Source organism: Chenopodium album, chromosome 18 (genome assembly GCF_948465745.1).
Source record: "Chenopodium album chromosome 18, dcCheAlbu1.1, whole genome shotgun sequence".
Lineage (NCBI taxonomy): Eukaryota > Viridiplantae > Streptophyta > Magnoliopsida > Caryophyllales > Amaranthaceae > Chenopodium > Chenopodium album.
Genome location: NC_137851.1, coordinates 5,964,281 through 6,025,228, shown reverse-complemented (window position 1 = coordinate 6,025,228; position 60,948 = coordinate 5,964,281). Strand labels below are relative to the sequence as shown.

General features: G+C 30.9%; 5 protein-coding genes and 1 non-coding gene across 7 annotated transcripts; 2 read left to right on the top strand and 4 right to left on the bottom strand.

Moving 5' to 3' along the window:
- Positions 1-505: 505 nt before the first annotated feature.
- On the bottom strand, positions 506-1,807 carry LOC145591654 (uncharacterized). Its single transcript, XM_081648166.1, has 4 exons — positions 1,769-1,807; positions 1,588-1,650; positions 980-1,486; positions 506-922 (listed from the first exon to the last, which is right to left on the bottom strand). Exons 1-4 carry the CDS (start codon positions 1,805-1,807, stop codon positions 506-508), a joined length of 1,026 nt encoding a protein of 341 aa, XP_081504292.1.
- A 5,285-nt stretch (positions 1,808-7,092) lies between these two features.
- Positions 7,093-7,577, bottom strand: LOC145591653 (uncharacterized). The gene is made up of 2 exons (XM_081648165.1): positions 7,465-7,577; positions 7,093-7,324 (listed from the first exon to the last, which is right to left on the bottom strand). The coding sequence occupies exons 1-2, from the start codon at positions 7,575-7,577 to the stop codon at positions 7,093-7,095; spliced, it is 345 nt and encodes a 114-aa protein (XP_081504291.1).
- A 137-nt stretch (positions 7,578-7,714) lies between these two features.
- TRNAI-AAU (transfer RNA isoleucine (anticodon AAU)) lies at positions 7,715-7,788 on the top strand. Its single transcript has one exon. It is a non-coding gene; the product is annotated as a tRNA-Ile (tRNA).
- A 16,936-nt stretch (positions 7,789-24,724) lies between these two features.
- On the top strand, positions 24,725-30,571 carry LOC145592860 (tRNA (guanine(26)-N(2))-dimethyltransferase 2-like). Of its 2 annotated transcripts, XM_081649364.1 has the most exons (13): positions 24,725-25,096; positions 25,930-26,241; positions 26,376-26,463; positions 26,929-27,050; positions 27,426-27,565; positions 27,663-27,735; positions 28,686-28,774; positions 28,913-29,018; positions 29,126-29,338; positions 29,466-29,660; positions 29,852-29,929; positions 30,211-30,394; positions 30,488-30,571. In XM_081649364.1, exons 1-13 carry the CDS (start codon positions 24,749-24,751, stop codon positions 30,520-30,522), a joined length of 1,983 nt encoding a protein of 660 aa, XP_081505490.1. In that variant the 5' UTR covers positions 24,725-24,748; the 3' UTR covers positions 30,523-30,571. The 2 variants fall into 2 exon arrangements, with proteins under 2 accessions (XP_081505490.1, XP_081505489.1); XM_081649363.1 differs by having other exon boundaries at positions 24,726-25,096; positions 30,211-30,571.
- A 1,263-nt stretch (positions 30,572-31,834) lies between these two features.
- LOC145591316 (UDP-arabinopyranose mutase 1-like) lies at positions 31,835-35,079 on the bottom strand. The gene is made up of 4 exons (XM_081647739.1): positions 34,674-35,079; positions 32,915-33,165; positions 32,649-32,817; positions 31,835-32,448 (listed from the first exon to the last, which is right to left on the bottom strand). Exons 1-4 carry the CDS (start codon positions 34,986-34,988, stop codon positions 32,116-32,118), a joined length of 1,068 nt encoding a protein of 355 aa, XP_081503865.1. The 5' UTR covers positions 34,989-35,079; the 3' UTR covers positions 31,835-32,115.
- Positions 35,080-39,722: 4,643 nt separating this feature from the next.
- LOC145592859 (cytochrome P450 85A1-like) lies at positions 39,723-42,987 on the bottom strand. Its single transcript, XM_081649362.1, has 9 exons — positions 42,670-42,987; positions 42,097-42,418; positions 41,766-41,915; positions 41,401-41,646; positions 41,214-41,300; positions 41,040-41,118; positions 40,319-40,425; positions 40,085-40,209; positions 39,723-39,956 (listed from the first exon to the last, which is right to left on the bottom strand). The coding sequence occupies exons 1-9, from the start codon at positions 42,858-42,860 to the stop codon at positions 39,869-39,871; spliced, it is 1,395 nt and encodes a 464-aa protein (XP_081505488.1). The 5' UTR covers positions 42,861-42,987; the 3' UTR covers positions 39,723-39,868.
- Positions 42,988-60,948: the final 17,961 nt, after the last annotated feature.

The window sequence follows — 60,948 nt, the reverse complement described above, 5'->3', positions numbered from 1 at the left end:
CCAACAAATAAATCCAAACAGCTCTAGAATAATCATCAACTATTGTCAAAAAATAACGAGCGCCACACGACGAAACATGTCGATATGGACCCCACAAATCACAATGTATTTTCTCAGAAATTCTAAAAGCCCTACTATCACTAAGAGGAAATTTGTCTCTAGGATGTTTAGCACGCATACATACTTCACACCCCTTATCTAGACAATCTTTATTATTACTAACACGAGGAAGCAACTTAACTACTTTCTCGAAAGGGTGCCCCATTCGACTATGCCACAACTCCAAATTTGAGGTCGCTTCACCGATGCCAACATGGTGCACCGAATCCGAATTGCTAAAATAGTATAATCCGTCTCTCATAGCTCCCGTTCCAATCAGCTCCTTCGTTTAGTCCTGTATAGCACACATATAAGAGTTAAATTGGATAATACAATTAAGCTCATTGGTAAGTTGAGACATAGAAAGCAGATTACAAACTCAAGTGAGGAACATAAAGAACTCCAGTTAGAGTGAGTTTGTTCGACAAACGAACAGAACCAACCAAAGAAACCGCAACAGTATCACCATTGGGAAAACCAACGGGACATTCAAAACTCTTAGTATCAAAAACCAAGATTTTTCACCGGTTACATGATTTGTTGCACCTGTGTCAATTATCCAAGAAGTAACATCAAACTTACCATTCAAGCGATTTTCAGAAATATTTGCATTACCGAACAAGCCTGTAATATCTTTCCATTGTTCGCTTGAGAACACTTGTCCTTGAGAAGATGAGCTCTCGATAGAAGTAGTAGAACCTGAAACTGCATTGGCCCTCACCGAACCTTGACTACAAGTAGCCAAATATTTTCCCCCTTGGTTGCCATCTTTCGAGGAAGGTCGTCCATGAAGATTAAAGTACTTGGCCTCCACATGACCTCTCTTTTTACAATAGTTGCAAATCTTATCGGACTAACAATTTGTGGTTTCGTGACCCACCTTCTTGCACTTAGCACACACCGAGGCATAACCTTCCCAACCATGATCATGAACCTCCTGCCCACGACTTACTGTTGTGCGGACGGCAAAGCCAAGAGCTTCAGCAGGCCGTTGTTCTTGCCCCTGCTTCGCTATGCGTACCCTTTCATCCCGCACCACGAACTGGTACGCAAGATCTAAGCTAGGAAGAGGTTCTTGTGACAAAATATTAGTACGAAACGAGCTATGAAAATCAAAATATAAACCCATAAGAAAATCATGTAATTTGGATTGTTCACGCCTAGTTTCATGTAATCGACCCGCAACGCAATTCGAGCAGCAAGAACACGATATTAGAGGCTCGTGGTGATCCAATTCTTGCCACAAAGAGTGCAATTTTCCATAGTACACCGAAACAGACATATCATGAGATTGTTCACATTTAGCAATTGATGATTTTAATTGTTGTATTCTAGGACCATTGGTCTGAGCATGACCTTTCTTGAGATGCTCCCATAGAAACCGAGCCTAACGAAATTTAGGAAGGGAAGAGCGTACCTCAGAGTCGATTGTATTTGTAATCCAGGATATCAACATGGCGTTGATAGCTATCCAATCAGATGACGTACATGGCGGAACAGGGGCGATGATACTACCATCCAAGAAGCCGAATTTGCGTCAAGCCTCCAAAGCTATTTGCATATCAGCAGCCCAATCATCGTAATTATCAGATTTTAATCGAGTAGGGGTTATGAAATCCCCGGGTTGATCTTGAGAAACAAGGTAAAAAAGGGAATTGGGTTTAATTACAGTCGGCGGGGGTGGCGGAGGAACATCATCTCCGGCCATATTTGAGGAATTTTAGAGGAAAAAAACGAAAGAAATTCAACCTGCTCTTGATACCATGATAAACGGGCCTGGGCCACACCCGACACAACTGTCCACTTTATACGACCAAGAAGAGCTTCCATACTAAAACCAATTGGCAATAGTAGGAGTTATTCCTCTACCTTATAAAGTGAAACCACCTCTCCTTTTTCTCCAATGCGGGACACTTACAAGTGGGCTACAATGGGTTTCAACACCCCTCCCCCTCACTTGTGAGTGTCCTTAGAATTAGAGCACACCAGAAGGTACAATATAAATCCTCTCTGGGAATGAACATCCAATAAAGGTCCCTTAACCAGTGGCTTGACGTATACCCAATTATGAATGGGCCTACAAACCTGGGCTCTGATACCATGATATATTGTATAAACATCAAAGCTTAATTCTCATTGATGACTCTTATGCCCAATATTGGCAATATATAATACAAGATTACCCACATAAAGATAGAATTAGGAAACTAATCAAATATACCCCAAAAGATATTCTAGCAAAAAATATGGTCACAAAATATATCCTCAATAAATATCCATGTTAACATACATTTTTTTTTTCTTTACTTGGGTGCACTTAAAGATAATTTTGTATTCAAAGATGTAAATTTATTTGTACACCGATAGAGTATAAAATATATTTGTGGGTTTCAACCATAAGCTTAAGCTTTTGGTTAAAAAGGTTCATTAACACGGTATCAGAGCCCAAATGGCCTTTCATGTGAGGGGGAGTGATAGAGTATAAAACATATTCCTGGGCCTCAACCATGAGCCTAAGTTTTTTATTGAGATGGTTCACTAACATACACAATATATTATAGTTACATATTGGTTTGGGCTAGATCCATCACCAAGAAAGAGTCTATTTCACAAGACTAAAGCAAGTTACACCCTTAAACAATATGCTGCGATAATAGGAGAAGTTGCTCCTTAGCCTTATAAAGTGTTAGCCCACTCTACTTTTATCTACTTGAGACACTTATATATGTTGTTTGGGATGACTAGCTATATTTCAAAAATTATGCTCATTTACCCATACAATTTATGCCGATTATTATGTAATTGACATGAATTGATCAAACTTGAAAAATTGGGTTTTATAGATTAACGCTTAAGATTAGGGGTCAGGTAAAGGAATCTCAACCACCCCCCCCCCCACACCCCCCAAACCACAACTGCACAAGTAGATAATTGAGGTTGTTTGGTTAACTTTCAAGAGTGTAGGAAATTTTCATGGGAATTTGCAAATGGGGTGGTTGTTTGACTTGGCAATAAAATGTGAAAAAAGAGGAAATAGAAAATCATGAGAATTTGAACTTACCACAAAATATGGAAAAAAATTACCACATCATTCCTTAGTCAATCAAAATTCATGGGAATTTCAAGTGCCCTTCTTCTAAATCAAACAAAATTTCTAGGAATTATAAGTGGGAAATAATTTCCCCTGTAATATGATTTTTTATAGGAATTTACCTCCCATGGAAACAAAACACATGCCATACTTGAACATGTAACATCTAATTAAGTCATAAAGTGCTCTACCCACCATGTCCATCAAGGTCATCTAATGCAATGGCAAAATAATTAAATTAGTGAGTACAATATGGATCGGAGTATTAATATAGATCATTTGAATGAAGTCGCTCTTTTTTCGAATAAAAACATTACATAAACTTTACAATTGTTTAAACCAAATACACACTAATACACCATGTACGTGTACATGGATAACTGCCCACCTTGTGTACCAGAGGTTGAGGATTTCTCTAGTGTACCATTATTATTGTACGGAATATAAAGGAAACGCTACATCTTGTACTATGTGTATCAATCAAAACACTAATACTATCGTATATTAAATGAAATTTACATTTACAAAGGGAAAATAACATCATTTACTGTACATGTTTTGGCATTGAGAAGTACTTTCTCCAATCGATTGTCAATCACTCAAATAAATTGAAGAAAAATCTCATAAATGTTGCAAGAGTCCAGACACATACTACAGTTTATAGTTACAGACAAAGATCTCTTAGGTAAATGATTGTGCTAACCCCCTAACAAACTTAGAACAACCCTTTACGTAGTGTACAATTTGTCACCACCATCTCTGTAATTTTTGTCTGTAAAATCAATGAATAGTGCCAATTTCCGAGGTTTTTTTTTAACTTTCACATGATAAAATAAAGTATTTTTTACTATTCAAACAAAAAAAAAAAAAGTATTTGTATTTCTTTCAATTTAATTTGGATATGATTGTTTTTACCTTTGTCCAAACAAACCGCAAACATCACGTACGTGTCAATCTATGAGTGGAAGTTATTTGGAACAGTAATTCAGGTGATTGAAGTGCCGTGACATGTTAATGAGTGACGGCGGTGTCTGAACAGTAATTTCGGCCGTTGAATTTCCGTTTTTTTACCCCTAAATTTTGTGCTCTGTTTGGCTTGTTTGCTTGACATTTGTCCCGCATGCTTCCTGTACAAATCAGAAGAAATAAAATTACCCCTTAAACTCTAGTAAACTGTAGTAACTTGGGCAATATTTGCACAAAATTTCATGAATTGGATAGTAGAAAGATGTTATTTTAAGATTTGTTTATTTGATACAGTAGTACAACTAGAGATGATGTGAAATAGTCTACAGTCTAAAGTTTGAAATTTAATAACGGGGTACTTGTTACTTGAAGACATTTTTTATCTTAAAATAATTAATGGAATATAACTAAGGAATGCAAACACTCATAGTCGAGGTTGACTTTCAATTTAATGGAATATATTTTGAAATTGATAACTTGAAACCAAAAAACTACTAAAAATTTATTTTTATTTTATTTTGAAATTTTTTGGTTTTTTTTAGACATTTGTTGTAGATTTGAAATAGTATTATTGAGTACGTACATTATAAGCGACACTATCTTTAAATCTTTATAACAAAATAGTAACCTAAACACTATTATTAACCACCGGTAGTTGTGGTGGTGGTGGTGGTTGTGGTTGTGGTTCCTCGACCAATCGCGGTCGAGTACGTAAATACTCTTGCCAATGAGTATTTTTTCATTCCTCTTAATTCTCTTTTTCTCCTCCCGGTGAATAGAGCAACACAGGCAACAGGCGCAAAGAAATAAAAGAGCCACAATGCAGGCTTCTATCACTATTATTATTGCTCCAACATGGCGCTCTAAGTCCTTTAGCCAGTGCTTAGCTACGTTATAGGAAAACTTCATTCTTCTTCACCCAATCAATATAATTTCTTTAATTTCTTCCCTCAACTAAATGTTGTTTAAGAAATTATATTAACAATGTAAATTAATTGATGTTCTTATTTAATTAAATACAGTAATAATTTAAAAAAGTACTAACGATTTCTTACCTTTGTTTGTCAAAAAAAAAAAAAAAAAAGATTTCTTACCTTCTTTTAAGTACAATAATTTTAATTTTGGGAACTATTTGTATAGAAACATTTTGTGGAAATAATTATAGTTACTAAAATATTAACCCCAAAAGAGAACTAGCTGTTAACAAAAATAAATCATATGGCATGGAATATAAAAAAATATCCTATTTTGTTAAATTTCTAAAATTCTTGATTTATAATAATGTGAATAATTTTGGCTTCCAAATGAGGAGTTTTGATCAAATCATAAGTCATAACTATTATGAAGAATATACTTTTGCATATAACAAGGATATTCTTACCAAGCTTAATCCGATTTAAAAGATAAAATAGTTTAGATCCAATATGAAAAAAATTTCCGTTACATAAAACATACTTTATGTATGATTGTATGAATATGACTAGTTTATTAGATGCGGTATATGTCATTTTTCAAATAAACTGTGTCCAAATTAATAAAATCTCCAAAAATCACTAGTATGTGACTTACTCGTATGTTTTAGGAATGCAAAGCATTATAGAAAGTTTTATTTTATGGACATTTTGGTTTCAACGTGTTTAGAATTGTTATAATTTTAGGTTCTAGCTTAGCCAAAATGGTCGGGAAAATGTTTCTTTGATACTAAAAAAAACCCATACACTGTGACGTGCTTCCACAAGCAAATGCCTAATATGGCTATCAAACTTTGACCTGCTACTTACCATAGTCACCTCCAAAGCAAGTATTAATGCTATGTTGAAGTGTACGACCTTTCATGTTTGCCTTTTACACACGCTATTAAAGTGGTGGAGTTTGATTGAGTAAAGGAAAATACGACAATAAATAACAAGATTAGTGAAGTTTGTTTGATTAGTGAAAAAAAAAATGTGGGATTTGATTGGTTAAAATTGAACAAAAAATTGATTTAACCAATAATAGACGATAGAGGGTATATGATTAATTATGATACGGATCCCCTCAAAAACAAAAAAATGATACAATGTAATAACTTTTAGTTGGAAATTTTTTTGACTAACTCCGTGTCATATTTTTTGCAACTTTGGGGTATTATTTATGATATATAAAATATTTTAAAATTACAAAAAATATGAAATGGGTGTAGTATAAAAAAAATGATAAAAAATAAAAAATAAAAAATAAATTTGACCGACATTGATTAAAAAAAATGACATTTGTTAATTGGACTGAATGCGGCCCAAAGAGTATGGGCCTGCATGATCGTTCAATTTAGATAGGATGCCACAATCGGCCCTTATTTTTACTCGCAGAAATCTCTAAAGCCATTTACTTCGGACGAGTATAATTTTGTACTTTACTTTTTCTAATACAAGTAGTAATATTTTGTTTGTCCAAGAACTTAAGCAAGTTATAAATTTGCGAAAATTGTCTTTCAAAATAGTTTGCAATTACTATACAAAACGTAGGATCTTAGTAATTAATCTAACTATTAAGCCAAAACCTCAATAGCAATTGCAAATGATTTAGAATATGCTTAGAAGCTGAAATATCTAATTGATTCAAATAAGAGTCAAAATTTTGTTTGATTAAAATTACATCAAAACAGCTCAAATGCTCCTCGCTCGACGCCTTCATATTTGTATACAAATATTGGTATAAATTTCCATGCTTTATGTAAAAAATACTTATTTGTTGGCAGTTTGGCACCAAAACATATACTATTAATCTCTTATATAGGATTAACCATTAATCAAAAAAATCATACACATAGAAATAAACCAACAAAGTACATATATCATAGAAAATCTTCTAAGTTTTTATACAAAAAGAAGTACAAACTTTTTTTATCATTATAAACTATCATACTCCAAAATTTACATTAATATCAAATAATAATCTTATTGTGATTCAGTAGAAGCTTGGTAACATTGAGGGCAATGAAAATGACCCTTAGCTCCACAATTAACGCAGGGTATTGAACTCTTATTCGAATCGAATCGACCCGAAACTAAATCATCCAGTGGATTACTCAGTCCAAATAATCCACCCGGTTTAACTAACCCGGATCCTTTACATTTTTTGCAAGGTATCAGCTTTACATCCCCACATCTCTTGCACATCTTCAATGAACTGCAAATCAAAACAACAACAATATAAACGACCCGGGATGACAAGTTTAAATTACACTATCAGCGCGACTATTAATTCTAGACGGAACAGAAAAAAAAAAAAAGAAAATACATGTATCTATAGTAAATTAGAAAGTGTACCTTCTTTGGGAAGAGGAGATAAAGGCATCAACTTTAGGGGCAGCAATAGTGGCACAAAGGAGGAAAGCACCAACCCCTAATCCTGCAATTTCACTTGCTGTGATATTTTCCATTTTCTGCTTTCTCTCTCTTCAATGGCTAAAATGATAGCAGATTTTATTTTTGTTGTTCATTATCCAACTTTATCCTCATTTTAGTGCAGAAGAATACTATGTATAATTACTTTACAGAACTGTATTTTGTCAATAGTGGCCCATTAGCTCAGTTGGTTAGAGCGTGGTGCTAATAACGCCAAGGTCGCAGGTTCGACCCCTGCATGGGCCAATTTGTGTTTTTTATTTCAAAAAAATTATGGTATTTAAGTCCATACACTAAGGCCCAAATCCTGTTAGTGTTTCCATATTTATATTAGCCACTAGGTCTGGTGCCTTTTTTGTGTTGTGTACTCTCGTAAATTTGAGCTAATTTGTGTACTCTCGTAAATTTGAGCTAATTTGTGTACTCTCGTAAATTTGAGCTAATTTGTGTACTTTGTACTTTCATAAAATTTGAGCTAAGATATACTCTCATAAAATTTGAGCTAAGATATAATCTTAATACATAATTAAGATTAGCTAATTTTATATTTTTCATATTACGATTCAATCTAAATCAAAGTTGAGATATTTATTTTATTGGTCAACTATGATATGATGAGTTTAACTTAATAAATCTTTCCTAACCCTAGCTATAGAAGGAAAGAAAATAGCTAGCTAGGTCCTAATTAATGATTCGACTAACATACACTTTCGGTTTTAGGGTAAAAACAAACATTTTTTTTGGGTGAGAAAAACAAACATTTTTTTTTGGGTGAGAAAAACAAACATAAAATAAAGAGGTCATCTGAACCTTTTTCAAGGTAAAACTAAAAACAGTATATGACCTTTCAAAAAAGCAATCTAATTAGCACTAATTAATTCTAATAATAGCAATTTCCACAAAAAGCAAGCATTATAAAGACTATTAACATCTGTACATTGGTCCCCTACATTGCCATACCTCTTTGGTTAATTAATTCTTACTTAATTAATTAGCTTTAAGTATAGTTCGTTCGATAATCTATTGGCATTCTAATCTACGCTTATTGTCAACTTGATATTAAGATGATGCACTCTTCCATTCATTTTGTTCTTGAAGTTTCATCGCATGCAAAATTCTCATCCATATATTCAATGGCGTCACAATTATAATGTGCTTTATTTCCTATTATGCACTTTCGATAGTGAACTTTACAACCTTTTTTCATGTTTACCTATATGTATTAACAACGAATCAAGGCTATGAAACTAATTATGATCGACTTGCATACGTATTATCGGTAATTTATCATTAATTATATATCGAGGATAGAATGAAATCTTGTTGAGCCCAGGAACAACCCACGTGTGAGCATTCTCTTGTCCCACACTAAAACACTAAAGGGGAGTGTAGTGGTAATGGAATCCCACATTAAAAGAATTCAAGTGTTACCACCACTATATAACGTTAAGGGGTTACTCCCCTCATTGCCATATATTTTTGAGATAGAACCTCCTTGGTCTTGTGAAGTGGTGAACTTGCACTCTTCCGTGACGGGTGCGACCTAGACCCGTATTTAACAAATCTCTTTATGATATTGAGGTAATATGTAAGTTTTGTGTTCTAAATATGAAGATAAACAAGTACTCCTTTTCGTCCCTAAAAGACTGCCTTATTACATTTTTTTATTCAAACTTTAAAACTCAAACTATATATGGAGATAAACAATTTGATTGATAAACTTGTCAATTTACAAGTTTTATTATATTGTAAAATTTGTAATTATGTTTAGTAAAATGATAAATTGATATTCTAAAAATATACCCAATACATTAATTAATTCAAATATTACACATTAACTCTAAACTTTTGTATACAAGTAAGAAAATATGTTAAAACTCATATGAATATGATCACCTGAAATTGGAAAGAGAGCTCTAATCACTTGAATTATCCTTCACTTTTATTATATACGGAGTATATTCATAAGTTATTGATAACACTTTTTTTTCTTTTTTTTTTTTATTAAAAAAAATGGTATACATGTAAAACAAAGTACAATCTATCTCAATTAATTTTTTATATCTACATACAAGTGTATATATTTTATATAAATTTCCATACGTAGATGAAGTGTATAACTATTCTCTTACTTTATGTATGTTTAAAACGGATCCTATGACATTTAGTCTTAAAATAGATTCTAGCTTTTTTATTATATTCCACAGAGCGCACTAATATGTTCACTTCTTCCAATTAGTGTTCATATGCAACTTTAATTAGCAGCACTAATGTGTTTACATCTTCTTCTATTGATGCAATGTTGTTCGTCCAATAAGTATCATTGTTGCTCATCATTTTTATCTCTGAGCGAGATAGGGGGTTCGATTCTTCATACCACACTTGGAGGGATACCCTATTCTTTACTCCGATCCATCCCCCATTAGGGTTAATTGGACACTTGTAGGGTTCAATCTCAAGTACATGCATATAATTCGCTTTATCGAATATTTGATTTCATTGTCTTTATTTATAAGAAATTTGGAAAGATTATGGAATATTTGATTTCATGATTTTTAAATTTTTTTGTTCTTACTTGAGCCCTAGGATCCAAAGTGTTATAACACACACTTTTTATGTATTCAGTAAAGTTAAAAGATGTAGTACGTTACATAAATATAGTCAAACCTGTTTTTGTGAAATATATACAAAATATTCGAATAACACTTAAGTGTATGTAACATAATTATAACACCGAAGATTAAATAATCAAGACCATGCAAATTAAGAATAGCTGGATAAAAACTAAGAAATTAAAATGAATAATAATATAATTAAGATCTCATTGAAGAATTAAGAAGTATATTACATACAACATACGAACAATTTAAAAATTGCATGCTCTACAGCAGCAGTCGTACAAAGTCAAAAGTGAAGCCTGAATAACTTGCATTATACAGCGCAGACCTTTCTCTTTTGCTTTATTATCAAACGTTAACCAATGATCATCATATACGTGCATTACAACCAAATTAAAACTAAATAAAATTGAAAAAAAAAAAACTAATAATACTGTACGATTACACATCATTAGCTGGCCTAATAATAATAAGTAGTATCTTACAAGAACACCAATAATAATGTTTAAGATGAAGAAATTAAACTATATGATTAATATTATTATTATTATGATTATGCTCTCTAAAAAATGTAACCTCCATTATAAATATTGTTTAAATCCCCTTCCCAAGAGAATCCATTATCATTATTAGTGTTAATAATAATATTATTAGTTGTACTATTAGTACTAGCTTGGTTTTGTAGTGATAGTGCCATCTTACTACAGTATTGAGAAGTATCAGCTTGTTGCATTTGTTCACCAAAGTTCCATAGACTCCCCCACCACGAACCGTCTTGATCGTTACACGTGGTGTCCATCCAAGAAGACGCCGCGATCATCATCAAGTTTGGCTCCTCTATGGTGGTGGTGTTTGGGTTGTTCATGAACATAACCTCTTGCTTATTATTGTTAATAGGACTATTTTCTTGAGATGGAGGAACTTGGTTAATTGGTTCATTTTTGGTTCCTGGAATAAGTTGTTGGACTTGTGGTTGCGGTTGTGGTTGTGGCCGTAGTAGTGGCTTTGGTTTTAGGTTTTGGCCGGATTTTCGTCTTTCAGAGGCTTTTCGAGATCTTTCCTTCTTTTTGAAATGAGTTCGCCAATAATTCTTGATTTCATTGTCCGTTCTTCCTGGTAAATATCTTGCAATCGTCGACCATCTATACAAATAATAATAAAAAGCGATAATGAGTACATGTTTTTTTTCTTCTTCTAATAATCCTTTTATAACTAAACGTGTTAGAATCATTTTTATTATCTTGGAAAATAATTTGTTACATATTATATATATAGAAAGTAATTAAAATTAAAGTATCTTACTTGTTACCCCAAATAGAATGTAACTCAATAATGATGCCTTCTTCTTGAGGGGTAATTTGACCTCTCTTTAGTCCTGGCCTTAGGTAGTTCACCCACCTTAGCCTGCAACTCTTCCCACTCCTATTCAATCCTGTACAAGCCCCAAATTTCACTAAAATCAATAATCAAACAAGAGAAAAACTCGATACATAGATTTATTATCGTGTTTAAAATAAGTCACTAACTCTTTCAAAAACTATAATAAATCAACTGTTGGTTCGTGGTGGTTAGAGGTAAAGGTTCGTTTTTGCAGACATCTGAACCTATCAGGTTATACTAAGTGGAGACTCGTGTTTTGTTACGTGCACAATGGAGAATGTGCACTAGATAAAATTATTACCTGCACAACGGGCGACGGAGCTCCATCTACCTTCTCCATGCAAATTGACATATTCAATGAGAAGCTTATCTTCTTCAGGTGTCCAAGGTCCCTTCCTCCAACCTTGTTGTTGTTGTTGAACAGGCCAAGCTGCTATCAAACTGCCTACCATTTTTAGAACTTTGACTATATTTTAGTCTGCTGCCAAACTTTGAGACATGCACTCACACACACACACTCTAAGGCTTCTAAACTACAACATATATATAGTTGTATAACATACACACTTTGCTAGTCATATCAACCCTTGAAAAGAAATAAAAATCTTGTATGGCACTCAATATATGGTGACCTCATCGACCACTTAGTCTTAAACTATTATATTAAATTATACTTGTTATATTGTACTCACTTCATCCATTACTGCTATTATATGTTAATTTTTTATTCGGCTATGATTTAGATAATGATTTTGAATTCTTATACCACTTGTGGTATTATTATGTTTGTCAGATCATTAATTAGTTACAACCAGAATATTTTTAATGTTACATGAAAAGTTAACAATTTTTTTTTTTTTATCAAAAGTTATGCTAGATATATAAAATAAAAAATAAAATAAAAAAACTCAATTGAAATGACCAAAAATAAAAGAGGTTAAATGATATGATAATATTTGTATGATGATTACAGGCTTTAGAAAAGGTGAGATGCCTTTGTAGTACAATATTTTTGCTTATTTCTTACTTTGCCTAAGCATAAGAAAAGCAACACACAAATTATAGGATCTAACCAATGTAGGATTTAATGAAATAATATACAAATTACTCATAAAAATATGCAATAAAAGCTTATACGAAGAGGAAGAAAAAAAAAAAAACTCGTTTGCTTTTTATTATTTGAAGTTCACATAGGTAATTAGGTTGCAGTTTTTTGATACATTGTTAATTTGTTATGGGGTATGTATCATGTATCTTATCCATAATGTAGATGAGACTGATTGGAAGATTATATGCTCATGTATTTTGTTAAATTAGAATATGCCTTGAATGGTAATTTTGGCTATAATATTTTATTAAGCCTATTGTTTTGTTTTTTTTTTTTTTTTTCGTTTTGGGTATAGTATACAAACTCCGTAAGTAATTAATTTAACCTATGTTATATCTATCTATTCAATTATATTTTTATATCAAGTAAGCTTCATCGTGATATACTGCGTAGCTCACAGATGATTAATTAGTGAATCGCATAAATCTATGTGTTAGTTATTGTTATTCATCATCATTATTTTTCTTGTCTATGTTACGGAGTAAAGCATATACGAAGTATGTATATATCATACTTCGTATTAAATTGACTTTTATCTCACGACTCGCCGAAGGAGAATAACTCATCATCAATTTAATTACTTAATTGGCAATCCTCGTGAGAGATAGAGTTAAAGAAAATTTTCATATATACAGTACACAAATCACAATCTTGAGAAACTAAAACTACCTTAACAAATAAGAGGAAGTACCAATAATTACCGTCAGAAATTAAGGTTCTATCACCTTTTTTGTCTTAAACTTTTAAAACGTAAGTAAATTATATCGATTGATAAAATCAAAGTTTGACCTATAAACATTTGCCAAATGGGAGCTAATTGTATGCTACCGTACCGCACTTGATATCGAATATTATGACATTTAATTAAAAATTAAAAAATAGATTGGGTGATAATCCTTATAATTTCATTGATTGCGTGTGTGATGAATCATTATTTGTACGAGTAATACAAATTAATCTATATTTATTTTATGTGGGAGATTATTAAAGCATGGGGACATGTGCTTTGCCATAATTAATGAGCCATTAAAAGTAATTAACTTAGTTGAGTTATACTTTGTTTCCACATTCTCTAAGTACAACCTGAACCATCCAGCAAAAAAAAAAGTACAACCTGAACCAACAGAACTAGAGCCACCAAAATCCAAAAGATGGGACAAATGTACGAAAATTGGACCAATCTTATTGATTAATATTGGACAAAATCAATTTTTTGATTATTTGAGTAATATACTAAGAAACTTCATCATTATTTTATTATTATAAAACATGTAGGACATATGACTCATTTTCTCTATTTATTGATGATACAAAGCTATTACTTTCTAGAAAGGGAAGCCTTTATATATTTTAAGTATGGAAACCCTTTCCCCTTACCATAAGAGGTTTGAAACAAAAATGATGAGGTTGTTTATAAAACTTAGCTTCTACCTACTCAACATATAGATTCACATAGTATAACTTAAAATATAATTCTCCATCCAAAATTATTTAATAGTTATGCTATGTTGTTTCAACATCTCGTGATGATCAAAAGTAGCATTTTTACAAATATAGTATACTTGTAATGTAATATTAATGAGAGTTTTGTCATTTTCATTTTTTCATATAAAGACCGGTAATGAAAATCGAGTCCAAAATTCTCTAGAATCAAGAAAGAAGTCTAAACACCTGATATATCCTTCACTCTCATAATCATCTTATTTCAAAGAAGGGTATATGAGAAATTTCAAATGTTTACAATTTAGATTGAAGGATTAGTATTTTGATTAGAGAATTTCTAATGATGTCAAATTTAGGATAGAATTTATGCTCACTTATTATGGCTTTACAATGGGTGTGGTATTGAAAATTCAATTACCTTATACCAAATTACATTCAAGAATAAGGGTGTATTCTATTTGTCTGATTCCTACTTATATGAATTAAACTAAACTTGTTGTAAATTGAACTTGGATAGATCATATAACTTTATCTAAATTATTTATTCTTAAAAAACTAGAAGAAAAAAATTGTGATATAAGTCATAGAACCGGGCTAATTTATGACTCCGTGAAGTATACTCCTTGCATAAGGGTTGTATGTAGAAACAACCTTTATATTTTTTGAAATTTGTAATTTTGAAACAAAAGATTTTATTTTGTTTGTCTAGATATATTTTGTTTGAAAATGACTTTATTATAGATGAAGTATAACTATAAAATAAAGAATTTATGTAAGGATTAATCAATAATTAACAAGAAATATCATCCTATTAAATTAGATTATATAAGATCATAAAATTTCATTTCATATGGGGCCTAAAGTGTTTAGAGATCAAATTAATGCCGTACTAAATAAGTGCAATTATGCAACCATAATCTCTAGATTAACATGTCTAATATTCTTATTCATCCTAAGCTAGGGCCAGCTAACTCAACAGTAAAACATAATTTTGATTCACCCGGGGGCAAAAGATAAGTGGGTTGTTGGTGTTTCCTTCGAAAGCGGCTTCTTATCCAATGGTTTCCTCACATTTGTTAATCTCATTAACCTAAATTATATGCTTTGTAATTAAAATATAATAATCCCCCAATAATCTTTGTTATATATGGCATAGAGAAGTTTCTAGGATACCTTATATGGTAATGGGGCTTCCTTTATTGATATAAAAGGGAAGATGTCTATGACTCATCATTTGGACACGTGGTCGACGATATGAGTCATCGGATCGACACATGGCATTCGAATATTTGTAAATTGGGAAAGTAGTGCATTGTTTAATTGGGTTAAGGTGATTTAATTAAGGACATAATAATGCCATAAATAGGTAATGACATTGAAGGTTATACGATTATAATATAATGAAAGATTCTAAAAGACAAAATCTAGTATAAAGTTAGAAAGATTATATCATGTATAGTACAAGAAATGAGAAAATGCTTTGAATTGATAGTCTATGACAGAAGTGAATCACTTTTTGGTTTCTTGGGACCAATTTTTTAATTTCCCTTAAAAAAAATTAATTAATCCAAGTACATACTAAACAACAAATTTGAAGAGCCTAGCCTTAGAAATGTAAATGATATGTTGTTAAGCACCCATTCTTCCTCCAATCCTTTTGAATTATTATAAACAAAGGCAAAATCTATGGTAGATCTAGAGCCAACCAAGTGTACATTAAGATTCATAGTGACTTACTATTATTAGTGATAATGATAGATTAGGTCCTACTCTTTGTGCCCTATTATTACCTATTGTTAATAAGCCAATATGGATAGATAAATAGATAGACCACAATTGATTATTTAACCCCTAAGTAAGTGTGATGGTCGTAATTTTTGAAGTAGCGGTTTTTATTTTATCTGGTCCAAATTCTGATAAACATCATTATAAATTATTTCAATAAGGCAACAACTTAAAAGCATCAGTTTGTTATCTAATTTTTTTATGAAAATATGAGGCCGGCTGTAACATTTTGTCTGTAACTCAAAAGCTAGCTAGTTGTATAATTTAGGGTCATGTTATATGCATCTACTTTTTACTTGAATTTTGTTCTTGAAGTCGGTTTTTATTGAACAAATATGCTATTTACTCCAATTCATGATTTGCTAATTTATGTTAGTCAAACTAATCATTATGGAGTATTCATTAAAATTACTCGTAATATTTACCAATAGAAGCTTATAATTCAAATTTAATTACTACTAAACATTTATTTTTGTAGGGGAAGAGAACTAGGCCTAATTGCTTACAGTTAGCAATAAAAAGAAAACACAATTATTACAATCATTGATTTTGCGAAGTATGACGTGAGTCCATATTGGCCTTATTAGTCATTGACATGAGTTAGGTAATTTCACTACCTAGTAGCTAGCTTAGAATTTTACTAAGATAAATTTGGCCTAGATAATTGTTCAACTACTGCTCATGTGCTCAAAGATTATCGACATAAATTATTAAGAATAAACCATTTGTTATTTTATGCATTAGTAATAGCAATAGGTGCACATTATTATTAATCATAATAAACTTTAAATTTTGAAGTAGGAGTAACAAATAAACATGACACCCCATCCCCTTCTAGTACGTAAACTCTTTTGAGTTTCGGTGCTACAACATGATAATATATTTGTTATCATTTTATGTGGTTATTCTATTTTAAACTATACATAAAGTCGGTCGTCTTATACATAAATTAAATAATTAATTAATCTATAAATAAAATAGAAATTTGTTAAATTATTTTTCAATACGCCAATTTAACATACATAAGGCCGGTCTTATGCGCGAATTAGATAAACGAGTAGGCTATGAATAATTTATATAATAGAAGATCACTTGAGATGGATCATAACCAAGAAGCAAAAGGCTTAGCTTCTAGATGGAATTAGTTAAAATCCAAGGGAAGATTCCTCGTAGACCTTTAGAAGACTAAAACGATAGGTATCATGACATTTGTGGCCCTCTACTACGTCTCTAATCCACATAGATTAAAAAACACCACCATAATATTTGTATTTATTAGGATTATTATTTACATGTCTCTTCCTTATTTCTTATTTCTATTCTAATTTTACATCATTGGCCCACGTTTTATAATCTACATTCTACACTAACTCCACATTGCAAGCATTTCTACTGTACCTTAAATTTAAGGACGCAAGCATTAGATTTGGGATCATAGGGCAACTAGAGTTTCCCTTTTGTCTTTCTCTTCACTCTTCTTTTGAAGGGTTTATGGATTGGACATTTGTAAAGTTAGATGATCTAGATTACATTTTAATTCACATCTTGGGCATCATTATTCAATTAACGCCGTATTACAAATTATCAGATCAGATAGCGCCTGTATATGTACAAATTTGTCTATTTTGTGTAATTATACAGAATTAATTATCATATTAGGCCGTTACGTATGTTTGTACACCTCTTATAGTTCTTTTTACATTATATTGATTGATGAATAGTATATATATCTCAAACTAATAAGAGAGAATTATACATTAATCAATTAAATTAATTGACATTTGTAAAATTTTGATTTCAAATTAGTATATGATAAGCAATATTTTTGCATTGTAATGGAATGCACATTCATTGAAAATCAAAGATTCAAAGCACATGTGTGCATAGGAGATGAATTTTATATGATATCTACACAATAAAGGAGAAGAAAATTATAAAAAGATATTTACACAACAAAGGATGACCTTGTTATGAAATTGGGGATAATGTCTGTTTAATTTGTATACATTCATCTTATTAAAATGTATGATATTTTTTGTTTGGATAGTGACTAGTGAACGTGTTAGAGTTGTATGACCCTATTTCTTCCATTATATTGTACATTGCCACATAGTTGTATGCTTCCATCATCTAGCATACTTCTTGATTGACAATCATTAGATTCATTAGCAACTAACAAGTATTTGTAATAATGTATTTGGTAGGCGTTTCACCTTATGAATTTGACCCATATCTGTTCTAATAATTTCTGGGAGTTGGATCTCTTTTACTACCCTTCCTTCATTATTCCTAGAACCTAATTTGTGTAGTTGGGCTGACTTGTTAGTGTAAGATGTATACCAATCTATTCGATTTTCTTACAAAAAAGTTGATAACAATTATAATAATAATAATAGTAATAGTAATAATAGTAATAATAATAATAATAATTGAAATTTCTTAAATTAATTTCTTTGCAGAAAATGAACCCTTTTGTGCACCAAAATTCAAACGAAGGTTGGAATTTAAATAGTATTATATACATGTGATACACTCCCCCATACACCATATGTTGAATAATTACATGGAATAATTTATTTATTCTTCATGATGTTTTAGCATTTTTAAGGAATTAGAGATTAACATTGTCACATTAGTACTTTAATTAAGTGACAAATAATTTAGTACAAAGGGAGACAGGGAGTGCTATTCTACTATACATGAACATGGCATAAGCAACTATTATGAATAATCTTTATTTATTTATTTAATTTTTTTTTTTTTTTTTTTGGTAGTGGTTCATAATTCCCCGTACTACTTTGATTAAATTTAACAAAAGTTCCTCTTGGAGAATGCAAGCTTCTGTTGTTTTAATTTATTTTATTTATTCTTTAATGGTGAATTTTACATTGATATTTCGATGGGAAATAGTGTTACGTATTAAGCTATTTACTCTTTTGAGAAGGTGGTGCAACTAAGTTGGTAGCTAATCTATTTCGAAAGTATTGCCTAGGTTTCGAATCCTCATGCCAGCAACGTAGTACTGACCAAATATATAATATACTTTACATCCATTTACCATTATACTTCATTTGTTTCTTAATGATCGTAGTAATTTGAGTTTTACACATCCTAACACGTAATCATATTTTTTTTTCCTTTTGGAATAATGTAAATAGGTAATGGAGTAAGTTTAGTACAACTATCTTTTTCCTTTTGCAATAATCATATTCCGTAATATTTATTTGAACCATAAGTTCATATTGTGTAAATAAAGTTAAAATAATAATAATAATAATAATAATAATAATAATAAATCTCAATTATTAAGATGAATAGAAAACAAATGAAGTATATGATGTACTTGTTCGTTGACTTAGGGCGTGTTCGGCAAAATATAGCTGTGAAGGTAGCTGTAGCTGTGGAGGTAGCTGTTAGCTGTGTAGGTAGTTGTTAGCTGTTAACAAGCTGTTAGCTGTGAAGATAAATAGTTTAGATATGAGTGTTCAGTAAAGTAGCGGTTGACTAGCTGTTACATATAAAAATCAATATTTTATTTTTAAAACTATAGATTAAATTTTCAACAGCTACCTCAAAAACTACCTCTAATTTCAAAAGCTAATCTTTCTAACTTTTCATAAAAGCTACCTCCACCACTAAAAGCTACCCTAACCACTACTTTGTCAAACACTCACATTTTTTGTTAAGTAGTGGTTTGACCAACCAAGTCAAACCACTAAAAGCTACCTAAAAGCTACTCAAAAGCTAGCGCCGAACACGCCCATAATAGCAGGGAAAGTAGCAGTACTCTTTTGCCTTGCTCTTTAAATAGTGAAAGTTAGTGTTATTTTTGCAAAAACTTTTGTATACATCATATATTTATAATAATACTATTATTAATGTAAATTGAACAATTTAGGGTAACTTTTAGTCAGTTGGAGATAACTTTTAATCTTTTTTAGGTAACTTTAAAACTGATGTGGTCTAATGTAAATAGGCAATGGAGTAAGTTTAATATAGTTACTTGCATTGATTTTTACTCATTAAGATAGTGTAACTTGATTAAAAAAAAACATGTACTAATTATTTATATTGTCATATTGGAGTCACTTTTATTTGTATAGAGGTAACTTTTATTTATTTAAAGATAACTTTCAACCATTTTAGAACAACTTTTAACTTTACAACGAATTTACAATATTCATTGTACATCGAATTTATTAAAAAGTGTGTGCGTGTTTTTTTTTATTGGTGAAGTAAAAGGAGAATCAAAATTCAGAATTTCAGACCACATGATCTGAATAATACAAAGAGTCTTTAAAATATTGGGCTGCTCCTTTCGCTGACCTTGACAGGGTACAAGCTTATGGCCCATAAACCCAGCTGAGATAATATTAGAAATAACTACAGTTCATTTGGGCTTTGGTTGCCACCATGTTGATCCAATTTGTAGCTTAACCTCAAATTAGAAAAGTGGTTAAACACTTAAATATCAAATTATCAACCAAATTATGGTCATATGGATGTTATATTTAAATTAAACCGATATATAAAATAAGTATTAATCTATTTTTAAAATTTATTTTATGCAGTAAACTATCATTTTAAAAATACTAGGAGCGCTTTATAATAGATCTGTATACATTTATGTTATTGAAGTATATCGCATTTTTATGATTTTCTTGTCGTTTTTAGCAAAAACAAATAAAGGGTACAGTGATGTAAAAGGAGTGAAGTACAACCAAGAACTTAAAAGGAGCCTCAAATGTCTTTTTCCCTACTAAATTTATGTCAATATTATTCCATTGTAACCAAAGTTATGTTTATCCACAAAAGGTAAACTAATAAGTGAGTCAATAATACTTTCTACCCAACAAATTCCAACTCTTAAATGTAACATTATTGATGAGGGTCAAGCATATAGAATAATAGCACTATTATTCTCACTGTTTCAAGACTAAAGAGTACCACTTTTGATTTTAACATGGAATAATGAATAATTTGGTGGGTAAAATGTGATTATTACACTTCATTGTTTACTATATATTCTTGTAAGGTAGTTTTGAATATTTTTGTATTGCCTTTTTCACCCAAAGTATCATTATATTGGCAACCGTCAATTATCACATCACCTCAATTTCCCATAATAACTTTCACCACGTATAAGAAAAAAAATCTTTTATGAACAATAACTTGAAAATACGTGAACAAAACTCTTGCTTTCACCCAATAAATCAGTCTTCGTCCTAATCAGACAACTAATAACCGAATAAAATTAAGTTATGTTTCACTTAAAATGATAGAGTATAAAACCAATATTAAGGCAAATCCCCCATGAAATTTATAAAAATATACCAAATACAACGTATAAAGAAAGGTAAAATAGGCATATCTACTTAAATTAACATCTTGCTTTTCATTTTTTGCAACATAAAGAAAGCCATCACACCATAGTACAAGATATAAACAAACCTCGAATCTAAATCTCCAACATAACCTTTTTAAAAAGCTTACCAAAAACTAGGAGACATTCACTTAATATACTCATACTGATCATACTAATTAAACTTGTGGATTACAGCTAATGCTGCATCATCAACATAATCAAGAGCAATTTGACAACGATTAATTGTTTGATTACATTTGCTAATTTTGTATTAAAATAAAACTTGTGGGCTACGTTCACAAAGCGATATGCTAATCATAGGTTATTTGTCTTTAATTTGACAAAAATTAAGCTAAATCATAGGTTATATATATAAAATGTAATTTGTCTTTGATAGATTAGCCTTTTAACCATCATTTTCTAGTCCTTTTACCCTTGGCAATAAGATGTGCGTGTGTGGTAGGTCTAGTCAATTGTTGATTTTAAAGCATATACTTAGAATCCTTAGCAAAAATGTGTTAGGTATGATTGTTCATAGATTTCTTCGAAAGGGATTTCTCTAATACCGACATAATAAACTATGATTATAGATTTAAACTCTTAACTTCGAAAGCTATGTCACTGATTTAATTACTATGCATGATTTTAATTAATTTAATCACGTAAATTAATTGCATAGGTTTTGAATCAAATGAGATGTTTGTTTACAAGATTATGTTATTACTTGCATGATATTGACTTCCATTATTAGGTCAATACCTAGGGTGTGACCATGTTAGGTTACAGCTTACAAGCTATTCCAATCGTTAAGGGTTCTGTTTCCACAAGGACACGATAATATGGTGTAGAAAATTACTAATGCGGTTTGCATTAATAAAGGTATTGTTTATTAAATTATAATTTAATCTAATAGGAGTATATTGTAATAATAACCCACCTTTTCTTCTTTCACTTCATTGTTTAAGTTAAGTCTTATCTTGATTTAAGTAGTTCATTTATATTCTCACTTCTCATGTAATTTAACCTAAAATTGAAACATTTACAATTGTTACTCAATATGTGATTGTGGGCAAGTTCTTTATAACTACGAATGAATAAGATGTAGGGTATTAATTAAGTTTGTTATAGACTGAGTACATCAAAGTCTTTAAAATAGATACCTTTATCTCAAATTATAGTTGTCACCGTATAATTCTTTTTTAGATGTCCTAATTTAATTGCAACCACTAATCGACCTTTTTTTTTTTTTTTTTTTTTTTTTTTTTTTTTTTTTTTGGGGCTCTCTTTAAACTTAAGTTAGGAGCTTGACTTATCTATATCTATATCTATATCTATATCTATACTTAGTATTTAAAAACTCAAACCGAGAAAGACTCATGTTCTCATCATATTACATCTCCCTCTCTTCTTTTTAACCCAATATGCCACATGTCACCTTAAATTTTTATATTTTCATTACACTATATCTTCTTAACTCTTTCATTAAACAATTCATCTTTATCTCCTTTCTTCAATTTAACCTTTTCCTTTTTCTACGCTTTAATTTTAGTCCTTCCACCTTCTTTTGCTCAAGCCTCATTTTAAATTAAAGTCCTAAAAATTAATTTCTTTAGTGATTTTTCGATTATACATTACACTAATTTATTGATATTTTCTCACTTATTTCTCAATATAGTTTTCTATAAACAACTCATGCATTGCACGGTCAGAAGGCTAGTTAAGTTTTAATAAGAGAATTGTTTCGAAAATAAGTATTTTAACTAATTTCTTATGGAAAGACTAAGGAGTATAATTTTATGTATAAATCCTTGACTTTTACAGTTTTAATAACACAACACAAATATAGATCTTTTGAACTTGAAATTTTCTTCTTGTAAAGTTTATCTTTTTTTTTTTGACAAATCTTGTAAAGTTTTTCTGAGATATGATTACTTCAAATTATCCTCTTCCAAAAAAAAAATGAATAATAATAAAAAAATAATAAATAAATAAATCCGTCAATTTTAGTACAGTAACAGCCCTAACTCAATAAAATAAAATAAAAATAAATAAATAAAAATAAGAAGAAAAAAAAAAAAAAACCCCTCACTTGGGCATTTTGCCCTGAATTAGTCATTGTGAAAGGATGGAACCATACAAAAACGGTCCATATAAGCGAATGGATTCTCTAAATGTGGGCCTTATTGTATTATTCTTGAAAATAGATTGGCCCAATTTATAAGGTCCAAACAACTTGGCCCATCGGATTGGGCTCAATGGAATAGTAATGTAGCGGTTGGGCTACCTCTTATCTGGAACACTTGCAAAAATTAATTTGATGGGATTGCTAAGTGCTAACCTTGTTCTCTTCCCTTTGTAAGAGCTTGTTTGATTTTAGAAGATAAAGAAAAAAATATTTTAACTTTTCTATTGTCAGATATTATCATGATTATAATAAGTTTAATTAATTTTTTATTCATTTTATGACATATATTATATAATTTAGAAAAACAAAAAACCAAAAAATAAAAACCAAAGCGATACCAAATGTACATATTTCCCGTTTTCTTCAAAAGAAAAAAAAACCACATATCTTCGCCGTTTTTTTAATACTTATAATATATAATTTTTTCACAGTATTTTTTAAAAAATGAGCCTCACATGATTTAACACACCTTAAATGGAGTCATTGTTAGAAGCATAATTAAATTGAGTAGACCACAAGGTTTAAACAAAGGGTAATAGTACAACTTTAAAGGTTTTTTTTTCCCAAAGATTAACTCGTATGGAAAACTACTCCTTCTCCTGCTAGTTTACAACATACCCCAATATAATGTAAGTGCTACGGAAATTCTGACTACAAGATTTTTTTTTTGTTTTTTTTTTATATATACTTTTTATACTCAAGTAACTCACTCCTTGTGTTCCCAAAATAATTAACACATTGAACTTTTTTTTTTACTATTTATATTCACATATTAACTTTTATTATAGTCTTATAAAAAACATACTTTATCTTAAAATAAGTTGTTAAATATTTACTTGTACGGAGTATTAATTTAAGTTTCATATATCAAATTTTTAATTTTTTTTTATCAATATTTAATTATATATTTATAGTCAAAATGATATATAGGTATTTGTGTCAAATTTAGTTGTATCAATTACTCTAGGAAAAAGAGGGTATAACATTAAGGTATATTAATAAGGCAAAAGCTAATGAGCGCTTGCGAGGCGTTAGATAAGAGAATTAAAGTGCAAATATTAGAGTAAAATTAACATTAATCACACTGAACGACGCGTGATTTTATCGTGCATTCCTAAGTTAATACCATTTTAACCAATATAATTACTCCTTATCTAACGCCTCGGGGCACCCGTTAGCAAGATCCCATTAATAAACACAATGATACAATTAGAATTTTTTTGAGAGCAAAATAAAAAGTGAATAGTTTAAACTCTGAAAACCATGGAGATAGGGTTTAGAAGTCGAACATATATAAAAGTCGGCTAATTTGACTCTGTGTTATGCACTCGTTGTTGCTCCCTAAATTATTTAATTTCACACAAAAACTACCCTTTCTTACTCTCCCACTTCTCCCACTCCTCCTGCACTTCAAAACTGCTCAGAAATCGCCAAATCTTCAATTGATTTCCCCCTTTTCTTCGATTTTTGAGAACAATACAAATCAGCGGGAAGAAAAATTTGTGGGATTTGAGGAGATGGGTGGTTCTAAAGATGGGTCAGTTGAAGATGAACAACATAAGAAGGGTAACTCTAATTCTATTGATGTCAATGATTATGTTGTTGTCAAAGAAGGAGAGGCTGAGATTCTTATGCATAAGGGTAATCAAGTGTTCTTTAACAGAACCCAGGTGATTTTTTAATTATTTTATGTTGATTTTCATCTGGGGTTTATGTTAATTTGTTTAATATTATTAAATTTGAATTGGGGTTTTGGGATTTTTTGCTCATTGAGTTATTTTTTATGAGATGATTATCTGCCCTTTATTTGTTCTTTGATGCATTGGTTTGTATGAATTTAGTGTTGTTGATTATTGTAATGTTTGATTTGCAATTGGAATAGATTGGTGCTTGTTGATTAGGGCAAAGATTTAACCTTTGATCTTGTATGTTAGCTTGTTTGATTTAGTGATGTTACCTCGTTTTGCCTGAAGTTTTGTGGAGGAAGTGTTAAATGCATTCGTGTATATTTTCAGTAGGGTCACATTGCTTTATTTAAGTACCCTAGCAAACACACTCATTGGTTTTTGCTCATTTGAGCTGAAGGATTGTAGATTGGTGTAGATTAAGCTGTTGCAAACTTGCAATCCTAATGTTTTTTTTTTTTTTTTTTTTTTTTTAATTTTTATAATTGATCTTGCTAGCTTCATGTTTTATTCCGTGACAAAACAATCGCGGGATATAAGAGTGATAAGCTATACAATCACGGAATGAGGAGTTGAATGGAGTTTTTTGGGTGATTTTGCTTCCCGGATTGATTCTAAGACTAAAAACTAGCTGGGGGGTGAAGCCGAGATTTTGTTAGAACTAGTATTTCTACAGTATATTTTGGGACGGCCTTTAATTTATCTGGCACTATGGAATATAAAGTGACTAAAGTTAGTTTTTGGTGGATAAGTTTTCATTATGACTGTGGAATATTCTCATGATTCTAACTTGATATCTTGTCTTTTCATTTAATCAGGTTAACAATAGGGACATATCTATTGCTGTCCTGAGAACATATATAGACAAACGTAAACAAGAGCATGAAGCATATCTGTCAAAGAAAGCAAAGGGGGCACCTAAAAGATCTGAAGAAAAAACTGATGCCCCAGATTCTGTGAATGGACCAGTAGAATCAAAGGCTGATTCCCATACATCTAATGGAGTTCATGATGATAATGTTGCTACTGATGGAAAGCCTGAGGATGCTTCTTGTGAAACTGTAGCAGAACCAAGCAAAACCGTGGTAGGCAAGTTTCAGCGGGAACTAAAGCCACCAAGAGTTCTTGAGGTATCAGCTTTTGATTTGCTTTCGTTGTTTTGTCTAAGTGGTGAAGATGCTGAAAGAGGCTGATCTTAATATTTTGCAACATGCATCATTATACTTTTCCTTGAGATGAATCTTCTTTATGCCCAACTCTGCAGGCGTTGTCTGCCTCTGGTTTAAGAGCTCTTAGGTATGCTCGGGAAGTTGAGGGACTTGGTCAAATTGTTGCCCTGGACAATGATAAAGGTAAGTTTCTTTTAAGATTGATTATGAGAGTTAGCTCTGACGTTCCGTGAATGACTTGTTCTAGTTTCGTATGTGGCTAGTTTCTTTTATGATTGTTAGTGGGTCGCCATTGATTGATGGACATGCTGTTGGAGTTGCTTATAAAGGATAATATCTTCTCTGTTTCTTAATATTTGGCCATTATTGGTTTTTATGGTCAAATGTCACCAGCTTTGAACATTTTTTTTCCCTATTAGAAAGTTAATTCCGTAATTCTAGTTGGTTTTAAAAACTGAACAAGATATATCTGCAATCTAGTTTATTGCAAAATTGTCAAATAAGTTGTTGTAGATAGAAAATTTGATCTAATTATTCAAATATTGGCCTACTTTTGAATTGGAGGCAGAATTCGCTTAAGATCCATATGATTCTTATATTTTGCATGAGAGTGCTGTCTTACTGATAGAATGTACCAATTTTATGCAGCTTCTGTTGAAGCATGCCAGAGAAATATAAAATTTAATGGTTCTGTGGCAAGTTCAAAGGTGGAATCTAACTTTGCTGATGCTCGGGTTTACATGCTTACTCATCCTAAAGAATTTGAAGTGGTATGGTTTCAACTTGTGAATCTATCTCTAGTGCTGCTTGAAATGTGGAATTTTGGAGTTCTGCTATTGTTTTGAAACCTTTGATACTCTATATTAGTACAATTGTATCTAAATGCTCATGAATGGATAAAAAAGAGAGCTATGCTCTCATTCAATATTTGTTGTCTTAGTTTGCTAAAATTAATCATTCTTAGAGATCTTGGTGGTTTGCTTTCAAAATTTCATTGTCACGACCTTCTAAAGAAAATTTATTGAAAATTTACTCTTTTTTTCTTCTGACTTGGTAGCTGAAGAAATGCTATATTCTTTTTGTTTGCTTTTATATTTTCTTTTTCTTATGGGATGTACTAATTAGTGATGTTGATTTGCTTCCAGGTTGATCTTGATCCTTATGGTTCACCGTCTGTGTTTTTGGACTCTGCTATTCAGTCTGTTGTTGATGGAGGCATGCTAATGTGCACAGCCACAGATATGGCAGTATTGTGTGGGGGTAATGCAGAGGTTTGCTATTCAAAGTAAGTCTTTTTCTCCATCAAACCCTAATTTGATGATCTCCCATTCCTGCTTATTTGTTGTGGTGCTGACTGGGGAATAATTCAAAATTTCAAACAGGTATAATTCAATTCCATTGAAAGCTAAGTACTGTCATGAAATGGCTTTGAGGATTTTGCTGGCTAGCATTGAGGTAGTCAATTTTGTAGTCTGAACTCTCTCTTGGTACTCAATTTTTGCCTACATTTCCAACTTTGAGTAGCCACTTAATTAACTGATTGATTTTCAATTGCTTGGCATGAATTAATTTGGTTTCTGTATTGATAAGCAACACTGCTGTGCTATCAATTTAATCGATGATTCTTTTTTTTGACAAATTAATCGATGATTCAAGAACTGTGTAATTAAATGTTTTGTTGATTGTGAGGCTTGAAGAAGAATCCTTTTGTATTCTAGTTCCTCCATAGTTCATGTCTAGATCTCTTGGTGATGATCTTATTATTTCGTACAGTTACAAAGTGCCTTTTATGAGGCTCCTAAGTAGGCCAAACTGAGGTGTTCGTATGTATGCAATTAGGGAGACACTACTTTTAAATGCTGTACTGAAGTGCCAGTGACTCATCTATTATTCCAAAACTACAGTAGTACGATTCAGTTTCATGAAAATTTTATGTAGTACGTTGTGATCAAAAGTTGAAAAATCACCAAATAGCAATTGTTAAAGCTTTATTGGAAGACCTTTAAAGGGTGAAAAGCCTGTGATCAGCAACTTTCTGTGATCTCTGGATATCAGATTCTGTGACCAAACTTAATGTATGTAATTGTGAAGATCTAGGTATTTTTATGGTTTTGCTAGTTTGTATAAATTCTGGAGCACTTTCTCAGACCTGCTCTCTTGATTGTTTAATAGCAAAGAGAGCAATCCAAAATACGAGTAAGCTTATTTATTCTTTTGGTGTAATATGTGTACTCCCCTGCTTGGAGAATATATTTATTTAGGAGAGCACAAAGTACAAAGTATTTGTTTCCCGCTCCAAAAATTCATGTTTCGTATTTGATGAACTTTTGAATTATTATTGGTCCTTACTTCTAAGATCTCCCATATATATGCCATTAGGGTTAACCTTTTACTGTACTGTGCAGAGCCATGCAAACCGATATAAACGCTACATTGTTCCCATACTCTCTGTACGGATGGATTTTTACATTCGAGTATTTGTTCGCATTTACAGGTGGGTGACATATCCTGCTCAATTAAGCTATGATGCCAGCTTTTATTTTCAGAGCACACCATGCTACTAAATTTTTTGCTGTTGTAGTTTGGTTTTCACATTGCTGCTTCCTCAAATTCATGTCTTGACATTATGCAGTTCTGCAAGCATTATGAAGGAGACTCCTCTTAAACTGTCATATGTTTACCAATGTGTTGGATGTGATTCTTTCCATTTACAGCCTCTGGGGAGATCTGTCTCCAAGGTAGTGTTTTTCTTATGAATCATTTGTTTAATATTTTATACAAAGTATATGTATTTTTCTTCTTTCTGAGCTACCATTTTGTTTATTATTTACTTTTATTTTTGTAGAACAACAATATGAAATACTATCCTGGCTATGGTCCTGTAGTCCCACAAGAATGCTCTGATTGTGGCAAGAGATTTAACATGGGTGGGCCAATTTGGTCAGCTCCTATACATGATCAAGAGTGGGTGACCTCTATACTATCAGATGTGAAAGCTATGAAGGATCGTTATCCTGCTTATGATAAAATTGTTGCAGTGCTGACAACTGTTTCAGAGGTATTTTTTTTTCCTCAAAGATTTAATTACCACTCTCTTTAAAGATGCAGAATCTCTATACATATATTAACTCATGAACCGTGATGAATCATTTCATAGCTTTTGTATAATTTGACTTGTCGTGCAGGAGCTGCCAGATGTTCCATTGTTTTTGTGCTTGCATAACCTTTGCGGAACATTAAAGTGCACATCTCCGGCAGCTGTTATATTCAGGTCAGCTGTACTAAATGCCGGGTATCGCATATCAGGAACTCATGCAAGTCCTCTGGGTCTAAAAACAGATGCTCCTATGAGTGTCATTTGGGACATCATGCGCTGTTGGGTAATTATTTGACCTACATGTCTGACATCTTGTATTGCATATAAACATTGTACCTATTAAACTGAAAATTGGAGTATTGATGGCTTATGTTAGTTATGTACATAAAGTATTAAAGTGTGTAAATATTCCACATAGCAAGATTCTATTATTTGTGTTAAGTTGTGCACTGAATCAACATTTCTCTGCTGTAGGTGAAAAACCATCCAGTAAAACCGCAACCTGCCGATCAGTCAGGAACCGTGATACTTTCCAAGGAACCGGAAATTCAGGTAACTATCTTCCCACCTTGGCTGTCTCCTTTTTTATTATAGGCCACTTTCTCTTCCGTCCTCAAAGCTCACTATGTTTGGTCTATTTGTAACCATGAAAGTCACATGTAACTTACATTATTAGAAAATGTTTTTATTTTTTATTTTTTTTTTTAAATAACTTGCTAGAAAATGTTTTTGTTTTTTGTCACTTACTAGGAAATGTTTTTTTTTTTTTTTTTTTTTTTTTTTTTTTTTTTTTGCACATAATCAATCTTATGTTGTGCTGGATCTTCTACTAGGCAAACTTTACCCGAGCAGTTGCCTCTCTTAGCAAGGCACAAGCAAAGAAAGTTGCTCGTTTTCTTCCGAATCCAGAAAGGTATTGGGGGCCTAAAGTCCGGGGAGGCCGCCAGATTACTAGCAAACACGTATCTCTTTTGGGTCCAGAGGCCATCAATGGTTCTGCAAACCACGACGAAGAAGGTGAAGAGTCTGATGCTAAGCGTCAAAAGATCGACAATCATACCTCTGATTCATGATAATCCTCTTTAATTATGTTTTTATGTACCTCAGCAGGGAATGGAGAAGAGGACAAATGGGAAGTCCAATAGTATGAAGCCATCTTATGTTGGGACATTAAAAAAAAAAAAAAAAAAAAAAGCATTTTGTTTTCTTAATTAGGGTTTTTTGATGTGCCATTTTTTAGTTTGGCTTTCTAGATTTTTACATCCATGTAATTCAGTCTTTGTTTGTTTTCTAATACTTGGCAATTTTGTGACTAAAATTATATGATTCTTTGTTATTAGCTCGATTTCTTTATATTGATTGATCAGATAAAATTTTTGATATTGTTCACTCTATTTTTTTCCCTAACCATTATTTAGACGAGATTAAATTACCTTCAGGGATCAAGAAATTAGGAACATAGTATTAGACATGCAAATCAGTCATTTAATCTTCTTCCCTTAACGTTTCAAAGTATGTAGTGTTTTCTGTGTTTTTTTTTTTGCTTGTTTGACGGAGTGTTTCTTCAATTGAGTGTTTGTTTTATGTGTTTTTTTTCACTTGTTCGACTAAGTGATTTCTGCGTTTTGTGGTCTTTATGGCTATAGGGAGGGTTGACTCGATTAAGTGTTTTTGTGTTTTGTGGTCATTTGTTCGTAGGGATGGTTGGCTTTTCTTAGTATTGTGGTTTCTTGGAGAGAGACAGATTTGGAAGTACGAATGAATAACCCTTTTAGGTTTATATTACTGCTATCAGTTTTTATTGATCAATCGTCTTCAGCAATATGAAGTCAAGAGTGTACAAGTAAAGAACATTTTACCTGCGAAAAATTCCTTTCTGTATTTGCAAACTAAGTATGCAGCTAAGAAGGCATGCTTAAATCACAGTATAAGCAAGTCCATAGACCATTTTAGAGTTGGTGAGTGCATAGTGAAAGCAAATTAAAGATGTAGAGATTGATAAAGTAATTAGGAGATAGATGAAGGCCAAATAAGCAGTAAAGTAATGGATACAATTAATGTGGGAAAAATTATCAAAAAAACTAACGAACGACAAGCGTCGAAAATAATTCATAGAACCCTTTCAACAGAACTCTCACTGTAGGAACGCGGTCGGAGTATTGAGGGATGATGGAGGTGGATAGTCTGGATAGATACATTGCTCCCAAATGATGCCCAATATCACTATATATAGGTGATGTATGATGGTGGAGGAAGTGTGGAATTTCCTACACACAAGTTCTTTAAATTCTCCACACAACTCAGTACTTCTAGATTCTTTCACCATTCTCCATCAATTTCTCACTATTTTAGAGTTTTCTGGAAACCTTGAGATATAATAAGTTAGGCTATGAAATTTGGGCCACACTAACCAAACAGACCATAACAGAACAAAGATACACGAGCTAGAAGGTGATATGAAGTAATCCAAAAACTGAAAATTTGATTGATCTAAAAGCTCATGGCCTGTAGATAGCCAATGTAATAAATACCTCTATATTATCGGTCCTGAATAGCATAAGCCTGACCATAACAGGCCAAAAGAAAAAATTGCTGAAAGTAAATGCGGAATATAAGAGCAGCTGTGCTAACCTATATAAATTACCCCTAACTCCGACGTCAAGTCAGAAAACAGCTGCTTAAAATAGAGTTTTGGAAAATAGGAGAATGATGTATAATCTGAATAGTTGTTGGTTGATCTACTTGGCATCACCGTTAGCCAACTTGGTCTCAGCTGGGTTGAGCTCATCCCATGCATCGATCCAGGTGACCATAGCATCGGAAAGCTTCTCAAAGTAGGGATCTATCTTGGCTAGCTTATCCTTGACCTGAGTAGCTAGCTCCTTGTAGCACTGCTGAACAGTGGTGCATTCCTTAGGAATCACGGCAGATTGGAAGAAGGGGATGATCTCTTCTTGCCAGAAAATGCCCTTGTACTCCTTCCTCAAGTTGGTAAATGGGTTGCTAGCCTTGCTGTGGTAGATGTAGGGAAGACCAGTCTTCACTCCCAATCCCAAGTGATCACAGATGACCTATGTAAACCATAACCCGAAGATAGATTGTCATTAAAATTTGAAAGACATGCTGAATTACATACCATAGGAAGTATCTGAAATTTGTTTTGATTCATTAGATCGTTTTATAAAAATCAATTTCCTTCGAAAGAGCACCTGAAGGACAATGGTGCATATTAGAAAGTCATGTTGTGTAGACAATGAGGAGAATGAAATACCTTTGTGCACCATCCAGCCCACATATCATCGTAACGTCCAATAGGCTGACCATCACCCATGAGTCCAAAGTACATGGCAGGGCCGATGAGCTCACGGTCAAAAGCCAAGTTCATACCACACATGGGGAACAATGTACCCTTTGGGATGGTCAAAACAGTGTCTACATACCTGAGACAGCATACATAACCAATGATTTTAATCAGCAAAAAAAATTCAGTTGAGTAGAACATTAAAATTTCGAAACATGGGTGCACTAGGAAGTCACCTCTTGTTCCTCTCAAGGGGCTTAACAAGTTGAGTGGGTGCATCATAATCAGGGATGTTGAGCCAGAGACCATGGGAAACAGCAGTAGGAACACCCTCACGCAGGCTGAAGGGGTATCCACGGACAAAGTCAGCACCATCACGGAATGGGTCATACAAAGTGTTGAAGAAGTAAGGTGTTGATGGGCACAAAAGGTTCCTAATGTGCTGCTCGAGAGCATTGATATCATTGCCGGATGGGTCCTTGGCAACCTATACGCCAAAAGAATAGATTTAAGGTATATTCGACAAAAAAATTAACATTTATAAGAAAAACAACATAGCATCACGAATAATGTAATATGTAAAGGAATTAGCAGATCAAAGGATTCAGGTCTGGTGACAGAATCGAATCACAGATCTAGAGATAATTATAAATAATGTATATAAAGAAAGCTGCACATGGTATAGCAGGTAGCATCAGTCAACTAAAGTATGTCAAAACACATAAAACTAAACATATTACTGTCATAATCCTACTAGAAAAATCAGATGAAAATCTGAAATGCAAAGATCAATTCATGATATTGTCGAGGAATTAACTATAATTATACACATGTCATCCATAGAAAGACTAAAGACTTGTTAACATATCCCTAATACTGAATCATAAGCTGATTGTCCATATACATCATCATCTTCCTATCCTATTTTCGGCATCAGCATTGTCAGATTACAATGATTTATATCAAATCAGTTTATGCCAAACATGAGCCTCATTATTTTATAATACAACCACCTTTTCCTCTTGTTAAAGCTAAGAGTCTCAAATATATCTCAGTTATGGAACAGACAATGTGGACAACTAGAAGCAACATTAATTATGGAAAATCATACATTTGTGATAGGCTAATAACTGCAATTGAAATTGTAATGATATCTTCATTGAAAAGGAAAGGAAATAAAGCCATAATTTGCCATCTGTTTCATTTCCATTCAAAAAGGTGCAAGATTAGAGGCTTTTATGACCCATGATATAGACTAATAATGTTGTGAGAAAAGAAAAAGGTTGTTACTTTATGTAGTCAAATGTTACCTAAACAGAAAGATCTCATTCAAATTTCAAGTAGTATCAAAGAGATCAATGCTCAAATTAAATAATTGCATCATTTATTTGGAAAAATATAGCATTAAAATCATGATATGCTCATTAAATTGCCATGAAAAAGAAATCAAATCACAATAGACTAACCTCACTCAACAATTCAATGGCAAAATTCACTAATTTCAACAGTTATGAGACTTCCTAATTACAAATTCAGTAATTACTCCATCCTAATTTCGTCACATTACTAGTTCAAATTACAATTAAAAATCTCAATTCCGTTGTCACATTACTAGTTCAAATTACATTTAAAAATCTCAATTCCGTTGTCACATTACTAGTTCACATTACACTATCAATATAACAATTGATTCTAAACCCAGTAAAATAAGATAACAATATATCAAAATACATCAACAAAAGATAATAAAAATCACAACTTTATAGAGATAAAAATTGAAAACCCCAGATCCATGATCAAAAACCCATAATTCAAAAACATAAAAAAAAAAAAAAAAAAAAAAAAAAAAACACAATCAAACCCCAGAAAACAGCAAGATCTAACAAAATTCATCAACCTCAGATCAAAAAAACAAAAATTAATCAATACCCAAATAACAAAATCAACCAATCAATCAAAAAAACAACAAAATTTTAAAAAATTGAAAGAACTTACAAAGCAATCATCATCAATGGTGTAGATATACTTCTTCTTAGAAACCATGTAACCAAAACAACGACAAGCAGAATCCTTAAAAGAGATACAATTAGCTTTAGGACCTAAAATCCTGTTAATATCATCTCTGTTATAGAGTTCATAATCAAAACCATCAGGAACATGAATCTTCTTTGTCGGATCACCATCTTGTACGATGATTAGATGATATGGTTGGAAAAATGGTCTCCACATTTCGAGGAAATCAAGGTTTCTGATTGTCGGAATAACAATGTCGAGCTCATCTTTCAGCAGAGGAGTTGCAGGGGTCGACATTGTTGGGAAAAACAGGGGAGGAGACAGAAAGAATGAGTTTGGGATGAATTGGAATGATATAATTTTCAAATTTATAGAGGTTTGATTTTTTATTTTATTTTTTTTATTATTGAGGTTTTTTTTTTTTTTTTTTTTTTTTTTTTTTTTTTTTTTTTTTTTTTTTAATTTGAGGGAATTTTTTGTTTTGTGAAAAAATAAATATTGATGCGAGAAGAACGTGAGGGGCACGTGGTTTTATATGTGAATTCTCCTTAATTGAAGGTTTTTAATTTTTGGGAGGGTGAGAGCTAAGGAAAGAGCGTTAATTTGGGGCCTACTTTTATGGTCTTATGTTGAAAATTAAACGTTTTATTTACGTTGTATTTTATTTTTCGTCAAAAAAATGAAATGATTAAATCATGAAAGATAGGATAGTTTTTCTTTTTACGGAGTATTTGTTTGAAGATGAAAATATAGAGATTTATAAATCTTTTTAGGATTAATGAAGGAATATATGGTTGTTTCTAAGGTGCAAAGGAAAGAAATAATTGTGTGATATTTATTAAAAAAAAATAATAATAATAATAATTGTGTGATATTTAAGAAAATATTTTGGTTTATTGTTACCATCAAGTATTCTTCATTTTTTTGTAATATCTTTGTATAATTTTACAATATTGAATTGTAGGGAAGAAAAAGAATAAATAAATAAAATTTACCTAGCACAAATGTTAAAAATAAGGTAAAATACAAGTATATTATACTATTTCCTTAAAAAAAAAAAAAAAAGTATGTATATCTTACTATTCTATATTATCTAATTTACTTCTTATGGTTGATTTTATTACTTACCTTGCTTATTTGAGGTACATCTTACTATTTACGTAACGTCACTTAGATAGGAAATTAAAGGTAAAAATTGCTTTAAACAATATTGTGATCATCAAGATTGAAAATTTTCATTTCACATCACATCTACAAGAAAGTACAAGTCCCATGAGACTATGAGAGTAATAATGTTTGTAACTTCACATGCATGACTCATGTTCAATGAAATAAAATACTTGCTAAGCTAGAGAAAATGCAACTTTTGAAGACAGCTAATTAATAAGATGCATTATGTTGCTCATGCATAAATCTCACACATGAAACAACCACTCTTATATGAAAATTCTTGTTACATTTTGTTCTGTGTTAGTTTCAAACATCTTGTTGTTCACTTGTCACATTTTTCAAGTTTTAGGGGACTTTGTAAGAAATCACATAAATGTTGTTCTTCTTTAGCATTTATATGGTATTATTTTTAATTATTAAGGGGCATATTTACACCATTCCACTAATAAGATTGACGATACAATGATATTGTATATTAGTATATATGAACGAGAGTACATACACCACATTATTTAACTCGTTATCTAATCATCAAACTTATCAACGGATGTAAATATTATCAAATTTTACCGAGAGTAATAGCTAATTCTTTTGTTGTTAGTTATTTATTTTTAACTATGGCTATATTAGGATTGCATGTGGACTCAAAGTCATGTTGATAATCAAGCTAGCAATCGAAGACACGCAAAAACGAGTGGAATATAAGTTGGAAGTAAACTAGAAAGTTAGGTTAACTTAGACTTGGACAAAGTGAAAGTGATAAGTGAAAGAGAAAGGAACAACTACTTAAGTACTAGGATTCTACGAAAGTGGGAAAATTAATTGGTTTTGTCCCACTTCAAAAGATTGAGGAGTAACTTGCGGTGTGGGTGACACTTTTCTTAATCCTTGAACAATGTTTTGTCTATTTATTTATATATATATATATTTTTTTTTTATATTTGTCCACATCTTATTGGCTTAGATCTAATTTTGAAGTACTTTTAACATTCTTAATTTTCAAATGTTTATGATGTGTCAATATGTAGTCAAGGGCTAATATATTTATATATGTGCATTGAACAGTCGGTTGGGTAATAAAATTTTAATTTGCTGCCTTCTTGGTAACTTCTTCTCAACTTAAAGTGTTTCTCTAACTTATATGGAAGCATGTAGAGAGTAAGGAATAGCTCAAATAGTTAGAGCTTCCCTCTCAATTTCAATTGATCTTATAATCGATTCTTATCATCTGATCTTGTGGCTCTCTAAACATCAAATATATATATATATATATGAAGCATGTAATTTTGTGTAAAATAAAATGGAAGCATAACATTATTTTTATTATGTAGTACAGAGTATTTCCTTTGTTTCTGAATACATGCTAGGTTTTTTTTTTTTTTTTTTTGGCACTAATTAAATAGGAAATTTGATCAATAATATCCATTCCGTAATATTATTATTTTTAATTTAATTATTAAAAAATAATGTATGATATTAAATTATGCATTAAGATCAACCCAATAATAAATAAATTAATGACATTTAGTTTTATTTGTTAGCAATTAAAATTAAGATCAATCTAATAATAAACAGAGGAAGTATATTAAACGATTTCCGAGAAATACCTAATAAAATTATGAAAACAAAATAGCCCTGCGCCCTCAAAATGTTTCTATCATAGTCAAATGTTAGGTCGTGGAGTAAGTATCATGTGCATTATATGGTTTGACCTTGGAATATTTGGTACCATACCATTTTGAATTTTGGTCGACCGTAATCCTACCTCATACGTTATACGTGCGAATTGGTCGTTACACAATATCACTTGCCTTTTGGGCCGACTGGACAACTGGATACTTGATAAGCCTTGTTTTTTAAAAGGTTTGCAGTTGGCCCAATAAAGCCCAATTATTACACCTTAACATCGTAAAAAAGATTATAGCCCGTAAAAGTTTATGGTAGCCAACTTTACTTGACCCAAAGTCAAATACCGAAATATTAATTACTTGGTTAGAAGTTAAATTGGGCTGAGTAATATTTTAAAGGGCCCAATCATCAGGTTGCGTTTACATGATTGGGCCAAAAATTTACCCAAAATTGTGGTTGACACATTTTTTAATCACTAGAATTGTAGAAGATACTCACAATTTTTTTTTTTTTAAATATAGAATATACTCATATTAATGAGTGTAACATAACTTACAAAGGAAAATAATGTTGAAAGTTATGATATGTTATTGGTTATTTATGAAGTGCAAAAAAATGAAGGATTATGAGCTTAGAGGGTTTGTGATTATGTATAGGATTTTATGAACGAGATTTTACGTCTTGTTAGTTCCTAAGATTTTTCAAATTGGTTCTCTAAAATAAATCTCCAATATTTCTAGTTTTCTACAATAATCTCTTGCTATCCAATTTAAGCATTCACATAATATCGTTGTGTCACAATTAAAAACTAGGCAAGCCTCGGTATCCCTTCCTTTCGAGTACACTTAAGGTCCATAGAGTAATTCTTTAAGCATGATGTACGTAATCATAATATTGTAAGGTTGAGGAGACACAAAATGATCAAACAACTTGCAACATCATTATCTAAATCATGGTGCATAATAATACATAATACCTTGCTTTTAAAGAAGCTCAAATTCAACAAACCTATTCGTGTGCTTTTAAGGAATATGAAAATTAAAAAATTCACACTAATTTTGTTGCACTTTCTTATAACAAGATGGGTTATGCTTCACTCCTTTAATTTAATTGTGCTCTTTCTTTATAATTTAAATGTTGTTATAAATTTGATAACCTTTCATTTGTGGACATAACTTTCCAGCCTACAAATATTTATATAAATTATATAATAAGGTAAGATAATTAATAAAATTAGTGCAAATGATGATCAAAAAAATTTGGCAAAGGATGAGATTCACTTTGGGAAGCACACATAGAGAATATGGACAATAAGGCTTTAAGCTAAGACCAGACTGTAAGGTTGCATTTGCTTCTGGGTCCAATTTCCAGACTGTACCAAGGTCCCCATCAGATTATACAACCAATCATTCTTACTTCTACATCATTAGCATCAAGAACTACTTTTTTTAAAAAATAAAAAATAAAAATTGGAAGGGTTTTTATTTTTATTTTGGACACCCAAATTATTGAAATATGCACTTTCATCATTATTCCAATATTGAGTATCATTTGTGCTGGGAAGTTATTGTTGTATGAAATCATAACATTTTTATGTTATAGATGAGTGTTGAAGATTGACATTGAGATTCCTTGATCATTAGTTCATTCATTAATCTTTTTAGCTTCTTTGCATGCTTATGTGTTACATATTAGTTATGTGACAATGTGACATGGGTGTGTGTCCAAATATCAGACACAATTACTTTGTGAAATTTTCATATGATTTGTCCCCGTATAGAAGTAATTATATTAGTAAACAGTTTCAATTCAAAATGTATGTTACTTAGTAAACAGTTTCAATTCAACAAGGGTACTAAAAATAAAATAAAGAATCTAAGTAACATACATTTTAAATTTTTATGTTTTTTTTTATAATATTGTTTGATGGTAAGGCAATGAATAGAAGGTTCTAATTTTGGTTAATTAAGTTCATCATATTCGGATGATGTAACATTCAATTGATCTGATTCTATTTAAGCGGTGTATAATCGATTATATTCACAAGAATGAACTTTTTTCCTATGACAAATCGATAAAGATTAGTCATATTAACTTAGGACGACAATTTTAGTGGACAATAAGACATATAATTCTCGATCAACAAGTTAATATTCCCAAGTATTGTAACTGGTGTACAAAGTTTTTAATTAAAAATTACAAGTTAAATTAAAAGAGCACGAGAAACAATCAGGGCACCTCATAAAATGAATGTTATATTTCATTATAAATTCTACAAATGTGTTAGATGTTAGGGAATTATTGTACAAAAAATCCCTAATCTCATCTGCCTGTGCTAATTCTGTACACTAACAATGGAGTCTAATTCAATTTTCCCTCTAATAACTCGAAACTCGAATCCGTAATCCATTTGGTGCTTCAACTCTTGGGAACTTGACAAGCTTATTACCCTCAACTTCTTCCCATCTGCAAAATTACAGCAAAATGTGAACAAATTAGTTAGTTTTTCATTACATTTTTTTTTTTTTAATTTTTATATTTAACATAAAGTAGCAATTAATATAAGGTTTACATTGATTAATGAATATTTTTACCTGTATCTTGTTACAAAATAATGAAGGAATGTAGAAATTTCAGCAATTCCTAATTCCTTGCCAGGGCATTGCCTTGTCCCACCTCCAAATATTAGAAAGTAATTCTGTGACTCCAAGCTCCTATCCTGAATATCATGTAATAAAAACATGTGAATAAAAATGTACATTAATTAATTATCAAATTAATTAGTTGCTAATAGTAGGTCAAATTGATTAATGAATTTGTTCGCTTACCATCCATCTCCATGGATTGAATGACAATGGATCGGGGTACAAGTATGGATCATAATTTACTTCTCTTGTATATACATAAATTCTCCATCCTTCCGGGATCACAAAACCTAATATTTTATAATAAAATTACGTTAGTAATTAATACGAGTAATTAACAATTAAGCACGTATAGAGAGTAAACATAGGACAAGGTAAGTTTCTACGACCAAAATCGATGATTAAAACTCGTGTACATGTGCACGTTGGTTTTAAAAGTCTTAGAGCCATCATACTTTATATACACAACTTTATTGAGAGTGAAATATAAGTGCATGTAACATAACATAGCATGTTGACTTTAAGCAAATAGGAGCAAAATAAAAGTTAACCTGATATGATTATATATGAAGATCTCCTTATAGAATTATGCAATGTGCACCAAAAGCTATGGGCCTAAATGGGTCAGAATTATAGGCAGACCATGTGGATCAAAATATTATAGGGCCCACTTTAAAAAAAGGATTTGATTAACCCAAAAGTTCACAATAAGTATGGTCTTTTACATTTTATATTTCCAAAGTTGTAATAAAGTGTAACTTAATTCTAACTTCTTAGCCACCTTGAGCATATCAACCCACCAAAAAGGCAGTCCATAATTAAATGACTAGTAACATGGGCTAATCACATATTTATGCATTATAAAAAAAAATATATAATATGGTTTTATGTCAAATAAACCCACCATTTATTTCCATATCTTTTGTTGTTTTTCTCAATACTCCATTAACAATTGTTGCTAATCTTGATGTCTCAAATATCACCTGTTAAGGAAAATAGATAATTAGATCATATGGTAAAAACAAATTAAACAAAAATTAATGTAGTAAAGTACTGTATAGTTTACTATTGTTCTTACAGCTCTAGTGAATTTCATAGACTTGTAATCTTCCCAATTAATTGGGTCCTCTGGCTTCTTTTTTGCTCTGATTGCCAAATGCTCTTTCTACAAAAAATGACACATAGATTGTTAGGACTTTGATCAACAACAAGAGGTTACGACAATGTGACAACTGATTCCGAAAAGAAGTACGAGTATAGCTTACTCTTAGCTCTTCTAGAACATGGGGGTGATCATGAAGGTACTTGACAGCCATCATTGAAGTAGTGGAGACAGTTTCATAACCAGAATATGCAAGAGTAATGATGAGATCAATGATCTCTTCATCACTTAATTTATACTTATTTTCCTCTTCTTTTAAGAGACAATTAAGTATATCAACTTCTTTTCTTTCTGTTGCTCTTCTTTCTTTAATAAGTTGTGTCAAAATATTCACTATCACCTTCCTTGCCTGTAATAACACAAAAGGGTAAAACATAATCAATCATTCTGTTTTTTAAAATTACAAAAATGAACCAATAATAATAATTTAGTTTTTTTACAAGATTTATTGTGCAGTGGTGAAATTACCTGAAAACCCCTACGATAGTTGGTGCCGGGGAGGTCAATAGGAAGAGACAAAGTCCCTACAACAAGCTTGAAGAATTCAGACATAAATTCTTGAGCAGTTGAGCTTGATTCAATCCCAGCAATTTGCTTTAAGGAAGATAAGAAAGCCATCTGAACACAAATAAACACATGCAACTATTAATGCCGATCATCATGTTATAATGTTATGTTACTCGTACTCTTCATTTTCAACCTCGTGTGTGTAATACAGTAACACATACACGAGGTTGAGTAAAGGAGACATAATGAGTGAAGAAAAGAAAAAGTAAAGGAGGGGGATAGAGGAACTGACCTCCTTAGTCTTTTCTTGGATGTCAATGACATGATCTTGCCAATTACTAAGATGGGATCTCATGAAGTGATCAACTTTGGGAAGAATATGATCTCTAATCATAGTGGGGCTGACCAAAGAAAGAAGGGCACCTCTCATGTACTTGTGAGTGGAGCCATGAACAGCAGCAATGTTACATTTTCCAAGAATGTCTAACATTGACTGTGGGTACCCTGGTACTAACCCTTTTGATTCATTCATTAGTATGTACCTGTTTAACTCTGGATCCATTGACACTATTGTTGGGCACCCTAATATGTGGGACTTGAAGAAATTCCCATATCTAAAAAAAAAAGTAAAAATATATAATTAATAAAGTTATAATCTTGGTCAAACAATAGTCACCTAGATGAAAAAAAGAAAAAAAAAAATCGTATTTAAAAGTTCTTCCTGTTTTGACGTTAATGTAAGATAATTATTGTCGAAACACAAAGAACTTTTAGAGACAAGGGTAGGAAGGTGGGAAAAACAGGGGATATTTTTAATGAAAAACAGGGGAAAACAGAGGACTCTGTTTTAAGAAGAGGAACAAACCTTGATCTTTGGTTTTTAATGAAGTTAGGGCCTTGTTTAAGGAACTCAGTAGTTTCACCAAAAATAGGCCAGCCCATTGTACCAGGAGGTAAACCTTTCTTCCTATATCTAAGTTCATTCCATCTTAACAAAGCAGATGAGAAGCAAAACAAGCTGAAAATCACAGCAAAAACTACAATTAAAAAAGCCATTTTTGACGATTTTTTTTTCTTTCTCTCTCTAAGAAACTCCCTTTGTTGCTCAAATGAGGAGAGAGAGAAAAAAAAAAGTGAGAGAGGAGAGAGAAAGATTGTTTAAAGAGAGAAATGGAGAGTTGGTTTTAAGAACTAAGGAGGGTGAGGTGAAAGAAGGTGTATATATAGGCCTTTTAAGGGGGTGATGAGGGGGTCATATAGGGCCAAAATCATGCACCAACCTTAGCTATGGATGGGCACAACCGCACAATCCTATATAGTATTACCATAAGGTTGTTTTTCCTAGTTAGTAGTGTTTCCTAATTTAATAAATGTATTGTATCCTATATTTTGTCATTGGGATGGGAATATTGCGTAGGTTTATCATAGATAGATAGCAATCTACTTTGATATTAAATCTTAAAGTTGGATTTTTATTATTAAAAAAAAAAAAAAAAAAAAAGTAAAAAAAAAAAGGAAGAAGAAAAACTATATTGTGATAATAATGAATTGAGAGAGATAGTATAGGATAGAGTTCTAAACCATTATAATTTATAAAGTAGATTAGTGTTCCTATTTATGCTTTGTGTGATAGACAATTGATATTACTTATATATCTTACACTCTGTGTTAGCTAAATATGTGAAAGAATTAATTGTGAGTTAAATTGATCGACATTATAATCGTGATCATTTTTAGCTGAAAACATATCATGGTTATTTTTAATTGGAAAAATATCATGGAGATGTAGGATTATAATGTCATGGAGATATAGGATTACATGTAATCTAAATTGATTTGTTTCATTTTATTAAAACAAAATCCCAAAACATCTGCCACCCCACAAAAACTATGGTTTGTTTCTTTTTAGTAAAACAAAATCCCAAATATCTGCCACCCCTCAAAAATTATGAGTTACTTTTGACACGGAAATAACTAAAAAAAAAGTGTTTCAATATGAGTATAGATTAGTAGTGACTAAAGAGATTAAATTGAAAATAAGGCGAAAAATTCTCATAAAGCAAGAACGATTGAATAGAAGAGAAGATAATATAGGCAAAGAGAGGCAATAAGAAAAAATTGTCAAGTATTTGAAATATTCAAAGTAAAAAATCAAATACTCCAAAAAAAACATTCCATGCTATATTTATTCAAAGATCTGAGATTTCTATCAACTTTTATAGCACATAGTATAATACATTGAGCTCATGCATAAATTGTTTTACTGTCCATTAATCTTGTTAGCTAAACCACCATTAACAACAATTAACTTGGTACGTAGTAGTAACAAATTATCATGTTGAAGGAACCTAAATTAATAAATAAAAATTAATAATAATATAAAAAAAGGAATAAGGAATAATAAAATGACAACTCTTCAAGTCTTTCAAGAGTCTGCTCATCTGTAAAAACTTTTGTTGTTATGTGTAATAGTGCACACGTGTGGATGGAAACACACAGAAAGAGATTGAGATATGGGGAGGATGTTGACAGTTGATTACAATATTATTAATTAATTACATTTTACAGTTTTCACTTTCTTTAATCAATCAATGGGCTACTTTATTTTTTTTAAGCGTGCAGTTAGTCACACCACGTAGTTGGTTGTAAAGGAACAGAATAACTCCTGTAATACTAACTGAGTAACTTTTGTAATGATGATTACGTAACTCCTATAACACTGATTAAGTAACCCATAATACCAATGAAATAATTCCTATTGTAACACTGATTAATTAACCCCTATAATACTAACGAAATAACCTCATAATATACTCCGTATTATTTATGTTTTTTATAAGAAGAAATGTGAAATTGAAAAAAAGGAAAACAGGGTCAATAAAAGGTGTAATGTAGACATGTAGTTACTAATGGTTTACTATTGAACTTGTGAGGTGAAAGGGGCAAAGGAAGAGAAGAAAGTCTCATGCACATGGTCATTATTCCCAATTAGAAAGACAAGTGAAATAAGGGTCTGAAAATCACAAGCTCTACAATACTACTGTCGAAGTTACTCGTATATTATAGGTATTCACATAAAAATAAAATAAGGTGTTTTGGTCTAACTTTATTAATGTTAGTTTGATGTAATCTATGACTTAACTACAAATAATAATGTATCTCCTGATTTGCCTTAAGTTGGTTGTTCGCATACACTGTTTGGGCTTGATTAATGGGTGGGTTGGGACGAATTAGTGTAGTGGGGTGACTAATAAATGGGTGACAAATTAGACCCTGTTCTTTTAAACTGCTTTGCTCTGCTATATAGTGTTAGAAGCTCTGCTATGCTCTGTTAAAATATACTTTACTAATCCCTGCTCTGACCAAAAGCTTAAAAGAATAGGGTCTTAGCTTAGACTATGTTTATTTTTTAAAATCTTATTTATTTTCTTTGCTACAATTAAAATTACTAGGCTATCTTTTTATCCAAGCCTTTTTTTTAAAAAAAAAAAAAAAAAGTAAAAAATACAACTTTTTTTTTTTTTTTTTTTTTTTTTTTTTTTTTTTTGACATATGCTAAAAGCTTCAATGATACAAACATTACAAATATCAAATTTAGCACCTTATGGTTATTATTTTTTTCTTTATCAATCATTGATTTAATGTCAAACATAACCCTTGTAAACAATCAATATTTGCTACTAGTATATCTTATCCTAAACAATAAAGGACTTAACTAGAACAGTATTACTATCAATTAGCCAATAAATTTTTTTTTATATATATATAAAAGAAGTCAAGCTAACAACCAATAATTGATTACGAACACTGCAACACTGATTGCCAAATTTTGTCAATATGAAATCTGTGTAAGTTTGACAATTAAAGACAAACTAATCCAAAAAGGAGGAGTACGAGTGTTTTATATGGGAGATTGACAATCAAATGACAAATTATTAGAGAAATTTATGTGGGATCTTATTGATTCACATAAGACAACTAAACTTGTCATTCAACTATGAGGCCATTTGTTTATAATGATATAAATTATATGCTAATCACATCATCAAATTTTTATTAACAAAACTACGCATTAATAAGCATTGGATTGACATTCATGCATGCACGGGTGGAGTTTACAATTGCCACAAATACCCTTTACAATTTGTTGTTAATATGTATGATAAATTTAAAAATAATTAAGTGTTAATATATTACATACTTATACTGCTATATGATAAAATTAAATATTTGACCGATTTTCTTAAATTCAATGATTGAGCAAAAGTGAACTGCAAATACTACATGCTAGAAGTGGGAAACGTGCACCAATTGGTTTCCATAAGTTTTGGCTTGGTCCTTGGTTGATTATTCCATATTTATTTGTTATGATTATATAATTTTTTTTGTTTCCATTTCTCGATAATTATGAACATGCATATATACATTATAGATAGCAAGATCTTTCGGTTCTAATAATTGACGACGAAGAAAAACCAAGATATTTGAGTTAAAGAGTACTAGATTATTATTCTATTCTCTAATAATCAGACGAAGTCAGTAGATCCAATTAGGTATCAAACGACCGTGCATATAGGTATCTCACATTTTGTCCAGGGAACCATATAGATTTCTTTGTGCAGACGACATACGACAATGAGTTGAACTGAACTGAACTTATTAATTAGTGATTTTAAAATACAGATTAATGATCTTTGATTATTTATTATTATATATATGTGTATATACAAATATACATATTAAAAAAATAAAATATTAAAATGACAAAAGAACACAAAACACTTTTTAAAAAATTCTCAAAATGAAAAAAAAAAAAAAAAAAAGAGTTGGGCCGGTCTTATTGAAGAACTAACTTAATCCTATTTTTACTCCTAGGTCGTCAAATAATGAAATATGGCATAATAGTCAATAAGTGAAATATGGTATAACCGTATAATAGTCATTATTATTATTATTATTATTATTATTATTATTATTATTATTATTATTATTATTATTATTATTATTATTACTACTACTTTCGTTGTTGTAATATAAGTTTAAAAGTATGAAATTTGGCTTTATATCATTAGCAATATCATTAGACATGAACTGAATTGAATTTATTAGAGCTGAACTGAACTGAAATTAATCTGATAAGAACAAGCCTATATGTGTCTACAAGCTTATCTCATTCGTCATACTTTATCACATGTACATATGAGTAACTTAATCGGTGTTTTGACTATCTCTTATGTGTATGATAATAATCAATCCCAAAATCTTCTGGAAGTGGAAGGAAAGCTCTAACTACTTGAGTTATCCCTCACTCTCTTGGTTATACATGGTAAAGTATTATGCTGGGTACACTTGCTTTACAAAAACGTCGGCAAACAAGAAACAAAATTATGAAGGCCACCAAGTCTAACCACCAGATCCCACCTGATTAGATCTCCTAATGTATGATCTGAAGCAGTCAGTAAAACGATTTTAATTTTAATTTCAATCATAATCATATTAGATTATTAGACACTTTTATTAGAATGACGCATATAAAGAGAAAAATGTTGGTCGTAGTTTATGCATGACTGCATGAGTAACGTATATTATGTCAGAGAATAAGGAACAATTCATCTTATATTAGTACAGACTTAATTTATTCATATAGAAGCTTATTATTATTCGGGGAATAGTGATGGAGCAAAAATGAGATAAGTGACGAAGGAAAATAGCTACTCCATATTATCTATACAAAAAAGTGTATAAATAAATAAATCAAAAACAAAAAAAAAAAAAAAAAAAACAAAAAACAAAACTAGTGAAAGTTAATTGTACACGGACAACAATCGTCATGCTATATTTGAATATCCTGTTTATCGTTTTGATGATGTATGAAAAAAAAAACCTCAAAGTTTTATTTAATCAAATTTGTTTTGTTTCTAAATTCCAATGCTTCTATACCAATGATCTCTAACTTAGTTAATGAATACTGATGCGAGATTGTCAAATTTATATCACTCTAACCACTAATTTGTTTCAATCGTAATATTAGGTCGATTATGAATTCTTTATAATCTTACCGAGTACTCCATAGTTCATACCATATACTATTTCATTATAATTGCCATTGCATGACACATTTATTCATCAAGATTTTAATGAATTAAATATTGTTAAATACGGGTCTAAACCGCACCTACAAACCAAGAGAGAGAACTGAAAATCCACTTCACAAGTCCAAAGGAGATTTCATCTCAAAATCATATGACTTGAGTTATGTTTATCAAATATAATGATTTGAAGAAAAATATAAATCATCAATAATTATTATTTTTAATACGATTATAATATACGAGTAGGGAAAAAAATAGTGTATGGGTGAGAAGCAAGTAACATCAGGTGACTGTGAGAGGAATGAGTTTGTCATGGTGTGGCACAAAAGTTTATATTGGGAAAGTGACCAGAACAAAAGGGAGGATCCGTATACAGATCTGTGGAAAGGGATTGGACACACAAAGCATGCAATTTTTTAGCAACTAATTATCTTAAAATTGTACTACTCTTATACTTGTATGTGAGCAATTTACTTCTATTATTGTTCTATTGGTTTGTAATTGTATATTTGTATGTGAGCAATACAACCGAATTTTATTTCTTTTTTCATTCATTATATCAAAATTGAAGTATATTGATGTTTTGATGATAAGGAAACATGTGGTTGTAGTAATATTGGACTACTTCATCTCTTCACTCCTCAAAATGAATCCGTACACCTCCATTGTAAGGTCAAGTCCTAATCTACCTATTGACTTTTGTACAGTCGGCAATTTGGCTTTCAATCTTATAAATTTTGATTTTATTTATTTATTTATTATTTTTTATCATATATTATTGTTGAATAAAGTTATAATTTTTTTTTTTTTTTTTTTTTTTTTTTTTGAAAATAAATAAAGTTGTAGTTGAACTTGTAATATATACACAAGAAATCTAATTACATATGTATGTATGTATGTGTACGTGCTTTCATGCAAAACATATTTGTTAAAAATTAAATTTTAAATTTGATATTTGAATACTTAAATTATAATTTACCTTTCATGTCGTCCTTTTTTTTTTTTTAAAAAAAAAAAATAATGACTTTAATACTTATTTTGTAAAATTTTGAAATTTAAGCTAGCTTTTGATTTAGAATTAGAATATAAAACGGAGGTAGTAGTTATTTTCATGGTCATAGATTGAGGTATAAATAATGACTTAGCATATTCACTTTATTTAGTAAGTAACATTCATTATAATGAGACGATGCCTCTTCATCATCGAAAGAGAAAGGGGAAGGGAGGAGGGTTGGACAAATAGATAGGGACATAAGATCTCAATCACTCAATGATACGATTGTGAGTAACCATAAAGCAAACTTATGGATACAAAAGAAACACCAATTGCACGGAATACCCTTCAATATTAGAGGATGCATGCAACTATGCAAGTATATATAGAGTGGTTAGGAGTTTTAGACAAACACATAACTACCCTTTAATACGTGTTAAAAAGACAAAACATCATGTATAGTATAATTATGATATTATTCTGTGATCTAATAATATGATTAATACTCATCAATGGTACAGTATAAAAATTATCTCTTTTATGGCGATATGTAAAAGAAAATAAATAGTAATTCAACTATTTTTTGAAAAAGAGTGTATATAGTCGGATTAATACATACTGATTGTAATAGTAATATTATACGGAGTATGACAGATCAATAAATAGATTCGTTGTTCATTCGAACCCATATATATATATATTTTTTTTTTGTACGTGGGTTTGTATGGAAAGGGACTTAACAAGGAAATAATTCAAAAGGGTTGGTCACACAAATAATACAATGTTTTTCCACTAAGTTTTGAAATTGATTTGGATTTTAAACAATAGTGTACATTTATGATAAACAATAATCAGTTGGAAAGTTTAGGGTGATGTACATCTAAAAATCCATCCATTTGCACGAGTGTGTGTGTTTTGTAAGCTAGTGGCTTCACTGTCCCACTCGCTTTTGTTCCTCAAATTTGGACCCACAAAAAAAAAAAAAACGACTCGTTAGTCGTTTCCCATTGTGAGGTGAGCTATAGCTATTGTGTTAAGGGGCTCACCATTTTTAATTTGTATCAATTTCAAATACCTCTCCCTTATCCCCTATCTCTTTCATTCTTGTGCATGATTATATTTATATTTAGCTCTAGATGGATCAATTCTGAAAAATCTTCCAATCAAGTCCTTTATGCATTTATAAATTATTTGTGTAATTGATTGATGTGAAATGTATAATTGAATAGAGTAATAATTTTTCATGAATGTGTGCCATTTGAACTTTGTATAATATAAAAAATGTGTCAATTGTTATTGTCTTTTCGTGCTGAATAGTTTAGACATTTAATAATTTATTATAAATACCTTTTATTTATAAAAACCAAAATAGTATATTTAAGCTATAAAATAAAGAATATCGTACAGAAATAAATTAAATTAGGTCATCTAATAATTTTTATTTATAAAAACCAAAATAGTACATTTAAGCTATAAAATAAAGAATATCGTACAGAAATAAATTGAATTAGGTCATTCATAACAAGTTGAATTGCTTATTTGCATTATTCATGGTAACAAGGGCCAAGGGCCTAAGCATAAACCAAAGTCAGACATGTGCAAGGCATGGACACTCAAAACACCCCATTCTTAAAATACGTACACCTATATACATATGACCAATTGACCATAGAGGGTAGCACCTTAACCTTTTAAGCCAATCCTAAATTTACATGGTTTAGGTTGCCAAATATGATTCCCAAAGTCATCCCTTGTGAACCATGGAAAGTACCTCAATGTCTTATCTTTCAGTGAACGAAAAATATTCTCTAGGTTCTATATTAAAGGCTATAATACTTGAATTTAGGGACTTTCGACACTTGATGTCAAAAACTCAACTAATTGTAGGAGAAAAATATAGGGTTCATAAGAGGTTGTTTAAAATCTTATAACTCTAATAATCGGTAACATAAAGCCTTAAAATAAAAACGCGTTAATAAAGGAAGATATGCCAAATTATCTAAATAGATAACTTAGAGGCAAAGTAGATGGTTTAAAACATTGAAGTGGCTTCCCATGGTCTCTTAAAGTTTAAGGGAGTAGCTTTTTCCTTATTTTTTTTTAGTCCAAATATAAAAAGTTGAAAATTTTCTAAATTTGAAAGGTATACACTCATACACGATTTTCGTTTAGTTTCGAGAAAAATATTCAAAACTAGGTGCACGTCGTGCCTCTTAGGATCATAAAAGTTAGGTTTGAACCATAATAAAACTACTATCAATGTGTCTCTCTATCTAGATAATAAGTTTGGTTAATTCGAAAATAAAAAAAAAAAAAAAAAAGTCCCCTCTACCTTCAAAACAAATACACCATCTTCTCAATACATAAATTTCTAATACACAACAATAAAGTAAAGCAGGTAAATACTAAATAGTGTAAAAATCTAACTATTACTAATATTCCATACGATAATCATAGAATTATGGAATGAACTTAGTAACAATAATAATACTCCATAATAACTTTTTTAAAAAGGCGTTATAATAGGGCCGACTGAAGCACGGCGCCACATAAGTATGTAGGGCGTCGACCGCATATTTGATTTGTGGTTGGGGACCAAAAACCATACCCCGTATTACCCAAAATCATTTCATGCAAAAAATGTAGAGTGACTCAAACCTCAATAGAACAAGTAGACTAGTAGGAGTACTAGTGTAGCGTACTACACCATAGCCATATTATATCGATTTAGTTAATACTTTGACGGTGATCTGAGCCAAGTAAGGGTAACAGTTCACGCTTTCCTAGATTAAAAAGTGGGGGCCTTTTTTCCATTTTTATTAAACAATTTTCATATTTTGGGTGATAAAATTTCGTCACTTTGCATTATTCATCTAATGACGGTACTGGGCTCGACACAAATTTATTCAATAAAAGTTATCAGAAAGAAAAAAAATAATTACTAATTAAAAATTATATAAATAATTTAAAAAAGGGGTGGGTGAGAAATTTGGCTCCTTTCACATAAAAGATGGAGTGCACGTGTGGGCGTGAAAGAGCAGATAAATAGTGAAGGAGCATTTTTGTAAGAATCTTCGTGTGCTTGTTCTTATGTGACTCACAATGTTATACTGTATTTATTATTATTATTATTATTATTATTATTATTATTATTATTATTATAATACTCTGATTATATACTACGTATATACTCGTACTCACTCACTACTTGTTCTTTAGATTTTAATGAAGAGAAAAAAAAAAAAAGAAAAAAATCTCCTTCGTATTTGTTTGATTTTGTTGTTTGCTTTGGTTTTTGTTCCCCTACTATAAATATTATCGTCATAGTCGTCAACTCGTCATGGATTTGCATGATTATTCATCATATCCTTTGTTCATTATTTATTTCTACGGGAGTAGTTGATTTTGGTTTGACTGTATGAAGTCACTTAGCTTATACTTTCCTTGTTTTAGGTTGAGATGACACTCGAACGGGCCGGTATAAACTATACTAGGGCCCAATATGACAATGACACAACGTCATATATATTACGGAGTATATGACTTGTAGTCTGTAGATTATACTCGTATATGAGAATTTCGGAAAATCATATGTATGAATGGTAGTTTGAACTTATTTGTACTCGTATTGCATATTATGTGCTCAATATAATCACTTTTGTTAATTTTAACTATACAAGTATTATTATTATTATTATTATCTTTTCGACTAATATTTTCAATTCGAGTTAGTAATATTCTGACAACAAGTTATAGTCGAATATAATAAGTTATGGTTAGTTATATGACTTATATCAGAATAAATTGATCTGATGAAGGGTAAATTTGACATAATTTGAATGAACAACATGACCTTGATCTAACATTAGAAGACTCAAATAAAATTGTCCCAGCTTTGAGTTACCTAACTTCATTATCTCACCATAAAAAAAGAATTTACACACAATAATAGTCTTGATATGACATAACTCATCAATTTCAACATTCCCGATCTGAACCATATGATGTACAAATTATGCGAATTCAATCCGAACAAAAATAATTCAATTCCAAAGACATGTTTGGCTAGGGATGCTAATTGAGCAAGGCAACTCGCGAGCAGTTCGAGCTCGACTCAGTCAACGCTCGATTTAAACTCGACTCGAGTTTGCTCGTGCTCGGTCGAATCAGCTCGAAACTCGATAAGTGTACAAGAAATTCAATATTTTTTTATTCTTTCATATTTAAAAATAAAAATTTACCTTGATACCTAATAAATTTAAAATAATAAGCTTAAGTAGAAAAATTTATATAAAGAGAAGAAAATATCATTAACAAATATTTGAAATTCAAAAGAAGTAAACCTTTAAACGAGCAACTCGTGATCAATTCGGCTCGACTCGAAAATTAACGGGCGCGAGTTGAGCAACCCTCTACTCGTGATCGACTCGCTCGATTAGCCCCAATGACACCTCTTATATTATCTACGTACCTAAGTATGGGGTACAAATTAATATCCTAGACTCCTAGAAGGCTACAACTCTCCCAAACCACATAAACTCTCCCAAACGATAACTTCAACATCAAGAGATTTTCCCTTTCTTATGCTTTAACTACCTCTACCTTTTTTTTTTCCCCACAAATTATTAAAGCTTTCTTACATAAACCTAATGATGTACGATTGGATATAGAATAGATTTTAGCATAGAAAATGCAATTTAATCAAAAAGAAAAGAAAGCATGCAATATATTGAGGGATTTAATTATCAACAAACAGCCTTACCATAAGTGTGCGCTTCCAACCAACATATCGCAAAAGATTCCTAGCCCTTGTTTTTGGTTCCACTATACAACTTCCCCATGTGTTAAGGTCCCCATTACAAGCAATTTGTTGTGTATTAATAAATTAAACTAACTTTATTATTTTGATTATATTGCTTGTCCTTGATATTTTGCCATTCCTTATATATGCTTTTTTTTTTTTTTTTTTTTTTTTTTTTTTTTTTTTTGTTTTGTTTTGTTGCATAATACAATTTATTAAAAGCTTCTCCTTTATAATATAATCTTAAATCAATATAGAACTTTAATCAGGTAAATATATAGTGACACAAAAAAACTTGTACATTACTTATCATAACGTAAAGAAAAAACGTACCAAAACCATGTGATAGGGGCATATATTACATGGTGATGAAAAAGGGATAAATTGGAACCCATTAGTGGGGCAATACAAACTTGTTATTTCAGTTAACAACAAATGGAAACTTGCCCATTTGCATGTTATCACCTCGTGGGGGTGATAACATTTTTCCAACTGTCCTTTTGGGTTACACTCAAATGGATAGTTGAAATTTGCCAAAGTTTTTATTTTTGTGGTCCTTTTGCCTTTTGGTGGTTTAATTAGTCTTGTGGTTTCAAACAACATAGTTTTAGCCTTTGATTTTTGTCAAGCTAAGGCAGCTACCTAGCCAATGTTATGTTGGCTTCAATGTGTTTTTCAACTATGCATGGGTTCTTCTCCTTTCGATTTATTGTAGGGTTTCATTCTCATGAATGTTATTTATTGGGCGGTTATCGTTTATATATATGTTTGTTAGCACAATATTAGGTACGAGTATATGATAATAAGGTTGTCAGACAAGTTATGTACGTCAAAACCTTTTTTAAATTTTACGGGGTTTTTTTTTTAAAATACTGTGATAACAACAATTGAACCTGTAACTTTCATGTGGGAGATGGAACCTAACTACACAGTATGAAGATGTCGATTTATTGTTCTATTATGAATTTTAATTACTTATATGTACATGTTATAAAGTATGAAATAATTTGTGTAATACAATAGCATTTATTTTTTTTTTTCAATTTTTGTTGTTTACCATAAGATTAACACTGACCTATGTGAAAAGGTTCAAATGTCCAACTAACTATTCATTCATGGGATGTAACAAGGAATAAAATGTCAACTATAATATTTAATTCCTCATTGATAGACATCTTAAATTCGTGCATGGACCGTAGCCTACAAGCTACTATGCTACCTCCTGCGGCTTTGTTGTCTGTCTCTTTTACAATGAACATGTATGTTATGAACCCTCCATTAACTACACCCTAATTAATAAATCTAACTTATCAAATTTAATGTCTTTACTTACCCCTTTGTAAATGTGAGATAGTGACATTCTACTTACAATGTTATGATTAATCTTTTTGCATGATTATAACCCTAATTATTATTTGATTGATAGAATAATCTTATGTAAAATTATATATTGTGATATTTCCTTAGTCTCTCAAAAGTGTCGGTTGATAAATCATTTTAGTTAGTACTTTTGTAAGCATATTTATCTAATCAATTATAATCTTCATGTTTGCTCATAAGCTTGAAACAAGAGGCATGATTAGTTGGTTTTAGTCTAGTACACTTCACTTTCAATTCAATTGTGCAATAATTATATTGTTGTTGGTTATAAATTTAAAATTTCTTTAAATTGTGAATAAAAGTACAATTAGAGTAATTACATATATAGACAAAAAGAGGACCACTAATTAATATGTTAATTAGATTAAGGGCGTGTTCGGCACTAGCTTTTGGGTAGCTTTTAGTGGTTTGACTTATTCAAACCACTACATAGAAAAAATTATGAGTGTTTGGGAATGTAGTGGTGGGGGTAGAGTTTAGTGGTTGAAGTAGCTTTTGTGAAAAGTTAACATTATTAACTTTTGTGAAAAGCTAGGTAGCTGTTGAATTTTCTTCTATTTTTTTTTAGAATTTTACAGTTCACAGCTAGTTTACCAAACACTCATACTAAATTATTTATTTTCACAGCTAACAGCTTCATATACAGCTAACAGCCACCAGCACAGCTAACAGCTACCTCTACAGCTATATTTTGCCGAACACGCCCTAAGGCTAGTTTAACACGTCGTGTTAGCTTTTCAAGATACATAAAATAGGCCAAAGCTGATTTTTAAAAAGCGTACGGACACTAAGATTAAATTTTTGGAAAATTTGTATGTATATCCAAGTGAATTAAGCGCTTTTTCTTCTTAAATGTATTGACATTGGGTGATAAATTCCCTTATGTATATATACAATGGTCATATGTTTTTCTTTTTCTTTATCACGAAATACCTCACATGTGTACATATATATGCATAACGTGTAACAACAATTTCTTACTTTTGGACACATTCACAAATTAGATATCATATTGTCATTAACAGTGATTAAACTACAATAGTTGTAGTAGAAAATTTGAAGTGAAAAAAAAGCAGAGATTCATGAGAATGTTTTTTAATTTGTAAGAGAAGATTAAGAATGATCGAATCTAACATTCTAACATGGCCATTATCAATACTTTTTTAAAGTAGTACAAAATTTATGTTAACATTATTACCAACATTTTTATATAGTTCGTCAATTAGTGAGGAATTATCATAATAATTTAGGTCGAATAATTTAATTAACAAATACTTAGATTATACCCTTGATGTTCTTTAGATTGCCTTGCTAATTTGTCCGAAATGAAGCTCAAGACCTCAAGTTGCTTTCATTCCTTGTCACGTATGTATATATTCTATTCTCAAATAAATTGCTTTCATTCCCACGCACGGCTGCTACTCTGCTTTAATACCCTGAACAACGACAACTAACAACAATTAATAATACATTAATACTCCTCGTGTTCTTTACAGTTTTACTCACTTTCTATTTTAGTCTGTTTCATACTATTCATTTAATTTGCATTTTTTAAAAAATTTTGTAAACATTACATATTATAGTTATGTTTCTATGGACTATGGCCAATTTATACTCCGTCTCTTTTTCTTTCATTTGAAATCCATTACGGAGTACATGTACACTCTATTTAACCTAAAAACAAAATATTAAACAAAGCAAATGGTCTCCAATTTTTACACTATTTAAATTTAAAAAAAAATGAACAGTAAGATGTAGTTTTATGTATATCTTTTACGTACTTCATTTTCATATATGTCAAAATATAACTCTAACTGTATCATTAATATCTTTTAGTGCATCATACTATCATCATTCATAAGGATGAGTTACTTATTACGTGATTCAATTTACTACAAACTTCGTTTATGTCTCCATCAATTATAATATGACAAAACTATAAGCAAAAAAACAACTAAAGCTAGAATAGAAAGATGCCTTCGTCTAAAAACACTACCATAGTACCATTAATAAACTATGTACTGATTTGTTCTAAAAATACTATGTACTGATTTGTTTTAATTTCCACTACATCATATGATTATAAAATTATATGATGAAAGAATGCTATTTTTTCAAAACATTTTAAAGGTACGCTCACGTAGTATATTTGACTATTAATTTAGAACGAAATCTTGCTTGCATGCATATCCTATAACAATATTGCTAATATATAATCTTCTGGAATTAAAGTTTGATGGTGATACGAGTGATTTTTCAAGAGAATAAACAAGTGGACCAGCTATCTCTTCTCATACTGTCATACATTGTATTTGATTTAATTTAATATTATACTTTAAATAATTTCATCCAAAAATCCACTAAAGTTGGGCATGTTCATCATCTTACATACCTTTACAGATGATTTATTGTCTATAACTGTATATGATGTTGATTCTATATCTTTGTTTGATAATGTGATAAATGTTTTTTTCCCAAAAAAAAAAAAGGTAAATACTGTACACAAATAAATAAATACATAAATGTTTATTGTACAAGCTTTTCTTCAATGATCGACTATTTTGGCGGCCCATAATTTTTAAGAGCATGTAGCAAACTTGTACATTATGTATGAAGTTAATTTTGGAACAGAATAAATCTTAATGCAATAACATTTTATTGTTGTACCTATCAACTTTTACTAGACAAATCAAATGCATGTAGAGTGATTAATGTTTTAATGAATACCTAGTCTAGTAAAATTTTGAATTAAATGTTGGAAAAAGATAGCTTATCCAACCTTTAATTAATTAATAGCCCTTTTTTTTTTTTTTTTTTTTTTTTTTTTTTTTGAGACTTAATACTTTTTTCCAAATCTATGTCATGAATAATTTACTTTATTCACTTAACTATAACAACTAGGGGTTTTACTATACGAGCACTTGCGGGACTCAATCTGCTCTGTTAACATCTGCTTTGCTCTGTTGAAATTTGATGTGCTTTGTCTAGAAGCTCAAAAGAACAAGGCCTATTGAACTTGAAATTTTCAAGTGCAAAAAGCTCAAGAGTTGATTCAGGATTGTGGAATACAAGTGTCATGAGTCATCCTAGGGAAATTTTAACTCAGTCTGGGCTCAGCTTATTAAAACCCTATTAGCAAACATAGATGAAAGATGAAATTTACCCTAGGTGAAGATGTTCAATTGAAATCTCCTAAAAAACAGGCAATAAAAATAAATTGTGGTTAGACAAAAATCTTTCTAGCTAGCCAGTAGCCACCTATGCTATAAGCAATGCATATGCTATACACCTATGTTATGGTATGTAATGACACTATTATAGATGAGAGATTGTTATATACAGCCGGGTGGCCAGGTGTACCGTACATCCATGGGTATTTGTTCTTATTTTGACGATTATTTTTCATTTTATCATCAAATGAAGAGTAAAAACTAACCTTAAGTTAGTTGGGTGTACGATAAACCGAGTGTATATACCAAATTTTAATCATAGACAATAACATGAGACTCTTACAATAATATATACTCTTAACTTCAATTCTATTATCACAATTTATTACCGTCTAACCCAACGAGTCAATCTCAAGAGAACAACTGTCTAATGAAATTGGATGGGAACTAGACTCTTGGAACTTGGTCTCTTATCGTCCTACATAATAACAGCTTTTCATTAATCCTTTTTTGCTGGTTTCATCGAACAAGAGTACAGATGCATGTACATTTCATCTTCAATGGTCCTCCTTAGCTATCCTGTCACTGCATGCTCAGAATTTTGTCCAATTCTTATTTTCTCAATTCTTACCTTTTATTTATTGTTAACTATATTTGGACCTACATAATATTTTTGGAATCTGCTTAAATGATGGTAATAATCAATCCTGATTTTATTGGTATCCCAAAAGATTTCAATTTTATAATTTTCAATATTGATTAGCTCACTGAATTTTTATTTTTACACCTAATAATGCCCACATAATTCAGTGAGTTGAATGTGTAATTGTGTATGTTGGTAGAAGCTTTCCACTATCATTTAATTGTAATTAATTAAGAATGTAATTAAACTATGTTTAATATGATAATGTAGCCGACGATTGCTATTGAATAATATATATGATCAAAGCGATTAAAGATTACCTGAAGGGTGAAGCTCCCTTATAGTCAAAGATACGGCCATGAGCTTTCGGCCTATCATATATAGTTAAGGATGTATATATGATATAACTAGCTCGTTTAGCATGAAAAGATAGGTTAGCTGATATATGATATGATCAAAGTTTTAAATTTCCTTCATGGACATATTATAAATTCAAATTTATGTATGTATCTACCACGAAGCAATTAACATTGCCATATTTCAATAGTATGATGTCTTTAAGGTTACAAGACCAGTTAAAATTCTTTTATGCAAGTGCAATAAACACGCATAAATCAAGTTCATCAAAATTAACGATATGATGGCATATAAGCACAACATATTTATATAATTGACAAATCGACTCAATTCGACTCATTTGATTGTAAACTTTACTCCAATCTAATTGATTAAGCTACCTCCCTTTTCATTATTACAAAATAATTCTCCCCATTAACTTAGGGTATAAGTGTATGACTAGGCCTTTAAATCTAATACCTAATTTACTGAACTTCCATGTGATAATTAACTCTTTAGTACATTACAGTACTATTTTCTTTCCCATTGAAAAAGTTGACACAGTCATATCCACTAATCTTAATTAGCTTAACCTAAACATATATTATCTCACAAATCTCTCTACATGTCAACACATAATTAAGTGTAAAAAGACATACACAAATGACATATTAGTCATGCTTCTTCCTACTTGTTTCCTGTACCAGAGAATCCATTAATCTTATTAATAAAGTTAATTATTTCATAAAAAGCTGTTAATGAGATCACTAATTGACCTATGAGAGGTTGAGATTAACAATGATTGGACGCTTTATCTTAATTTATAATACTAATTACTTTATAATACTAATTCTAAAATGCATCTTCCAATAACGTGAAGCCCATTATACCAATGAAATGCAATGCAATATCCTGCAGCCATGTGTTGCTATGTAAAAGTAATCTAACTTATTCTTAACTATATTCTTAGATCCTTTAACCATATTTATTAACATTTTATTGGTCCATATTATGTATTAGTGTACTAATTTATTAATATAAGTAGCTTAGCTTTAGTTCAACAAGGAAGGAAAGTCCACCTTGATTTAGTAAGCTACTAACTATATTAATCTAGGTGCTAACACTTTTCCAAACTTATGTTATGTCATCAATTTTCATTGGCTAATGGTGTAAAATTTTTGTTTATTATACTTATTTATCAAGGGGTAATGGTGTTAGGTTGTATTTTTGGATTTTATGTTCAAAATTTCTTGCCCCTAAGTGTTTTTTTTTGTTTTTTCCAGTAAATTTACTAGTAATTTGCGAAAATCAGTAAGAGCAACAATAACTCTTTATATTTCTCCACAACCCCTTAATTCCTAACATATAGATTTGATCTTTAAATCATATGACAACAATTAGATTATTACCAATGAGACAATGAGATATATTTCCTTCTTTTCTTAACAAGTTAAGTTTATTATACACTTATTTAAAGTGAACTTAGGGTCTGTTCTAAACTGAGCTGAACTGAACTGATTGGAGCTGAACCGAACTGAATATTTTATGAGAGAAGAAAATTAGAAACTGAACTAAAGTAAACTGAACTAATTGAAGCTGAACTGAACTGAAAATAAGCTGAAAAGAACAAGCCCTTATTACATCTATAGACTAGGTATGAAGACATATGGTTATCAATCAAACCAATCAGCACTTGTTATTAATCAACAGAATCTAATTAGAATAGCT

Bases quoted from the DNA above. Each gene is read 5' to 3' on its own strand.
- LOC145591654 (XM_081648166.1), bottom strand. From the start codon at position 1,807: ATGGCCGGAGATGATGTTCCTCCGCCACCCCCGCCGACT. The intron at 1,651-1,768 runs GTAATTAAACCC...ATATGCAAATAG, and splicing joins CTCCGCCACCCCCGCCGACT to CTTTGGAGGCTTGACGCAAA. The intron at 923-979 runs GTGGGTCACGAA...TATTGTAAAAAG, and splicing joins TGTGTGCTAAGTGCAAGAAG to AGAGGTCATGTGGAGGCCAA.
- LOC145591653 (XM_081648165.1), bottom strand. From the start codon at position 7,577: ATGGAAAATATCACAGCAAGTGAAATTGCAGGATTAGGGGTTGGTGCT. The intron at 7,325-7,464 runs GTACACTTTCTA...TTTGATTTGCAG, and splicing joins ATCTCCTCTTCCCAAAGAAG to TTCATTGAAGATGTGCAAGA.
- LOC145592860 (XM_081649363.1), top strand. From the start codon at position 24,749: ATGCACTCGTTGTTGCTCCCTAAATTATTTAATTTCACACAAAAACTA. The intron at 27,736-28,685 runs GTAGTCAATTTT...TGTACTGTGCAG, and splicing joins TTTTGCTGGCTAGCATTGAG to AGCCATGCAAACCGATATAA. The intron at 29,339-29,465 runs GTATTTTTTTTT...CTTGTCGTGCAG, and splicing joins TGCTGACAACTGTTTCAGAG to GAGCTGCCAGATGTTCCATT.
- LOC145591316 (XM_081647739.1), bottom strand. From the start codon at position 34,988: ATGTCGACCCCTGCAACTCCTCTGCTGAAAGATGAGCTCGACATTGTT. The intron at 32,818-32,914 runs GTGACTTCCTAG...ATGCTGTCTCAG, and splicing joins CCCCTTGAGAGGAACAAGAG to GTATGTAGACACTGTTTTGA. The intron at 32,449-32,648 runs GTATTTCATTCT...TGGTTTACATAG, and splicing joins GGGCTGGATGGTGCACAAAG to GTCATCTGTGATCACTTGGG.
- LOC145592859 (XM_081649362.1), bottom strand. From the start codon at position 42,860: ATGGCTTTTTTAATTGTAGTTTTTGCTGTGATTTTCAGCTTGTTTTGC. The intron at 41,916-42,096 runs GTCAGTTCCTCT...ATTTGTGTTCAG, and splicing joins TCCAAGAAAAGACTAAGGAG to ATGGCTTTCTTATCTTCCTT. The intron at 40,210-40,318 runs GTAAGCGAACAA...CATGATATTCAG, and splicing joins TCAATCCATGGAGATGGATG to GATAGGAGCTTGGAGTCACA.